This window comes from Schistosoma mansoni, chromosome 5, assembly GCF_000237925.1.
Source record: "Schistosoma mansoni strain Puerto Rico chromosome 5, complete genome".
Classification (NCBI taxonomy): domain Eukaryota; kingdom Metazoa; phylum Platyhelminthes; class Trematoda; order Strigeidida; family Schistosomatidae; genus Schistosoma; species Schistosoma mansoni.
Window position 1 is genome coordinate 7,663,721 of NC_031499.1, and position 72,089 is coordinate 7,735,809.

Consider the following 72,089-nt stretch of genomic DNA (forward strand, 5'->3'; position numbering starts at 1 on the left):
TAATAGTCTTGATGAATTCCTAAATTGATGTTGGCGAAAATTAAAGTAAACTGTTAATCCATATAGAATTCATGTGGTATAAGAGCAAACACAGAAAATGAAATCATTAAGACCCAGCTGCTCCTATTGCTCAGCATTCATGGAGGCCACTTCACTTGTAAACTCCCCTAATGAAACCACGGTTGAACAGGAACGTAATCATATTCCCAATAAAATGGTTGGATGAAAGAAAGAACCACAATAAGAGAAATGTTAATATGTTTATAATCTCTACATGAGAAGATTCTAGAATCTTATCCAAATCTGTATTGGCACCGATTGATTAGTGAATGGACAATCAGAGTGCTTCGGCATAATCCTAAACGGAACATGCTGTAATCCAATTATTATCTCTCTAACATTAGGTTTAACACGTAGCATTGGATTGAGCTTTGGCGTGGAAAGTTGATAATAAAACTTGTTTTTCTTCATTTTCTTTGTACTATTTAAACAATAAATTGGTCTTCGTTCACTTCACAATATTGTGTCAAGCTTTACGATTATCGTTTGTAATTGACTTCAGTTTATCATTACATTTTATTTCTTAGAAACTGATCAACAACCTGCAGTTCATAGTGGGACAAGTTCAGCAATTAGTTCTTTAGTATTTGCTGATGATTCTGATCTTTCTAAAGTGTCAGAACATTCAATAAATAGTCAAAAATCTGATCAATATAGTTCATTACATTTGATCACATCACAAACTGTATCATCAAATGAAATTAATTCAATGAATAATAATAATAATTCTATAATAAATGTTACAAAAGTTATTACCAATGGTTTTATCACCCCTACTACTATTACTACAACTAATCTTTCTATCCCTACTGCTACATCAATTGTTTCCAACGCAGATGACATTGTTCCTCTACCTCGAGTGAAACATCCAACAACTATTGATTATGTAACTTATGATGAAATACGTTCATATGATAAGAAAAATAATCGATTTTCATCGAATACAACCACTGGACAACGACCATATTCAATTGATTCTAACTGTATTCCGTTGAATTCAAATAACAGACTTGTAGCTGGAACATCAACAGTTGTATCATCAATGTTATCATCAGATCATGAAGTACAACGTAGAATTAATGCGATGAAAGGTAATTATCGTTATTCACTAAAAAGAAAAAGAAAACAACGGGTTCTATAGTTTGATAAACACATCAGATTATAAAATCTATTAGACAAATAATAATAATCAGAGACGGGTGAATAGCTGTTTCGTCCTAGTTTAGGACTACTTGTCAGAACAAATTATCGAACCTATTACTTTCAGTGAATGCCTACTCACTGAACGTATTTGGGTGACACAAAATTATGCAACGATAGCTTGATATGTACCATGTTAAACTATTAAATAATTGAGTTATTCATCTATCCAGTGGGTATTGTTTATATATCATCATTTTGTTCTAAGATGTATACCACTTATACTGAAATATGTAAGTTGAAGGTGGCCACAGTTGGAATTTAAATGTCTGACTACAAGAGATAAAAGAGTTAAAACATCTAGTTGAAAGCTTGAATTGTTTATTCAACCCTCTACAATGACCACTGGCTCAATCTACACGACTATTTGAGAGAGAAAAGGTCTCAAGTTGTGGAAAGCTTGCTTTACTCCAAAGTTAGATAATGTACAGGAAATCGAGAGTACTAATAACATTTCAGATGGACTAGTACTTCTGTCTTGTTATCCTACTAAACATAGTAACAGTAGATGTAATCGTCCAATCAGAAATTTGACAGGTGATCCTTCACTTTCTAGATGTTTTTGAGGCACTTCTATTGAACGCTGATTGGACACATATATTTATCAGTATTTTTAAAGCTACTTCCAAGTTTTATCGAAGAATACTGTGGATCTCTTCAACATTTATTGTGAATGCTACTCATTATTGTTTCCTTCTGTTTTTCTCTAAAAAATAACCATTCTCTTAGGTGATTCTGATTCACGTCCATTATCTGATGCAATGATCAGCAATCATTATTATGATTTAAATCGTAATATAAATTATCAAGAAATATCAATGGAATCATCATTACAAGAAGAGGAAAAAAGAAATCCTAACCATCAAATATTATGCAAATCACATCCACCATTGCCACCTTTATGGTCTAATAATAATAATATTAATACTATGGAACATTTTAATAAAAACCATGCAATTAATACTACTGATAGTAATAATAATAGTAACAGAAATTTCGGTTCAATGGATTCGTTATATGAAACGGTAGATTTGCCTAGAACTAATTTGCCAACACCAATGATAACACCGACAACAATGGTAAGTCAACGTTTGATCGACTTCTTTTTATATTCATATTTACAATTGTGTTACTTATTAAATTAATAAGTAGTTTAATGCATATTGTTTCATTTTCAAGTCTTATGAACTTCAGTAAAAAGCACGATGAATATTAGGCTGAATGAAGTCCGTATGACATTGCCCAAAAAGCCTAGAAGGTTTTCTTAGTACCATCCCATTCAAAATACATAATGACAAAAGAAAAAATGCAAATAACTATTTACAAATTCCAACAACTAAGAGATATCCAACGTTGAGTAAAGTGAACTGTTTTTCATTCTGTCTCTATAGACTGATAAGTCTTTCTAATTGAATGCTAAATTCGAATCCTAAGCTAGTCTTTTACCTTTAAAGTAGAACTACACAGCGATTTGAACACGAGAGAAAAAGCGCAAAATATGCGAGAAGCACAATAATGCAAAGGTTCATAGAAAATACAGAAAATATAGGATTTTTATAGTATTTTAGAAGTCGTTGGGTTTTCGTGAAAATTCTGGAATGCTACTAAACATAGTAGCAGTGTAGTAAACAGCCAATCAGAAACTCTACATGTGAATTTTCATTTTCGTGATGTTTCTAGCAAAACGTCCTGTCAAGCACTGATTGTATAAAATGCTTCTCAATGTTTCCTGAGCTTGTCATGTCGATTGCGAGAAATTTTATGAATCATACCAACAAGACACAAGATAGTTGGTAAATGTCATAATATATTTTCACTTACAGTCACCTATTTTAATGCAACTGTAGACGAGGATCTGACTGGGAGAACGGCCAAAGGAAACAGGAATATGGGCAGACACTTTTTCGTGTTGGTGATACATTGAGCTAATATGACTATTACCAAACGATGAGTGCATGTGACTGGTTGAGTAATGGCTTGTATTTTCAAGGAATAATACATACATCATTGAGGCCCTTATGTTCCAAGGGTCATTTATGAAAAATCAGTATACATACATCTACTCGAAAGGAATTACTATTACTGATCATGTTGTCTAGAAAAACAACGAAAACGTCTATGCAAATGAAAAAACGCATCATAATTATCCTTCATTGAGTTACATTTCTTCACCACATTTCAATTCCTAAACGTCTGACACATAGACAACACCATGCATTTTGTTACCTTAAACGAATTAGCATTTAAACGGTATTCTGTTTTCGAAACATTCTGTCATATTTCATATATTGAGTTAGTGTTTCATATTAGTGAAGTGAAATGTTCACTGAAGAATTTATTCCAACCATTTTCAGTTATCCACAGCCGTCTGCTCAGAACATGTTCAACGTAGAATAGCCTAACCTACTAAGTGAACAGCATAGATATTTTGCAATTAACGTTCTGAAATCAAATGTCTGAATATTAAATCAACTCCTGTCTGTTATATAACATTAAAACATAATAAACAATGTTGGATACACTACTATTTCTGAACATTGAACTTGTGAATTGGTAATTTGTAATAAAATCCCTTGTAACTTCGTCTACTCATCCTAATAAAAACTAATCGTTTTCTGGGTGTTTTTTATTTTTACCATAGATTCAACAACAACAACACCTCATGGATTTCAGAAACACTGTCAATAATGAACATATACCTCGACGCAGTAGTATGGCACTACCGCCAACACCATCATCTATATTAAATTTGAAAGCACCGATACGTTCAATCGGTGAAATGGATGATTGGAATTTGCCTAGTTGTTCTGATGATTCTGAATAACTATTTTAGGATTCAGAAAAAAGGAAGACAATGAAGATTCTTGTATAGAACAAAGACTTTCAATGGAAATGTTCAATATGTAAATAATTGACAACGACAATAACTCCTTCATTTATTCATTCACAGATTCATTGTGATACTTTTGTATCACAGTTTTCTTTAAAGGAACTTTCATTTGATGGAAGCATTTTTTGAGTTTCTACTGTAAATATTCAATGAATGAGTTTTGGATGACATTGATCAATATGGGTACTTTTCTTTACTCTACGAATGACTTCTACAATTTATCAATGTTATATGCTTGTAAAACCCAACTCTGTTTAGCTGAGGATATTCAGTGATTAATTTATGTTCCATTGAAGTTATCTTGGAAGGAATGTTAACATTCAATAGCAAAATCTCGTGAATAGTTTTCTTTCAGCAATGCACATTCGGATATAATGGTGATAATTCAATATGTAGTGGTTAATTCTTCCAAACGACGAATTCTGTAGCTTACATTATCATTTCAGAATGCTATTCTGGAGACTTTCACGCTATATAATACTTGAAAACGCTTGAAATAATTCGAGAGAAATCTAAAACTTCACAGCAAAACCTGAAATCCCTGCATTCAATCTGTGGTAGTGTATCTCGAAGGTATCGTTCACTACGACGAAAAAAATTGTCTATTCAATGTTTTCTGGTCGTCAATGATTAATGATTGGTATAAACTGAAGTGATTCATTCGAAAACTATTCAGTTAACTCCACAGAATATTGTTTATAAAAGTTACAAAAGAGATGATATCCCACTGCTTTTTTCCCTATATCCCCTTAGAATTATTCATCTACATCTTGTTTGAATGCATCGATCATCAGGATTACTCCTTTCTTTGTCCAACATTTTCCTTTTTCATCAAAAATCTAAACTTCATTCTTAAAAGTAACCCAGAAAATGGTACCATTCAAATATAGATGAATTCCATTTATCTGTTCAGAAATGAAACTATGTCATCTATTGACAATAATAATTTTTTTCCACATATGTCTCTTTCGATGATACACACCCTATATACATATTACTTATTTCGTTATATTGTTAAACAGATTGAAAAATCTTTGATTGAACTATAGGTGTCTTCCAAAAATACAATCACTCACTCTCTCTTTCCTTCCCTGCAAATAAATTCCCAGTATGTACTTGACTTGATAATTTGACTTTTCTAACAGTAACAGAGTATTTCTATTCGTCTTCTCTTTTCTTCAAATTCACATCATTTCCATCCATTCCTATGTATAGGTATGTGTATTCATGTATTCCTCTTCAATGATGTCCTCTTCTCTAAACTGGTTATGTTAATTGTGAAGCTTTGAATATTCTTTACAACCGAACCATCCATCGTATGGAATATGACAACTGAATGGATTCAACTCAGCTATAAATCTTTAGCGTTGTATATCCCCTTCATTGCTTCTTCATACTTCCGTTCAATTGATTCGTATTATTACATGCACACACACACACATGACGTACTCAATTCACACTTGTCGTTTATTCCAATTTCTCATCGTCACATCTTGTATATTTCTTAGTGCATAGAATCTATAAACTGAATATCATATATAGGTTATCTCCAGCAAACTGCATTCTATAGTTTGTTTATAAGCATTACCAAAGTGACATTTTATGTCTCTGATTTTCTCATATATAACTCCTTCCTTGTTTTATATACGTTACATACGTACACAGATAATAAGCATGATATTATTGTAATTTTCTCTTTCATAACATTGAGTTAATTCCTTGTCTTTTTGTACGATAATATCAAGTTATGCTTGCCTATTGTTTACGTTTATATAAACAGAATACTATATCCAGTTTCTCAATGTATTATGGATTCTATTGTTCAAGGTTTGTTGGATTGTCTGTAGATAACTATGGACCTAGGTAACTTGCCGACTGGCACTTCTTAGTAAAGTGTACTTGTAAATTCGGAAGAGTGTTGCATGTAAGATTTGAGTGTGCATTACTCAGATTTACAGTCAAAATTGTTACCACTGACTACCGGGTAGAACTTGAAGATAATCGATTACATGTTTATCTAAACACTTCGTGCCGACTGAACCTTATAACTTAAGTTGAAATATGGTCAATAGTTTAGATACCTCGACGCCATTTGTAAGATGTTGAGATAATAGGAGATTAACGGTACTTGATAGATTATTCGACTTTACGTAAACGATGTTTCAAAGACAATTATAATCAAAAACTTTCAGTCTACATAAGTCTTGCACTTCATGACGTCATTTTTCATAATCATATATTAGTACAAAGTAGGTTGGTGAGCAGCATTCTTGATCATTGAAAGGTAGACGGACCCATTTTCTACATCATGGTTGACGCAAATTAGCAAAAAACAAGTGATTTCTTCAAACCCACCGACATATCCCTTCAAATATTCATGCAACGTATAGTAAAGTTGCATAAACTGATTTTCCACTAAAATTGAAACTAAGTCTTTCGACAATAAATATGATTTCGGCCTTTTTCACCGGCTTTAAACAATCTACACGACTGAACAACGATGAATAAACAACTTGTTAAAAGGAAGTCAACTACTGGAAATATCTAATATCGTAACAAGCTTTCAGCTAATTTACTTGACAAAAAAATACAATGAGCAAATACTTACTTACTTACGCCTGTTACTCCCAATGGAGCATAGGCCGCCGACCAGCTTTCTCCAACCCACTCTGTCCTGGGCTTCCTTTTCTAGTTTTACCCAGTTCTTGTTCGTTATTCTCATGTCTGTCTCAATTTCTTGGCGTAGTGTGTTCTTTGGTCTTCCTCTTCTCCTTTGACCTTCAGGATTCCACGTGAGGGCTTGTCTTGTGACACAATTAAGTGATTTTCTCAAAGCGTGCCCAATCCACTTCCAGCGCTTCTTCCTGATTTCTTCCTCAACTGGAATCTGGTTTGTTGTATCCCACAGTAACTTGTTGCTGATAGTGTCTGGCCATCGGCTCCGAAGTATCTTGCGTAGACAGCTGTTAATAAACAATTGTATCTTCTGGATAATGGCTTTCGTAGTTCTACACGTCTCCGCCCCATACAGAAGAACTGTCTTGACATTTGTATTAAAAATTCTAACTTTGGTGTTGGTTGACAATTGTTTTCAGTTCCAGATATTCTTCAGTTGTAAATATGCTGCTCTTGCTTTGCCGATCCGCGCCCTCACATCTGCATCTGATCCACCGTGTTCATCAATGATGCTGCCCAGATACGTAAAGGTTTCCACATTCTCCAGAGCTTCTCCGTCAAGTGTAATTTGATTGGTGCATATTGTATCGGAGAGTCTTGCTTTTCTCTTTGTTTATATTGAGACCTACTGCTGCTGAGGCTGCTGCTACACTGGTCGTTTTCTCCTGCATTTGTTGTTGCGTTTGTGATATAAGAGCCAGATCATCCGCGAAGTCTAAATCATCAAGCTGCATCCTGCCTGTCCACTGTATCCCGTGCATTCCTCCAGATGTTGACGTCTTCATGATCCAGTCGATGACCAAGAAAAAGAGAAAGGGTGAGAGTAAGCAACCTTGCCTAACACCAGTCTTTACTTTAAACGAGTCGGTGAGTTGTCCTCCGTGGACGATTTGGCAGTTTAGTCCATCATAGGAGTTCCGCATGATATTGAATATCTTCTCAGGCACGCCGTAGTGTCAAAGAAGCTTCCATAGTGTCGTCCTGTCCACGCTATCAAATGCCTTCTCGTAGTCGATGAAGTTGATGTACAGTGATGAATGAGCAAATAGTCAGTCATAATCAACGTTGGAGCAGTCAAGAAACGTATGCGTCGGCCCACATTGCCATACCACAACATCGACCCAGGAAATTAAGAGTAACTAAATGTTGTAAAATTTATGAAGATCTTTATTTACGACAGTGCACTAAATTACCGTATTGGTCTTTTTATCCCTGACACATTTTACTACAGCTAATGATTATGCCTGGCATTGATGAAGGAATTAGGAAGGCATGTTTCGTAATAAAACAAATATAAAGTAATGATAGATAGGAAAATTTTAAGAAATGCATTATAATCATGTACTGTGTTCTCTGAGCTTCATCTTTCAACTATAGAGCTTTCATCTATTTTTGTTCTGGACAACATCTTTAGAGTCTACGTCGTTTTAAGAATTACACTAAATAGTTTAGAGAACACATCATCATTTCAGATAACAATGTATAAACGAGCTTCTTTGTAATATTACATTAACGAAGAGAATAGCCATGATGACATGGGAACAAAGAGGCTGCAAATAGTAATCTATACATAGGTAATCGGAAAAGTGCCAACTCATCAATCCGTCACGTTTACCGGCTTGAGTTCTTAAACATGGTAAAACTTCATATCTTGATACAATATTAGATATCTATAATAATTGAATGCAGTGACTATTTTGTTACGGTTTGGCTTTGCAAACATGGGAGATTTGTTCTTAATTGAATGTTTTTCATTATGACATTCTTACTTAAACTGTATCTCTTGCTGTTAAACTATACTTGTTCGACCATATGTTTTATTGATAAAAGTACCTCAGAATATCTAAATTTCATTATTGGATGATAATTTAAGGGATACTCGAGATAAGAGTTTCCTTATGCATACTTTTCCAATGTCCCATGCTGTTAATTAGTTTGTTGTTTTCACCCTTAGTTCGCTAATTTGGTTGTGTTCCGAATTCACTGCATGATACTATGTATATAGAGAATCCTTTCAATTCGACTACAACTTCTCTTCGTATGAAGAAGATTTTCTGATATCTTATCAACATTAGTGAATATTACAAATCAGTAACTTACGAGATGAATCCCACAATCAAAGGTATTGACCAAATATCACCAGAAAGCATTGACGAAACTCATGAAAGACGAAACAACATCACTACTTCGTTGTGACAAGGGTTCTGTTGTAGTCATTCTCAACAGAGGTGAATACATCAGTAAAGATATGTCCATTTTGAATGATCCCACAGGATTTATCATCGATCATACCCAGAAAGACTTAACAGATGCTACTGAGAAGCGTCTTCTAAAAAGTTGAGAAGACTGATGAAGAAAAATCTAATAGATAAAATCTAATAGATACAACGAACTCAAACCATACGGATCACAATTGCCATACTTATGCGGTCTGTCCAAAATGCACAAAACCGACATTCTGAACTTCTGCCTTCACCAATCCATGAATTTAAACAGCTACTGCTAATGTGTTCAAAAACATACAATTTAAATTCAACAACCTATTGTACCGTAAAATTGATGGAGTAGCCATTTGTAGCGCTTTGGGCTGAATACTAACCGTCATACTTATGGGAACCCTGGAACAGAAGAAGCTTAGGCACGCAATCGACGGTACCACACTCTATTGCAGATATACTGATGACACATTTCTTGCTTGCAACAAACACAAACACTCCATGAACCTACTCAGTCTCTTTAATAAAGCACACAGGGATATAGAATTTACTGTGGAACATGAAATTGAAGGTTAATTCCACTTCCCAGATATCGGAATCAGACGAATATTAGTTGGTACATTACAAAGACACATTCATCGCATTCATTCATTGCATTATATCTCAATTACTCCAATGAGTTACAAAAAGTGAGCACTTCTACTCAAAGGAATGCCTGGAGCAAGAAACTGCTCTCATCTCTAGGTGCCTACGTGAAAAAGCATATCCGGCGAAATTCATTCATAAATATGCAAAGATCAACCCTCAGGTAAAGTGCGATAGAATGGAGAAGAAAACTTGCTTCTTATACTTACGCTTCAAAGAAGATGAAATTACTGGAATTATTAATCACAGAATTAATTCCGCTTTGAAAGTGACCTATACATCAGCTAAACTGACGACGGTGTGGGAAACTAACTGAAATCGACAAGTCCTCTTTTCTCAGTAGCTCTAACTGTATTTACCAATTTACATGTACGTGAAAAAGCACATACATTGCAAGAACTGAGGTAATAGTAAATTTTCGCATTCGTGAGCATGTTCCAAATAAATTGAGGTTGCGAGCGACCAGGTCACTCAACAGTGCAATAGATCGGCATTTACTTGACACCGAGCATGCCATTGAAATCTCTCTCATGCTTTCAAAATTATTAGCAGACAAAGACGGTAATGAACTTATTACTACCCTGGTAATCAAATTTTTTTGAGTTTTTTTGGATTATTAGTTTCATTTCGGTTATTATTTATTTTGTGCTATGGTCCTCTGCTATTACCAAATTCACTCACACATTTCCGCTAACTTGACTCTCTTAAATTATGTGAACTATCAAATTATATTCAATTATTGCGTAGCCCATCCTATTTGTTTTTAATTCCATGACTCCTTCATTAATATAAAATTATAACACAATCTATCTTATATGCCTCCGAACTCCACTCAACTATCACACCACCCATCCTTTATGCTTCCATGATTCTAACACCTTTTCTTCCACATATATGTATATAGTTATGATTGATAACGTTTTGTCATTCCGATCCCTTGCATTCACTTAGGTCAATTGTAATACATATTTGGTTGTAAGTAGCTGATGAGAAACCACGAAATACAATGAATTCATATTATTCTGCATCAATATTTGTTCTGTCTTTATTCAAATTCATAAAGGGAACTAACTGCATGAAAGTTTCGCAGCCCAGTGGTATAGAGGTTGAGCGTTCTTGAGCGAAATCGAAGGCCTTGAATTCGAATCCCGTTTGCGGTTTCGTAGATGCGCGCCACTGAGTAGTCTCACACCAGGAAGAAACAGTCGTCAAGTGCCTACAGGTTTTCAATGGTGGTTTGATATTCATTGATCCATGATCTCAATCAAAAACTTAACAGTCTCCACAACCCCACACTAATAATAACTATGAGTGTTTTAATATTGAAACATTTTGAGTAGATTTTGTCAACTGTAGGCAGTAAATTTACAGGATTATTCTCGTTTTATAAATTACTTATTAATTAGAAAAAAAGTATTTCTATAAGTAACATGGAAAAGTTTGTTTACATTTAACTGTACTTGTTTGGAACTAGGTAATTACTTCCGGTAATTATAGTATCAACTAGCAATATACATGAAAGTACAGTATAAAGTCGAATAAATTAAAATGGATAAGACAATAAATAACAAAATAGATGAGCAATAGAATTTTAAATACGTGTTATGTTTCTTTTTATTAGCGCGACATAGATTGCATCAGTGTAGGACTGTGTTGAAGCACATGAATTGCCCGTTTCGTAGACAACAAACGCTGCCGAATACTCGGAGAAGACTCGAAAATATCCTTGTAAAGAAATTATAAATATGCAAACATCTCTCTTATTGTGATTCCTGCTTCCATTCAACACTGTTTACTTAGAATAATAATTACATTCCTGTTAAACCCTGTCCTGATTTGTGCACGTGTTCAGCGGATTAGTTTCCGGAGAATACTAAGCAATAACAATAGCTGAGTCGTCGTAATTTGAGAGTTCGTAACACTTATTTGCATTTATTTCCTCAAATAATTCTATGTACATCTAACTTTTTTATCACTGCTGATACGTTTCGTACTTTTATTATCCTGGAATTTTTCTTGTCAGTTTTGTCCAGCTTTCTACATGTGGCATGTCCGCTTGAACCAATCCCAATTTATCTCAGGTTTTAAGCTGGGTATAACTGGCAGACACAAGTTGCAAAACCTGATCAGAATAGGAAGACGTAATTAACGATATGAATATTAGCATAGTGGTATTGTCAGTAGTAATAAGAGTAGCTGAAGAGGGAGAATATAATTTGAGAATAAAAACGGCGAGACTAAAGAACATAGACGAGCCAATCAGAAGCTTTCGCGGGTTTTCAAGGTCACGGCGGTAATTTCGGAACATGATGCTTACGTACGATCGCTTTACAGCGGATTTTCCAGAAGACGTGATAATTGAGCGACTACAAGAAAAGAGATTATTAAGAAGCTCCTATACTTGTGACTGCGGTAGTCAAATGACCATTGTACGGTGTGCAGACTATCGTGATGATATTATCTTTCGATGTCCTTCATGTTGGAAGAAGAAATCAGCTCGAACAGAGACTTTTTTTGCTCAGTCAAAATTAAGGTTGAGACAAATTATGCTTCTTGTTGCGAATTGGATAATAAAAGCACCGGTAACACTAGCTGCCACCTTTGCCGATCTAAGCGAAGTTTCGGCTGTTCAATGGTACGAGTTTTGCCGAGATATTTGTGCAGCAAAACTGACAAGCGTACAGCAATTGTATGGAGGAGTGGGGAACATTGTTGAAATAGACGAAACGGTTGTAAGGAAACGCAAATACAACCGTGGCCGTTGTATTAAAGAAGATTGGGTAAGTACCTCTTCCATAAATATACTTCACATACAGAAAGGACACTTACAAAGAGTCAGGAACCGTCAGGCACCAACAATCATACCGATTATACATGTAAAAGAACAATATCCACTTTAATTCTTTGGTTTTGTATAATAAATTTTTACTATACACTAACTGTCTTCTGATTGGCTAATATTTCTCAAGGTGATTTAAGATTCGTTCAAAGGTCGTCCATGTTCTTTAGTCTCGCCATATTCACGGAATAATGTGCAAAATAATTTTAAAACTAAAGATCAAGGAGTTGACAAGGTTAATACATCTGTGTCAGCAAAGTACACTGCGTTCTTACTCCAGAGATATTTACCGGTACTGACTGTTGTGTTGTTGTTTCAGATCGCACCTGCTTCCAAGTGAACGAAATATATAACATGCTGAATTGAAAGTCCTAAGAAAAGCCGTCACTTGAAGGTCCCACTTGCCACGGTTGAAGAAAGGAACTTGATTCTAAGTAACTCATGTAAACTGATGGCATCTGGAATATACGTCCGTGAGGACCTCAGCCTGGCTGATCTTATTAAGAGACGAGCATCAGAAGTGGAAATAAACGAGCGCTGCGGAAACGTTGAAAGAAACCTAGTTCCTAAGGGTTTTAAATTGCAGTAAGTCGGAGCGAAAGGATTCCTGAAGCACTCCGTGTGGTAAGCGAAAGCTCTCCACGGAAATGAAAGTATGCTACATAAATGGTTTCAGCCAACTTAATAAAATCGCGGAGATCAAGTCAATGGTGGATAAAAAAATGGATGTTATTGCTGTCTCAGAAACTTGTTTAACGTCAGAAGTTTAAGATAGCGATACTCAGTTGACTGGTATTTTATCCAGTAGGGCTGATAGGTCAAACCGTACGGAAGGCTGAGTCATCCTATGCATGAAAAGTACCTTGACCATACGAGCTGTTTAAGCAGTGGCATTTATTTAAGGGACATGTGAACTGATGCGTCGCAGGCTGAAATGTAGATGGCAAGATATTAAATTAGTTGTAGTATATCGCAGTCCAGAATGTGTAGTAGATGGTTTCATTCTAAGGAAACTTAAGTCCTGGTTTGCTAAGGGTGAAGGTCTTGTAGCAGGCGACTTTCGTGCACCGTAAATAAACAGGGTTACCTTAGAAGTAGGGTCATCGATAACCTCATTTGATCGCAAACTTTTGGAAACCGTGATTGGATTCGATTTATTCAAACACACTGGAAATCCCACAGGATATAACTTAAAAAACTCCGCTTCTCTTTTACATTTAGTCTTCACACACGGTGATGACGTTAGCCAACATTAAGGAGAAGTGACCATCCAATCATATTAATCGAATCCATGTCTGAGATTGTCTCTCAAACAGTTGCACCGGCTCTGTTACTATGTTCCGCTTTTGAGTTACTTCTTCAGGTTGACGAGTAATGCGCACAGTTTTGCAGATAAGACGATGGAACTGTTTGTCAATCTATTTTGAAACTCAGCAGCTATTCTAATCAATATTTCAACGCTCAGATTTTTAAAACACATAATTGTGTATACTAATGAAAAAATTCACTCACACGTCATTGTTCTGAAGACGAAGCTGACAATCTATTGTAATAAATGTATAATAGAGGGAAATTGTCAATAGAATCAAGAAGATTACATCCTAGTATCTATTGTGATTTGATAAGTGAGAGAGTTTCATTATTCACTACAACAGATCTTCGGTGAATATACTTGTGACTAGGGTGGATTCCACAATCAGTCAATTATTGCAAGTAGATAATGTGAATGTGAATAGTCATTGAAATTGGATGTACACATAGATTTTTGTTGTCCGTGAAATGAATGGTTAGTAATTAGTAGGACGGATGCATGGAAAATGACATAAATAGACTACTAAACATGTTACGTAAGGTCTAATACTAGAAATTAAAGTGTTAACAAAATTGAAGTTGGCCAAATTTCTGAAATAAAATACAGAAACGTTTGTTAACATAAATAGGTATCTAAATACAAGGTCAGGGTAGATTCAGAAAGTATATGAACACGTTCTAGGTGCAAATGTTTAGTTTACTGATGTGTTTTTGTATGAAATCCAGTGTAAGATTGTAATTCACAAATCGAATGGTTGATTCGATAGGATTTCCTAAATAATTTCAAACATTGAAGTTTTCTCACATGTGGTACCCAGTATCGACCATACGTGTAAAGACGGGACTCCTTACCAGCTTTTTGTCGTTTGCTCAACCCTGAGGGTGTTGTTTGTAAACACGATGGTGGGTTTACTAGTTATGTGACGAGTGAAGTTAATGCACAAGAACTAGCAGAGTAGTTAATTCATATAAATGCATATCCGAATTCTCCACAATTAAAGGAAGCATTGTTGATGATCCTGCCATTATTTGCTAACAATTCAGCTGGCGTTTTTCGCGGTGCTACAACACTGGAACTGAAAGCTCCATCAATACATTTGCAATGCTGACATCCAGACACCTATCGAAAATCGATTTCATACCCTACAAAAGCAAGTAGGCCATAGCTGCCCTGAAAAAGTCTTATGACGGTAGACCTGACGGGATTTCTTTATCATTCGTGAAATATGGTAGTAGAGAATTCCGATTATATTGTTTGAAACTTTTCAACCTATCTACAGCATATGGGATCTATCCATCTGTATGGAAAACATCTCTTATCACCCGTAGATTCAAAACCAGATCACGTAGTGATATTGTTAACTATGGATCAATTAATTTGACGTCCGTGCTACCAAGAACCATGGAAAAATCGTCACCAACCAGCTATTATCATTTTTGCTTTCGGCTAGTCTGATTAGCCCATCCCAACACGGGTTTATGACTAGACGCTCATTCCTCACATCAAACCTGGAATTTTTCGATCACATCACCCAGAGAAGAGATGTTGGTCAGTCAGTCATTATTCTGTTCTTCGACTTCAGTAAGACTTTCGACAGCGACTCACACAAACGTCTTCTTCTAAAACTCTTGACTCAAATCTTTTTTAGAATAACGTAGCTAAATTATCCGCTTTGGATCCTGCTACTCCAAACCTGTGAATGTAACCAGTTGAGTTATACATGGAAGTGTAATTGGTCCATTACTATTTCTCCTTTTTATCAATGACGTGTGTTCCCTCTTTCAATATGGTAAACCTTTTCGTTTTGCCGATGATCTCAGAGTGGTTTATTCATTCTCTTCCCTCACCAAAGAAAGCTATATTTCAGTGGTAATCCAAGAAGAAATAAAGAAGTTGTACACATGGACTATTCCGTGGAATTCGACACTTAATGTTAACAAAAGTGAATTTTTCCACATAGGCCTCTGCCTTAACCTAAATCTTAACCTAAATTTGTATTACTCATTTGGCGATACATCCATAGTTGTTTATTCTTGTTCTGTGTTAAACTATTTACGTAATTTGCGTCAACTTTATTTCCATTTCCTTCTTTAAAAGCAATTCAAAATTCTTACCACTTACACAGAACCTGATTTATTATTACTATTCTACCATTAATATTTTATCTTCCTTTTCTTTCCGTTCTCAAACATGACAAATGTAATGCTTACATTATTGAAACGTGTGTATTATTGCATTTTTGATAAAAACCCGAAATAGTTTCTTCACAACACTTATGTACCCATAAGAAGTTTGTGAATAATGATAATAAATGCACAGGAACAGTCAAAGCAGTGAATGCATATAAATGCATTGGAACAACACAGCGTATCCTCTTCAAAACTAGCAGCGGTCGATAAGTAGACTTAATATAATGCAGTTGGTTGGGCATAGCAAGGATACCTACTCCGAAGTTATGTTGCTGTTGGTCTTGACGTCCACTTTTGTGGCTATTATGTGTAGTCTGGCAAGAATCTTTGAAGTGCATGTGCAATGCAATCAACAGAATATATTGAATGTAGAGACAAAAGTTTGACAGATGGCGGTCTCACATACCTAACCAAGCAATGCAATTTACATTGTGTTCTTGCACCCATTGTAAATCTTGTGAGTTAGCGTACATTCAAAGTGAAGGTCTGTGTAGCTAGAATATCGTTTTGTTTTAACGTCACCGTAAACATATTCCAACCACTTTGGTTTTCATTCACATGTTTACTATAATAAGCACTATTATTATTACTACTATTAATGACTTTATTCCATATTTTCTGTTTGGTACGATGAAGAATTGTCAGCATGAATTATTCAACAACTGTCTTTTGCACACCTACATACATAAATAAATAATCATAAAATGTCTGGAATTAAGCAAAATGCTTTTCAATAAGACTAAAATGTGTACAACCTCTAATTAAAAAATGATGTAGGAATACAAGTTGTTGTGCGTCTCACATCTAACAAACTGTTTGTTACTCAGTATGTTTACCAGATAAGGTATTCTAGAGAATTTATATGTTTGCTTGCGTGCATAAACTCTGATATTTGTGAGGTATCTTACTTTGTCTGAGGACGCCTGTCTTTATGTTGTGTTGTGCAATATTTTCGGTACAATTCATAAGAGTACGTCCCACACACTTTGTTAGTCACAAACCATCAACATTTCTTCTAAACTCACCACCTCACTTTGAGTCTAGCTGACTGTCCTGTTATCACTTTCCTGTGTCAAAGCAAGAGCAACACTAACCATCGCAGTTTGCACATTTGAAGCAATTAGGAAGTAAACGTGCTCCATCATCTCGTCAACAAGAATATTCTCTACAATCAGATGTTGATGAAGACAATGACGATGATAGCTGTTATCTGGATTTTTCACTGTTTTATTCTTCCTAAATTTATTTTTAATTATCTAAGTGTATATATATATATATATATATATATATATATATATATTATTTTTTCGTGTTATATGCGTGTGTGTGTCTCTTTCTGTATCGATCGTGATGCACATACTGTCCTTATCGCTGTTGCCTTCATTTCTGTGACGATGGTATTGCTTTACTCATCGTCAATTACTTCGTCACATCACCAATTTCATCCCAACTCTAATGATACACAAATCTTGATTTCTACACAAAGATGTACTCAGTGATTATACTGTCTGACGAAATTGTACTAGTACATTTATTGATTACTACCTCTGTTGTTTTCTGGAGAGAAGTGGATTTAGTGTTTGTTTTCAATTAGTCGTAGTATCCGGTCCCTATTTGCTGATATTAAATCGACTGCTTCAATGTGTGATAAAACTGTTAAAGCACAAATAGTGAAAATGTACAGTTGCTCGTTATATTTCTGTAGGTATCCACCACATAAAACTCTATTTTGTCTTCGTTTACTTTCATTTGAGTTGCTCCGTACTGTAAAGATGATACTCACACTTGCGCATGTGGAAATATGTAAGTGTGGTAATGGTTCCATATTTTTGCAGCCAAAATGAACCTTTTTTCATGATGTAATCGTCAGTTGATACAAAACGCCTCCCGACATTACAGTTTTCATTTGGCCTAACGGCTAGAGAATAACGTAAACCAAGTAGAAGATAGTTGCATTTGTATACACCACAAGTAGTGAACATCGCTGTCAAAGCTAATAAACGTTTATCTAAAGAAATCCGAAGATGAACTTCCATCACCCCAGCTTCACAGAACACTTCAAAACAAAAAACGTGACTAAAAATATCTCCAAATCCAACTGTGGTGTGTGTTGTCCTCATCAAACGGGTATTCAGTTTTAAATACTGACTTATTATCCCTTCAAAGCATTTAAAACACGCAGCTAGAAAGTATATGAATAAAGCACCGGAATCTTCTTCGGAAGCTATTAAAAACAACTACACCTTAGATCTTCCTACAGACTAAGGTTTTTGTGAAATAACAGGCTCTATAATGTATATGTCAACAAACAAATCATGGAATGGACCAGGGGAGCTTTATAACCGCTTTTACATCTGAAAAGTACCTTTCGAGATCATGGACAAAAATAAAATGTAGTCATCAAAAGCTCCAATCTCTTCAAGACATAATTACAGGGTTTACTATCACTATTAGTAGTCCAAAATACTGACATCATGTGCTCATTTGTCTCATTATTAAAACATTTCGGACCAAGAAGAAAATACGATTCTCCAGAATTCAGCTTGCTGAAGGATAAACACTTGTCAAATCTGTGCTCACCTTTACATGCTGCATTGAAGCCCTTTGTAAAAGCCAGTGAGTATCTAAACTAAGTAACTTTGGGGATGACGCCATATTTAGCAATGTTATGACAGTACTGTCACTTACTCATTCAATCTACAACTTTCCTCATTCTGAGTTGAGTATAATCTGAACTCAATAGAATTATCTTATAGTCAACGCTCATAAAACCTCAATAATGGCAGTCTGTCATCCAACGTTCACTAAACATTCAATAGTCAAATAACGAAGGTTTGAAGTGTTCAAAACAATGAACGTCGTCAATTTCAAATGATATTTTACAGTAGTGAGACTTCAACAAAATGGACACTAACAAAGAACTGATTGTTGATTGCAGTTGTCACAAAATCACATACACACGATACTGATAATTCACAAGTGCAAAAATGTGAACCCTGGAAGACCTAATCAGCTTTTATTGAATGAAAACAATTAGGTATAAAAAGCCATATATATTATATAATAAACGAAATACATCGATTATTAAGTAAACAATCATGAAAGGGTTATGTAGTTTGATGTAACAATCTCCAATTTATTGAAATGATCAACACAATATAAGACGTATTTGATTACAAACGAAATGAAAATAACAAGGTCAGCATGGTGAAAGCAAGCGATCATATGCTTTTCCTGAGACATGGATTGAATTTCTCCCTTCTGTAGAACCACAGCTAAGCAATACAGCTAATGCATACAACAAGGAAAAGGACAACAAGTGGAATAAAATGTATAGGGAATTTTTTGATTTTCTTTGCTTTTTATTTTCCGTCGTTCCTGCAGTGATATTCTAGAAAATAACGAAACAGTATGATAATAACAAAATGTCAAATATTTACCAAATGAGATTCAGTTGTTTGAGTAGTTTTGCTCAATTCATTTCTTAAGTCAGGTTTAGTGATACCTGTTCTTGTTTTTCCGTGATTGTTAAGTGTTGCTTCACTCGTAACATTGACATTCGACATTGCCTAAAGAACAATACGGCGGCAGTATTACTCAACATGAAATATCATTCAAATAACGCATCATTCACCATACAATATTGTCATGATTGATGAGTGAAGTGAATTCATAAATTAGTTGCATAATTTATGTTTGCATATCAAGATCAATGAATCATGAATTAGAATATTTGCTACCGACTTGACGGTAATGAGTCCATATTATCCTTCAACCAATGAAATTTGTTTCCTAAATATCACATCTCATATCAATCTAAACACCAGTCAACAAAATTATAACTGATGGCTTTATTGAAGCAATCGATTCGGGATACGTATTTCTCAACAAAAGATTAAAAAACCTCTTTCTGAACTTCAACAATGGGAGTCTACGAACTATCACTCATTACCTAATCATGCTACTAAATTTTAAGCAGATTATGATTTATCATTCAAACTTATCTCATCTGCATTTTTCGGACGTTTGCGTGGACAAACGGTTTCATATTGAGCATCGGGAAACGCTGCGCGTACTTTGAGCTAATTATAAGCATGTTTCAGGGCATAAATGTTGGACAACATGTTCATCGATTATTAAATGTCCATAAGAGAACACAACATTGTACCCACATCTGATTAAACATCGTTAACCTATACAATATTGTGATTTATGCACTGAGAGAAGAATGGAAATCATCCATTATTAGTAGCAATAAAACGTTCGTCCGAGTAACTAGATTTACAATACGGAATACGGTGACATTGAGAACAATCTGTGAATTCTACCAATTACTTACTTTAACCTGACAACCATTTACTTTGAGTTCATGAATATCCTCATCATTACTAGCAGTGCACATACCGGCTTTTTCGCACCAAATACACGTTGTTGCACCTTTACATTCTTCAGTGGAGTTGTGTTTTGGACAATCACCAGTGAAAGGAATGAAGTGATTGCATGTCAGGTTATCAAACAAAAGGTAATTGAATTGCAAAACATAAATCTATGACTCAATGATGTAAGGTTGATTTGGGATTAAAGTGATTATTTCATTCGTTGTGAATTTGCCATCATTCAGTACGCTTTCAAAGTCATCCACATTCCGCGACAAAATCTTGGAATTCAATGAAACTACGTTGAATGTCAAACGGTGAGGTTTGACGTACCAATTTCGTGGATTGACATGAATCTTTGAATCCAGAAATGCTGTCTTTGGGTTCAGTAAAGCCAAATACATTTGATTTTTGATTGTTGTTGAGTTTTTTTTCCATGATGAAAAAATATATTGTTCACGGTATCCACATAAGAAAAGTGCTGAAAAACATTGTAGACTCACTCACACTGACTACTTTGGAATCCGTGAAAGAAAACCAGTTTTTCTCAGACGGAAAATTTATTTAAACTTATGTTAATTCGTTCAAAAAACAAAGGAAGAGTAACAATGTTTCTCATTTCGTCACTGAAGTTTTCCATGAATAAATTTCAGTCGCACAATTCTGATGAGACGTTTGACGCTATGTTGTCACATTCTACTCTATGTGTTGTTAGCCAACACATCAGGCTCGTTGAATAATCAACATTCATCGATAACAAGTGTCATTTTATTCAAAGAATATTGAAGTCGATCTGAACATAATGTTATAGAATGAATATCTTAGTTGTCATGATCTTATTTCAATAGTCTAACATATGATGAAATAAAAAGTGTTTGTGATTACCCACTGCATATAATAATGAGAAAAAAAACACTTTAATACCATGAAAATCTTCAGTATTTTTGATACTGTACAAGTATCTACCGCCTATCGTTATTCGGAACCTGGACACGTGACTTATAATTACATTCAATTGATCGGATGGAAAGGATAAGGTAGGGTGTTTGGAAATTAGAACATTTTTTTTCGATATCGCATGACCCAATTGAAATAACAATGGACACTTCCGTCACATTTTATTTAGGTAAAATCCTTCAAAGTGAGGAATTCCAAAGTAGTTCAAAAAGTGTCCTTCATCATTTTAAATATTCAACAACGAATTCACGTGTAATGTAACGTTGGTTGGGACTGATGGCTGGATTTAATTATTTCTTTCAATGAAATTGTACATAGAAGTTGCAATTTTACGAAATTAAAGTGATGCATTCAAGCGTACAATTAGTGAACTCTTAAAATAAGGTCAACATACACCCGAGAACTTTATACTTCACCAACGTGCCACTTTGAATCCATTTTTCATGAACTTTTGTTTCAGCCATTTTATTACCTTGAGTAATTAATTGTACATAGAAAAATGACTGAAGTTTTGTTTTACAATAGATCGTTAAAAATATGCGAACGACATCACTCAATATCCATCCGCACTTTGATGATGAATAAATTCACACATCTTAGTTATATTATTCGGTATATCAGTATAGATAAGCGTTAGGAGACGTGAAGCATGAAATCATTTGTTGATGGAATTTCTCACAGAAAAAACGGAAACAAAACGATCACGAATTCATGACAACAACCCAAATTAGTTTTGTGACAGTACCAATGATATTGTTTGTTGAAATGAAAACACAGATAGTTGGTCTATATTTAAGTGAATTCAGTGATCTACTGTTCTCAACACTCAATCACAAACACCAGATATTTTCAGGGATAGGTTGTACGGTGATCCTTTATCACACATGATACTACAATTTTGCTTCAAGTTGTGCGAACACCCAATCAACGTTCAATTTGGAGAAACCGGTAAAAATTGGTTTGTGAGTTTACGAGAATCATTCCAATTGTATTTCGCACAAGTTTCCTCAACTCTTGAATGACAGTTCTATAAATTTATTTTACACACGAAACAATTTATTAATGCAGACTGTCCGTGATATATGTCAAATCACTATGATAGATTAGGGCTAATTCCCTTGTTGACATAATGATTATTGGGTATAAATAGAAAGGAAAATGAGGCTAACAGAATATTTTTCATGTAGGTCAGTGTATATCAGAATATATTTTCATTTGGTTACCTTCATTATTTCCACACTTAATTCTACCGATCAAGCCTGGTTTCACTTGATTTCCTTTAATTCCCTTAGAAACCTGAAAAAATGTAATGGAAATTTGAGTCAAGATTTGTCGTATTCAAAGACAAAACGTCTTTTTTACGGTAAGCATTACTGATCTCCTCAGTTTACTCAGACGTGTGCTTCATGTAGTCTACAGAAATAAACTCACATTCGTCGCCAACCTGAGTAAAGTTTGTTGAGTGATATATTACTGTATTCTCTCCTCTGGAGCCCCTGATCACATTTCACTCTTGCAACATGAGCTACTATCAATTTAATCTAATAATTTATCGTACCTCCATCTGTTCCACTAATAAATGTTAAGCATTGGTTATCGTTCATATCCAAGTTCCTTGCTGCTCTTCGGTTTCTCTTTCTTTTTCTCTTCAGAATCTTGCTCCGGGGGTGAAGCTATGTAACTTCTAGCATCTGGAACAAGCTCGACGAACGCGCTTCCCCAAGTTCATAGTTCGAACCAGGCGCTCCACAAGTCTACTTTATAACAACTATAAACTTAAAAAGCTGCATTACATAAATACTTAGCACGACCGAAACCCTAATACACTTTTTGTCGAGATTGAATCTGGTATGTAACGTGGACGCGATGCCCCTTTGGAAACTATTCCGATGAAAACACATTATATCTGAACGAATGAACTGCTACCAACTTTTACAGATTCTAATTACTAAACAACCCTGCTTGGGATGCATACTGTGAACCAGTATATGTTGTAAATTGTAAATCATGCCTGTTAAAATGGCGTGTACCTTCTCTTGCAGAAATATATTATTATTATCTATCGCAAAATGAGGCGAGAAACGATAACACGTCTACCTGTCCGTTCGAATTGAACGTGACTGTTACAAAGAGACTGAACCAATTGAAAGTGCTCACATCAATCTATTACAGTTCATTTTCCAAATGTTCATCTGACTCAATTCAGTATGTAGCAATTAACTTTTTATAACTCATTATTTTAAAAATACTACTAGAACAAAGTGCATCATTGAGGGGTGTATTATATGGGTCATATAGTCGTTGTGCACATTAGAAAATTTTTTATGTCCTTCTATCAAGTTCAATGTTTCTTGATGCATTCGACGGTATTGATATTCACAAAATAAGAGAACAATCTGAAGTAGTCGGGACGAATATATCCCTATTCAATCGTGCAACTTACGTAGTCATAATAAAAAGAAATCTTCCCATTCGAGTGTATCAGAGTGGTCACATTGAATGTAAGACCTGTGAACAGAAGACTAATGATATTTAGTATTTGAGGTATTATTGATGAGCAGGTCATTGGAAGATGTGACACTGTATGTGCCTACTTACAATTTGTTCAGATTTAAGTGAATATTAACTTTGTAATGACAAACGTTTTCTCTAGTTGAACTCGTAGTAATTATATTCTAGTGAACGTCAAGTAAAGAAAACAAATACTGATCCTTCAAAATCAATGTCAGATGACAAGTTTCTGAAGTTGTATTAAGCCCTCATTTTTATGTTGAAACAACAAATCATCAAGCTTTTGACTAGATCTGATAATTGGTGAGATATTCACATTGAGGAAAGATTCAATATAATTACCCATGAAACAAACGACCCTAAGTACACATCATATGAGCTATGGTGTGTTTGTTCACAAATAGAAAAATGGTAACTTAGTCATTTATGCAACATATTGGTTTATCGGTGATCGGTAGCGAAGGAGAATGAATAGTTTCAGAATAATCGACATAATGATTTCTTAATTTAAACGTATAATAATAAGAATGAATGTGTGGTGTGTAACACAGATTTACTTATTTTGAAAAACAGACTTCTAATCAAGTTTCACTGAGGTCTTATAACGAATATATATCTCTTCATTCATTTGTGTATGAGTGAAACGTGATTATGACCTAATTTATCTATACTGATCTATTCGCTAAACGTCAAATCTAGTTTGTTTCTGTGAACGTCAACTGTTTTCTAATTCTCAATCAATGTCTTTAAACAATCGATAGATTACCCTATAATACTTTTGTCATTTCTTGAAAAGAACTCAATTAAGGAAACATAACAGGGAACGTGTGAGCAATTACAATGAATGTTGGTGTAAGTGTTAATATTTCACGTGTGATGAAAAAGTCATCTTATGAATACATACTTTCACCTTTATCTTGTTTATGATAAGCCAATCTGATAGCCAACAATTCCTTTGAAATAATAATGAAAATGAAAAAAAATTTCGTGTTTATGTATATCTGTATATTGAATATCCATCTCTTTCGATAAATGTACATATTATTACAGAATATGCTTGAACATGATTCATCATTTTCCTTTCGAGAATTAAGTGATGCGTTTCAATCAAATGAAAGTTTTGTAGTTTAATGCTTCGTTAATCGACCGTCTCGATAACCGTTATTATATTAATCTGAACGGTGTATAATATCAGAAGACAAAGGGAAGCGGCAACTACATTTTTATTGACAAATAACATAGGATGGGAGATGGCTGATAAGCCAACTCGTTATAAGCAAGCATTAATCAACATTTATAGTCAGACTAAAATGAATGACAGACATGTGATAGGTAGGATAATAAGGGTGCATACACATACGCTCATATAAAAAAAATAGTCAAGGTCAATAAGCGAATAATTAACAAGATCAAAATATGACTCATAACGTTATAGGTGAATTGGCTTGTCCAGAAACTAGAATAAGCTATGTAGGTGTAATATAATACACGACGTTACACTACTCACCACAGTTTCAATGATCCTGATTATTAAATCATTGATGCGATAATGGGATCAATCAAATTTATTAAGAAGAATGATTAAATTCTGAAAAGTTGGTTTAAAAAGCTTTTAGCTATTCAAGTAACCGGTAATATCTATACGACAATACATATACTAAATCATTTTCTGAGATTTTGTTATCACCATGTAATAGTGTTCTTACGACTATTCATGGTTGTTCATTGAATACATGTTTGAGGAAGAGAATAAGTTTGAATTTCATGATCATACGTATGCGATAATTAAGAAACTGTTGAATATTCAATGGTTCAAAGGGGGACTCAAATATAACAAACGTTTATGAACTAAATAAATGACTGAAGAGATTTGGAGGACGTCAAAGATAATTTGATAGTTCATATGCCTCGGAATTATTTCCTGCACGAAATCGTTTATTTTTGTAACTGTTTCAATTTTGTATGTCTTGCATTGATGAGACATCTGCTTTATAGTAATCTTAAAAGACCGTAGACTATGTTATTTTCACTTTAGAGATTACATTCGATTTTGTTATTATTTTGAAGTGAATCGCTGTTTTTTAATTTACCATTCTCACTTGACAGTAATAAATCTGTGTTATAAACAAATATAAAGTTATCAAATCACACAAAGAAAATCATCTCTGTATACTGGTCAACCCTCATAAAATAATCAAGTTAAATATTGAATCATCCATGCAAAATAAAAGTAAGAATTAAAAGAACAAAATATAGTATCCTTATTTAACTCACTTCCTTTTGAAATTTCAAAATAACGCACAGCAATGTCTTCCAAAAAATTGTTGATTTCTTCTACGAGTCCTTCTCTGAACATTTTAATTGATCCTGTGTTTATCGAACGAAAACATGAAATACGATTAATAATCTACAGTCTTTGAAATTAACTGGAAACTAGAATGAACTGCATGAACTGTAATTAGTCTGCCGTAAAGCGTCAACTTTTTAAAATTTGAACAAAATAAGATATCAGTAGATGTTAGGAATGTCAAAAAAAAAGCATGCTCTTACCATAACTGTATTTAATGAGTGATTTGATTTCATTACCGTAAAATGTAGTCAGGAATGCTGGAAAAATGGGTTGAAAATTTGCAAACATATGGATTCGTATCTCCATTATAAAATGCAGTTAACTCACCGAATTAATTCCCAATCCCTGAAACCTGTCACTTAAAACAGGAGGAGGCTGATTAAGGCAAATAAACTGCGAGTAAAAATAATAGTGAGACTGAATATATGAATTGGAATCCGACTGATTACTTACATATTCATAAGAGTCGTTCTCAAATATTATTTTTTCATAATTCCCCAAATCAGGGTTAGTGCAAATTTCATGGCACTTGATAAACCTAGAAATCAAGCAAGAAGATTATCGAGTGTACCAGTATCAATTGAACAAATAGCAGAGTGTATCTGAAATGAATCAGATTAACAAACCAGCTTTATTCCATTGAAACAAATTACAATTCATATAATACACTTGGCATTGAGATTCGTTTTCTTAGATTGACAAAAGTGAAAATCACCTATAATTCACCATGTATGTCTATATTTAACCTTTCGAATATGCTTGAAAATTCTCCCACTATTATCAATACTAAATGTATTCGCGAATCTGATTTCGCACTGCTACCTTACGTTTGATCTTCTTGGTAAATTCAATCTCAAATATTCATTGTAATGTCCATTGACTTTTTTATATTCAGTCAACTGCTTGTCACTAGCGAAACAAACTCATTCTAAATCAACTCTCTATATGGATTACTTCCCCTGTAAGTTTTCTAGATTCTAGAATAGTTTCCATCAGTCTATCCGTACGATAAAATCTCTCCCATTGTTTGTTCGCTGCATTGATGCATACTGCTCCTCTGAAAATGCATTAAATGTTCAAGTGCCTGTAAGTGTATCTTACTCCACAAGTGAGATTACAGAAACTTAATTTTTAGCCATACTTATTAGTGAATTCCCTAAGAAAGAACACCTACCTGCTGTTTCTTTACGTTAACACTGTCCCTAGCAACCTTGAATTATTTGAATAATATCTAACACGAACAGTGGTAAACCTGATCGATATATTTTGGTAATCATTGGTCTGTTGTGCCATGCTTTCTTTTTTCATTTTACTTTCTCTAGTTGTAGATAGTTATCAACAATTTGTTCTGGAACACTGAATAACCTTAAATAACACCGTTCATAAACCAACAGGTCATCCACCTAAGAAAAAAATAAAAGTTCAGTGCGTTGCTGTAACACATGTCATAATCGTACAAACTAAACAACTACTGAACTAGCAAACTTAGAACAATCTTATATCACATGTTTGTTATCTACATCTAATGTTACTATTTATATCAAATTGATCATGCGTGGGAACTGGCGTGAATTCTGAAATTAATAATTTCAGAATATATATAATCATTATTAGGTTTGTTCTTCTTGCTATATTTGAACTCAAATATTCATTGAAATGTTCATTGATTTATTTCTATTCATATCAGTCTGTTTGTGGACTGAAACTTTGTCACACCGTGCTCGTAAAAGTCGGCTCCTGCGTAACAGAATCAGGCTTCGATGTTGTCTGACCAAGAGACATTAGTTGAAACGAAGGTAGGGACAAAGTCTTTAGCTTAAGTACTTTTGGTGTCTGTTCCGTCATGGTGAAAAATCAAATATGATAATAAACGAAGAAAAAATATATCGATTCGAAAACTCGATAAAATAACATCAATGAGGCAACCACAGGTATTGTAGTTAGACACACCTATAATTGAATCGCGTCAACCCAGTGAAATCAAAATTCAGAAGCGAGGAGGTCGGAAGATATATTTTATAAATTATCAGTATATCGAGAATTGACTGATCTAAACTGGCTAGTGATCGCACGAGACGTTGAGCACGCCGTTCACACTCGTGATCTAGTTACGGATGCATGATCAAGCGCCTTCAGCTAAATGAATCCGAGAAAACTAGTGTGGTCAGCATCCAATGTCGAACACTTACAGGGCTTTTGATTTCGGGTATTTTGCTACCTCTTCAAAGTAAAGATTCATTTGTACTTGATAACCACCTGATTCTGGATTCCGAATAGGATACGTTTCTCTGTTTGCTTACCTAGTTCTGTTTGTTCTAAATTGAGTCGTTTCATTGATTCTCAGTTTGTATAATAATTCAAATACTCACAATCATTATATTAGTGTCACGATGGGACGTGAGTTGGAACATTGAACATACATTCAAATTTCGATGCTTTTGAGGATTATTTGAATAGGTTCGAAATGTGAACTATGACGAATGAAGATGATGAGGAAGTTAATATTGTGGCTCATCGCTTTACATCCATTGATAAAGAAGCCTACCGCACATCTATCTTTTGCATTCCCACAAAAGCCTTTTTCACTTCCGTATGCGACCCTCAAGGAACTCTAACTAAACCGTGTAAAGTGTACAAGTTTCGAATTGTTTAAAAGTAGAAAATTTCATAAAATGATTCGTCAGGAAATCATGATTCTCACTACATATCTTTGTTATCACAATCCGATGTGCACTCAAGAATACTCATATCTTATATCATTGAGGAGCTGTGAATGAGGTGAAATTTCAGTCATGTAATTCGCGTATATTTCGTAATGCTCGATGGTTTAAATTGGGCAATATTGGACACGTACAGGTAGTTTGTAAAACTACTCTCCCTTTCATTCCAAGTAATAATAAACTTTGTAATTCTGATCCTATTATTCTGAGTGCTTATTATAAGATCCAAATTAGGTTCGGCTGAAGAATAACTGTCTGGTAAGAGAAGAGACGCGTGTGTGCCAATCGAAATCAAAACAAGGTGATTGGGGTAACAACGGTTCTAAGTTTCGTCATAAATACAAATGTACAATTTTACCTAAACAAATATTACCATTCAGTTATTCAACCAACAATTGTTCCCACAACAATCGATCGAACACACCAAAAAATAGGTGTTATTCTATCCTTTCTGGATAGATGAAGTAAAACTCCGTTCAAAAGATATTAGTTTGTTGCTTCATAACACAAAGTGTTTCCAATTCTGGGAAAGTGCTTCAATTCACAACCAAAATGCACGATCCCAGTCAAATCAAGCAACACAATCAAAGAGGGAACAATCAATATGGCTGTCGCTAAGAATAAATATCAACTAAAACAACATAGATACAGTTCAGAAAGAAACATAGAAACTCAGCGAAAAATGCTAAAACTGTTATGAAATGAAAAATTACAAACTCAGACGACATCAAAAAGACTAACAAAAATGTACAACTAAAGAAACCATTAAGAACAAGTTGCGAATGTATATATGGGGGATTTTCACACACGAAACCTTCACAATGGATCTTACACTTACAATGATCAATAATGTTTACTCACGATTTTGAATAGCAGTATGCAGTCATATAACAGTCCAAACTCAAAAAACACTTAGAGTCATTGCGCCACATGAGTTTTCTACTCAGTCAACTTCGTATTGGACTTCTCACGTTATTGCACCAAACATCGTTTGTCCTAATGATTCACATATTTCTGATGAAAATTCTCATAAGTCCGAGGAAACTATGTTGAATGAGTCAAATCATGATGAAAACCAGATGAAGTTTTGATAGATGCTGATTTTTACAATGAAATACCTATTTATTTTAGGAGAACATTTCAGAAAAATCAGCAATTGATGACGTCATATAAAATGTTATTCGTCCTCATGATGCACCTGTTTCTCGAGGTGGACTTGTTCCACGCGAAGCACGAGTCCCGAATGAGCTCGATTTTGATTAGATTTCGGATGAATTAGTATCAAATGTTGTTCCTACTTTTCCTGGAGTCACTTTTAATAAATTGTGAGGGATGATAATGTTGGAAAATCTATGGTTCGAATCCTGGATATCAGTGGCTGCGGTACAAAACTGAAATTTTGATCACATACAATTCTAGGAGCTAGAGAGAAAGCCGTTTTTCCTACATTTAATATGTTGAAACAATCTGTCACACAAAATCATTCTATTTTTGGTGACTTTGTTGAATTATCTAACAGCTCTCATTCTTATTACAAACTACTGTGTGCAAATGAATAAGTTGACAGTGTTTCAGGACACAAACAGACTGATCTGAACATAAATAAATCTATTTACATTTCCATGAATATTTGAGATTGAATTTACCAAGAAGATCAAACGTAAGGTAGCAGTGCGAAATCAGATTCGCGAATACATTTAGTATTGATAATAGTGGGAGAATTTTCAAGCATATTCAAAAGGTTAAATATAGACACACATGGTGAATAATAGGTGATTTTCACTTTTGTCAATCTAAGAAAACGAATCTCAATGCCAAATGATAGACATTTCGAAAACGCATAATTTCTTGAAACATTCCGTCTATCTCACTTAGCCATTATAAACAACCTCAGTCAATATTCAACAAAATCAGACTTATGGTCAGCAGTAAAATGTATCTACTCAGAATATTGGGTAACGATAAGTTAAATTATCACAGTGTCATAATTAGTGTCACGAAAAGAAGAATTGCATGACAAACATTTACGAATGAGTTCACCACAGCATGGAAATATTTACCAGTGAATATTTCCGAATGCACAAAATTGATTTAAGTGATTTTATGCCAGTTGGTTCGGCAAACCGCAGTAAATTTAACACTCTTTGTTTACTTGTTATGTTGAAGGACATTGAAACTTCAACACAATGGCCACTGTCAAACAGATGAGGACTCATTCAGTTTCACGATATAAAGTTGTAAGCAGCTGGGAAACATGGTGAATTCACGTTGTTCGAATACGTTGTTTGCCTTTGCTTTGGTGAAATTTATAAATGATGAGAGTTGTGTGAAACCTGTGAGTATTGCCAGATAAAAATATCTATGTGAAATTGTCGCATCAGGTCATTGAGTTTATGAAATTAATATGTCGAGACGAATCAGACCTCACGTGAATTTTGAACACTTTCACTTTTAATGGAGCATAGGCTACCGACCAGCATTCTCTAAGCCATCTCTTGCTAGGCCTTCATTTCTAGTTTTATCAACTTGTTATCTTTTAATCTTATGTCTGTCTCCATTCCTCAGCGTAATTTATTCTTTGGTCTTCCTCTTCTCCATTGGTCTTTATGCAATATATTGAGGGCTTGTCGTCTGACGCAGATGAGTGCTTTCATCATTGTGTGTCCTATATATTTCCAGAGCTCCTTCCTGAATTCTTCCTACTGTTGAAATCGGGTTTGTTCTCTTCCACAGTAGGTTGTTGCTGATAGTGTCATGCCTACGGACCCGATGTATTTTGCGTGAACAGTTGTTATTAAACACTTATATGTTCTGGATAATGGCTTTCGTAGTTCTTCAAGTTTCCATCAATTCCACTAAGTAATGATATCCAAGCTTAATCGATATTCAAGACAAACATACATTTTGTCAACAGTAGAATATGTTCCCAGAAAATTATAGACACATGAGTCAATATGTTTATTAAATAATTTTTCCGCTACACAATGTCTAATGATACATGATAAAATGAAACTAACATTCACTGAATTATATATGACATGATATAAACCATATGTATATGTGAATCTTCTAGTCAATACACAGTTTCATGTCAACTACAGTCTTTTGTAATCAGAAAACCAAAAGCTGATATCACTTCGCAGACGCTGTATCTTATATGTCAACTGATTTTCAGAAATGCCCTCTTTGTTTAATTAATACTATACGATACACAGACTATAATCAACATGATCCATCACAGTCTGGATAAACAACACACACAGGAATTATTAACTAGTCCAGTCACAGACAATCGCGAATAATAATGGGTGTTCCATGGATTGATAAACTGAGAACGTGAAAACTAGATGACTGTATAACAAAACGACCACGATACGCATTTGAAATCAGATGGTAAATGAATATAGTGTTAATTCATAGCTGAAGTACCACCCTCTATGAATTGACAGGCAAAGTATTTGTTTTCACCTAGATTTGTCTATAGAAATGTGTTAATCTTCTGTAAAGTGAGAATTTCACTCATCTTTACCTTGTGTGTAAGTGAATGTCAGTCAGACAGACAACTTACTATTAGAACGCGATATTTTCTGATTCTAAATAAAACTCATATTACGCCCACTATATATAATAGAGAATAGAGAATACCATATTATTTGATTCTTGATTAATGAGATGGAATGTGGTGATAGACGACAACAAAGTATAATCATTGCTACTTCTATAAAGAAATGAGGTTAACAGAAATATGTTTTTGTAGACAATATGGTCAGATTATTTAATCTGAGATTAAAGAAATATTAATTTTACCTTGAAAATGCTACAGGAAGTAGCATAAATGATAGAACTTGGTTTTATTTCATATTCGATCAGGAAAATCATACCGACTTCACAGTTCATCAAATCTTATTCGTAAATGCATACGATCTGAAGGTTTTTGTTGTTAATATGATTTCGAAAATACTACAGGAATTGAAGCTTGTCAACACAGTAAATTTAACACATTGTATAACTGAATGGTAACTATCCAGTGAAATCAAAATTCAGAAACGAGGAGTTTGGAGGATGTATCTGATAAATTATCGTTATATCGAGTAGTGACTGATCTAAACTGGCTAGTGGTCGCAGGCGACGTTGATCACGGCGTTCACACTAGTGATGTGGTGCAGATGAATGACTGAGCGCCTTCAGTTAAATGAGTCTATTAAAACAGATGTGGTCGGCATCAATGTGGAATACATACAGAGCTTTTGACTTCGGATATTTATTCACTGCTACAGATCCCTTCCGTCTGGTAGTGATGACTCTACGACGTGGCCAGTCAGAATTATAAACCCAAGAAGTTTGTCGTTTGTAAACACTCCTCTGATAGCTTGCTATGTTTAGCGGCGTCTAGTCTTCTTTCCTTAAAATAAAGTGCAATTTGTTAATAAGGAAACAAAGTACTATGAACCTCATCCAATGCTATGCATCTACCAACGACTACGATGAAGACGTTAAGGACTAATTCTACAATAGGCTGCAGTCAATCGTCGAGAAGTGCCCAACAATGTACCTGACCATTCTGATGGGAGATTTAAATGCCAAGGTCGGAATGGGCAACACTGGATACGAGGACGTCACGGGACGACATGGATCGGGAGAAAGGAACGAAAATGGTGAGAGATTTGCACACCTATGTGCCTTCAATAAACTGATCATAGGCGACATTATATTCCTACACAAACGTATTCACAAAACCACATGAACTTCACCGGATAACACTACACAAAACCAAATAGACCATATCTGCATCAACAAACAGTTCAGGAGGACGATGGAGGATGTGAGAACCAGGAGAGGAACTGATATAGCATCAGATCATCACTTTCTGGTCGCAAAGATGAAATTTAAACTTAAGAAGCACTGGACAACCAGACGGACATCACAAAAGTTTAATACGACTTTTCTTCGGGATACTGACAAACTCCACGAATTCAAGATAGCCCTCAGCAACAGGTTCCAGGCCTTTCATGATCTACACAATGGAGAGGGAACTACTATAGAGAGCAACTGAAAATGGATAAAATAGGCCATCACTTCAACATGTCAGGAGGTTCTGGGCCACGAGAAGCACCATCGCAAGGAAAGGATCACTGTTGGTACAGTGGATAAGATTGAAGAAAGGAGGAACAAGAAGGAAGCAATCAATACCAGCCGAACATGAGCAGAAAAAGCTAAGGCACAAGCGGAGCACACAGAAGAAAACAAGCAAGTGAAAAGGAACATCAGAACCGACAAACGTAAATTTGTGGAAGATTTAGCAATGACGGTGGAAATAGCTGCAAGTGAAGGAAACATTAGACAATTGTATAATACAACAAAGAAAATCACTTGAAATTATCGTAAACCGGAACCATCAGTGAAAAGCAAGGATGGCAGAGTAATCACCAACATTGAAGAATAGCGAAACAGGTGGGTAGAGCACTTAAAGGAACTCCTGAATCGACCAGCCCCATTGAACCCACCCAACATCGAAGCAGCACCCATGGACCTCTCAGTACAATGTTGGTCCACCAACAATTGAAGAGATCAGCATGGCCGTCAGAAAATCAAGAGCGACAAAGCGAAAGGATCACACAACATTCCAGCAGAGGAACTGAAAGCAGATGTAGCACTAACTGCAAATGTACTCCACATTCTCTCCAGTAAGATTTAAGATGAAGAAGCACCAACAGATTGGAAAGAACTTCTGATCAAAATACCAAATGAAGGCGATTTCAACCATTGTGGTAATAAAAGCTGAACAAACTATACCAGTAACTACAAGAACACTTTAGCGAAACAAGTTGAGATCGCTCAGTAATAAAGTCAATACAGTTCAATCTCAGGATTACTTGATGACTGAATACTTTCGCCAAGTTTAAAATACTATTTCAGAATAAGCTTGTAATTAAAAACGGAATAATTCACAAGTCAGATAGTTGTTTCGGAAAAGTATCTGTTTGCTAATATATTTCAATAACCATGCTACCTTTATCTGTTGAACAAACAAGGGATACAACGGCTTCTGAAACTAACACGAGGTGATACAGATAGCCTATATCTTGTACGGAAGTACATTGTTTTCTACTTCTCTTTCCCACTTCTCGATCTGATGGAAGTGATTTGAATATATCAAGATTAAACATACCCATGATGATGGACAAAGTAATTGTGCTGTTCGCATAAAGTAATTGCAAGCCTTGTATTCCTCTCCATATATTCGCTTACAGCGCTGAAAATCTACAAAGTTTTGCACACATTTGCTTTGGTACGTTAGGATACTAACACGATCATACTTACGGAGTTTGGTTGGTATTTGGAAATCTAGAATCATATGGAACGATTTTCATCCATTCAAAATCACCCTGTGCTTACAATAATTACTTGAATTGGCACTACCGTTTCCAATGACTCGCGACAATTATCCTTGAATTCGTCGTAGCTGATCATTGTTCAAAGTCCACTCAAGTTAATTCTGTTTGATATTGCATAAAGAGGGGACTTTGCTTTACAGAAATAATGAAGTTTTTGTTCCTTGATATATGCATCTAGGTAGTTGAAGGACGATATCATTCTCGCCATATTCCTTCCATAAACTGAAGCACATTGCATTTTATTTAATAACAGTAGTGACCTTTTAGTAACTCATGATATGAACTCACTCAGTAGCATAGCAAGAGTTTGAGAAACAAATTTACAAGAAATATAAATGTACTATCTTTAGTTGATTGAGTGATAGAATCGGGATCCCTCAATATTTTTTGGGATATTTTGTGCAAATGTTAAATCGTCTCACGTAGCTTAGACGATAGGAAGGAAATCATAAAACACCCAATCATGGTTAGATGAGGTGGTCTGTATTCTCTTTTTTAAATGATAAAGAATTCAAGAGAACTTAAGTTTACCAGATACTGTTGGGGCAGTCTTGATATCGGGAGCCTAGAAACGATTGTGTGTCCATTTTACTCAAATACAGAAATCTACATAAAGAAGAACCTGTCAATGAGTTTGTAGAATGCACAACGCGCTCATTTCGGGACACGAACCAAAGGATTAAAAGGAGAGGTGGCAACCCTGGATTCTGTGTAGATGGTGACACTCTGTCTCTATGAGAAGAGGACTAAAATGAAGTTCAATTATTGTTAGACTACTTCAGCAATATCGGTACCGTGAAGACTCATTCATCGGTTGCAAGTGAATCCAACAATCCACACTCCGTGTATTGTGATCACTAAAGAAATCTGTGGGACCCAATGGATTACATCCTAGATTACTGAAGGAACTCTCAAACTTTGTCCCAAATCTCTCAAGCGTATGGTGAAGTCTACAAAATCAAGATGCTACAAATTTCGCATTGCTTATTAGGTTGAACTCGTTCACCCACTTCTTTGGATTATTATAGCGAACGCTTTCTTGAAAGAGAAGGACGACGAAATGTTGTCGAAATAAAACCACATTTTTACTGTTTACTTCTCAGGATGCTAGCTAACCTCAGAGAAATTTTGGAGGGAACCAGCTACTAGTCGGTTTAATTAGTTTTCCCCCCATAACTCACATTATATGACAGACTTTCACGTCAGGATTGCTAAAGCATTCCATCAGAATTCCCTATGGCCTCAACATTCGCGGGCATAGTTCACCACTTTTCAGGTCTAGGCGTGTGCGCTTCCGCTTCGCACTGAAATTGCTCATTACTGTATATATTAATCTCACGTTCACCAACAAAATTAATTCTAGTACCATTAACTTTGATCTTAATAACATACGCGCTGCCATCAAAATCCTTAATCCGAGTGCAAGTTCTGATGTAGATGCATCCCATCGATTTTCTACAAACGGCGGAACTAAACATTCGAACATTAACACTGGAAATACTTACAATATCCTTGAAGGGAGATCCATGTCCCGAAACCTGGAAGGTAAAGTATGTTGACCCGAAATATAAATCAGGACTGAAAACGCCGGTCGAGAAATACAAACCTATAAATATCACCGTAATTAAACCATGCACAGTGGAAAATATGTTAGGAGGACAACAATCCTACCACATACTTAGGGAAGGTCAAAGCGACTCGTAGCAACACGTCTTCATTGAACTAAGGTTCCGCAGTACATGTCTGATGGACGTAGTGTTACGTTACTTAAGTCATGCACGTTCCTATCAGTGTGGGAAGATTGAACGTGTGCAGGTGATATTTATTCAGCTTTTTTTAGTTTCTCACGTAAAGGCTAGTTTCAACATATCGTAACCCGTTTGTATCCACTTTTGCCCGTTTTAGTGTACTATGTTTCTATTAACGGTCCCAGGCACTCTGCTTGTATTTATAAGAGAGTTGATATCAATGAAGTCATGAAAAATCCATGAAAACGACCTGAATGCCATTTCGGTTTAACATCTGATATGCAGTACGACAACTGCAAAGGTTTGTTCCCCGAGGCATGCACAGATATCAGATCAACTACCTAAAACAGACTCAGAAAGTAAGATTTTAGGTGGGTATGTGTTATGTGCAACCAGACGCTGTAGTTTCGCTGAGTAATATGATTGCCCTAGTCAAATGGTTCAGATGGTTGAAGACGGCATAGAAGAAGCTTTCGCTTAACGGGCTTCCTTGTCTAATAGCAGTGGATCACCAATACCTACAAGTAAGAACCTAGATATACTAACGATAACAGAGGAAAGAAAAGAATTTGGTAAATCAAAATAATATGTTATCCTTAGTCATTAAGAATAAGTCAAGTTTCCTCTTTAAGGACTTCTGGGAAGTCGCTTGGACTAGCTCAGTCGGCAGCGAATTCCAGCATTTGACAACTCTCACGGAGTAGAATATGTGTCTACGGTCCGTTCTGCTATGTTGAGTCTCCAGTTTCTGGGTGTTACCACTTGGGTTAGTGTTGTGGCTAAGCTTAAGTAGATGTTTAAGGGGATGACCAGAAGTATTATGGATACTGTAAGTCATAAGAAGGTCACCTCTAAGACGCCTATACTCTAACGGGTAAAGGCTAATTGATTGGAGGCGCTCTTCATAAGGTTTGAATTTGAGTCCCCGAACTGATTTCGTGGCTCGACATTGGATACGTTCCAGAGTGTCATTATCCTTTTGGAGAGAGGGAGGAAATATTATGTTTCCGTTCTCTACATGAGGACGAATAAAACTGTTCAAGATTATGTGGAAAGTTCTACCGTCAAACTGGCCAAAAGTGCGCTTCAATATTACCCGTGCAAGGTTTGCTTGAAAGGCGTTTTCGTCATACTTCGCATACGACTTCAGGTCTGTACAGGTAGGCCACCTGTTCATTCACGTAAGGCTCTTACAGACAAATAGGGGGAAGCTCACGCGTTTCAAACTGAAAACATAAACTGCTTATACATGAACACAGGGAGTTTACCAAATAAAATGGACGAGCTATGTGAACTTGACAACTCTGATAATCCTTATCTAATAGGAATATCTGAAACTTGGGTATGTTTTCAGTTTATGGATCAGGAGCTAGCAATATGTGGGATGTCTTTGTTTCACAACGACAGAAAGACAGGAGTGGAGGGTAGCCCTGTACATACGATCGCGCCTGGAGGCACACCAACTTCACGACCAAGAATTTCTCAATCTCCATGAATCCGTATGGTTCTCAGTACGTTTGTCTACCACCACAAGGTTTCTAGTTGGGGTCATCTACAGGAAGCACAGTGCTGACATCGAGTACGACAATCGTACGCTGGAAGGATTAATCCGCCCCATGCATCTCGGATTCTCTCATATCCTGATTTTAGGGGACTTCAATGTTTCTAGAGTCAACTTCGCGGAGCGTATATTTATTGAAGGTGAAAACTCTACCGAAGATCGGTACTCCAACCTCACTGAGGATCTGGGATTATTCGAAAATGTGAAGTCGGCCACTCTTTGGAGAAACAGCCTTTACCCGTTAGAGTATAGGCGTCTTAGAGGTGACCTTCTTATGACTTACAGTATCCATAATACTTCTGGTCATCCCCTTAAACATCTACTTAAGCTTAGCCACAACACTAACCCAAGTGGTAACACCCAGAAACTGGAGACTCAACATAGCAGAACGGACCGTAGACACATATTCTACTCCGTGAGAGTTGTCAAATGCTGGAATTCGCTGCCGACTGAGCTAGTCCAAGCGACTTCCCAGAAGTCCTTAAAGAGGAAACTTGACTTATTCTTAATGACTAAGGATAACATATTATTTTGATTTACCAAATTCTTTTCTTTCCTCTGTTATCGTTAGTATATCTAGGTTCTTACTTGTAGGTATTGGTGATCCACTGCTATTAGACAAGGAAGCCCGTTAAGCGAAAGCTTCTTCTATGCCATCCTCAACCATTTGCCCTTTCTTCGATATTGAACATAAATAATTTGCGCGGACTTTGAACAATGATCAGCTATGACGAATTCAAGGATAATTGTCGCGAGTCATTGGAAACGGTAGTGCCAATTCAAGTAATTATTGTAAGCACAGGGTGATTTTGAATGGATGAAAATCGTTCCATATGATTCTAGATTTCCAAATACCAACCAAACTCCGTAAGTATGATCGTGTTAGTATCCTAACGTACCAAAGCAAATGTGTGCAAAACTTTGTAGATTTTCAGCGCTGTAAGCGAATATATGGAGAGGAATACAAGGCTTGCAATTACTTTATGCGAACAGCACAATTACTTTGTCCATCATCATGGGTATGTTTAATCTTGATATATTCAAATCACTTCCATCAGATCGAGAAGTGGGAAAGAGAAGTAGAAAACAATGTACTTCCGTACAAGATATAGGCTATCTGTATCACCTCGTGTTAGTTTCAGAAGCCGTTGTATCCCTTGTTTGTTCAACAGATAAAGGTAGCATGGTTATTGAAATATATTAGCAAACAGATACTTTTCCGAAACAACTATCTGACTTGTGAATTATTCCGTTTTTAATTACAAGCTTATTCTGAAATAGTATTTTAAACTTGGCGAAAGTATTCAGTCATCAAGTAATCCTGAGATTGAACTGTATTGACTTTATTACTGAGCGATCTCAACTTGTTTCGCTAAAGTGTTCTTGTAGTTACTGATATAGTTTGTTCAGCTTTCATTACGGCATTCAGAGTATATAAGTAGATTTCAAGATTATAGTTCTTATCCCATAGGTCGATATCTTATGTCTATGTGCTCCCCATGTTTTGAAAAGCAAATTTATGTTCACACGGTAATTAGTCAGTTGCAACGTAGAACCTGGCATGCTTAAATCAGTTCAAGCCCCCATACCCCATCGGCACAGTAACATTTGGTTTCAGGGAAATCTCGGAGTAGCAAATCAATAACAGCATTGATGACAGTAGGAAAGCCTAGGCATTCGATCCCCCTACGTTGGTGAAACGACACGAAATCCCCAAAGTTTGTGGAAAACTCCAGAATCTTTCCAAAATAGTGAGATTGTGCACTTTAGAATTGATTCAAGAAAATATGGATTAGTAAAACAAACAAAGGATTACGAAAAACTTAGAAACTGAGGTTCTAAAGAAAGCTCGTGAAGTGTTTGAATACTAATATTCTCTACCTCAAAGAAGCTGAGATCTTATGGTTGTATCTCACAAACATGTGTGTAGCAAGTCCGTAGAAACGTGAGTTTATTCATATTCACAACTTGTGGTGTTTTGGCATATTTTAAGCAGCAGATAGAATTAGTATTCTACTCTAAAATTATTTATTCAGTTGTACTAATAGTTATATGTTGGTACTTCGCGGCATTTCAACTATACGTTAATTGTTCAGTTAATAAATAATTACCAGCCCATATATCTCTGGTTCTACGTTGCATTCAACTAACTAGTCACTGAATAGACTGTGACGCAAAAACGCTGGGAATTTTTCGAAGGAAAGCAAGTTTATAGATTATTTAACTGCCCTGAAGTGGGCGCTAAAATAGTCGACATGAAAGTACATCCGCCCGTGATAATTATGGATCCCCGTGTTCATATCATCGGCTAAAATCGGTATTGCCTGTAAGGATAATGACAAGTGCTAGATTCTGTTAATGGGATCTGATTAAGTATACTCGTTCAGTCATATACTCTACTGAAAATGCCGATGCAGTTGTGTGCTTGTGACTTCAAGTTACATTTCTATGGAGAATTAAAAGACAGAAATACTAAGTAATCTCAACAGGAAAATGTCCTAATAAGTGCAGTCATGACTTTCTTAATAACTGTTATGGAGTACTGAGGATAACTGCCCAGTTACGCAGTAACCTGTTAGTGTTACAATTTCCCTAGAAAGCTTCATAAGTGCTTTGTTGAGCACTCAACAAACTTGTGCGCCAATGTCAAAAATTGTTTTTGATTTTTGGCAGAAAGCTGTACAGCTTATCCTAAGAATGCATCTTTCCAGTGTCTGAAATAGAGTTTCCGAATGAATACTAATAGAAGGCTATTTTGCTTGGGACTACTGATGCGGTCAAGTAATCCTACATCTACTCTGTCATGAATCTTATTACGTACAACGAATCTTATATATGCGATCATTAGTTAGGCACCGTGACCGCGATTACACATCTCTGGTGCGTATTACAGGTGTAAATTAGTTCATAACTTGTTATGCTAAAACTTTGTTCATGGGGACATGGTGCTCTGTTCACTATGATTGTAACGAGCCTCAACGATAACTTACTATTAACTTAGCTTAAAAAAGTTTATTGACCTGTGAATAAACACATGACAATGCAGGTGAGGAAACTGACACTAGGTTTTAGGAACCTTGGGAAACCTTAGCTCAATGAGAAAACGAGCCCAAATATGTGATAAAGTAATAGGTCAGTCACCTACTACATTCAAGTACATAGACTCTAGTAATCAGGTTCAAACGAATCCTGTAATTAGTTACCACAATCAGCAGGATCTCAAGAGTTGATTAAGGTATGGAGGAAGATTCTCACTTACTGGTTGCCCCGTCGAAGGGTTATTTCATGAGGGATCTGATGCGCTAGCTCCATATTTGTCGTTCGAAAACGGGAATCTTTGGGTTAAGGTGTGAACAGGCAGGATCGCTGCAGTTGCTAGTTATTTTGAGGGAATATCTTAATGCCGTCATAACTCCGTAAGGTTGGGAGTGTAGCATTATCCTCAGACCTTAAGTTGCTGTTCTTGGTGGTACTATTCAAACGACACATCTAGCATGAGTGCCCCAACTCGATTGGGTCATCACAACAGACTAACCCAACATATCAAGATATAACTCATACCGGTCGGGATGGCTACCATAACACTTAATTGCTCCACATCTGAATGACAACTAGTCTTTGCTATTGACAAAGTCATTGTTACTTTTTTTCTTCATCCTCTTCCTTTGTAGCTATTTGCTCCCATCTCCTTAAACCTTCTACCTCTATCTGGTTTATTTGTTTCTCGGATCCTATTTTATCTCGGTTTCAACATTTTATCATACTGGACTATCCTTTCCCAATGATAATTCCCCTATTTTTTCATGAATATTTAAGCCATTGACAATCAAACGATTATTAGTCCCCGTTTCAAAATAAAATCTTTTTTAATACCTTTGTTTATACTACTTCACTATCACCATGTCTAACAGAAGTTTATTATTGTAATTATTATCATCCTGAAAAAATGGTACATATATTTGCGATTGTACAGCTCTGAAAATAAATTCGCCGAAAAGAAACCCCTTCGCTGAACCAATCTTCCTCACTTAATCTGTGTATTCCGTTTACTGAAATGAATTAAGCTAAACGTGGTTTGTATATCAGTTCCATGAATCATTACACAACTGGTTCGAACAGCAAATGAACTGCATTTTGTCCCTGTTTTGCACTTGAGTATAGCAGTTCACATATATCTAATAGTTTACACGAAAGCTGTAGTGATCTGGCCCCATATATTGACCTTTGAAACTAGTTTGCTTCTAAGAGCAATCTCTAAACCAACTAGCAAGCTATACAGTTGCATATGATAACTTTCTATTTTAAAAATTACACCACACCTTAAAAAAAGGTTACAGATAAATTTAGCTACGATGATTAGATGAATGGTTGCTCATTAGTCATTGAGCTTTCGGATTTTCTATTGAGAAAACCTACACCTAATTTGATTTTAACAGCTAGAATGGTATTGCATATAAGGTATTTTGACTCAGAAGCGATTATGTACTAGTATAGAACACCTCTCTAGAGCCAGATTAAATCATTAATTTTCTATTTTGCAAATAGTCAATAACTTGACTTTTGTGGGTTTGCATCTTGAATAAGAATTTACCGACCTGACCAGAATAAGGATATTTATCATATAGAACCAACAATCGCTCGCATAATCAATTTTCGCTTTAAATATGTGAGAAAACTTCAGATTGGTATCATGGAGTTAATCCATTGGGGACGGTGTCGACTTAGGTTTCGTGCTGGCTGAGATTACTCGACAATGTGTGCCCATAATCTTGAAGAAGGATTCTCCGCATCGAATTTAAAATCACATTACTGTTTGAAGCGTTACCGCTGAGCTATTTATGCAGCAACTAACCGTGTGAATTTGAGATATTTACATCTGGTCGGCCGTTGAGTATTGGCCGATGTCATGCTTGTTTTGCCCTTTATTGTTGAACGACTTAGCAATTGTAGTAGTCCCTAGGGTTAAATGTATAGTACTTCACAGAAATGGCGAATCCGTCTATAGAATAATGTTTATCGACTATGGTGGCTAAAATCTGTATTATCCACTAACCGCCATCTGTGTTTTGAAAAAAGCTAAGGGCAGGCATTCCAAGTATAATACAATCAAACCACTGGTCGTTAGTCGTGGCTATACCTAAAGGGATCAAAATTTCTCCCTTGAGTCTGCGTGGTAGTAATAATCAGTGATTACAGATAGTCCCAGTAGAGTGTATGTATTTATAAACCTTGATATCAGCCCTATTCCATTTATCGATTTATTCTGTTTTCCATGAAATTCATACTCATTTGTGATTGATCCCTGCCTTTTCTCGTTACCTGATTTCGGTTAATTATTTCTTTAATTTTGTATAGCCCATTTCTCAGCCACAATTATCTAGATAACACAGGACAGTGATCAGTATTTTCTCAATGCAAATCACAGAAATATATAATGTGGATTCCCGCATATCATAAAGGCACGAATGAATTAACACAAAAGAACACAATCAACAATGAAAAAAATTATAGAAGAATCAAATAATAGTAATCAACACTTCATGGAATTTGTAGTTTTTTCTTCAGTTTTTTGTTTGCCACACCCTGCCTCTCCCCACGGAATAACAAAAATGTGGACAAGATATAAAAGGGCTAAAATTCAATCTAAGCGATAGGATCATTAACAAAATGACTAAGAATCGGTTGTCTGTCATTATTGATAACAGTAGTGCTTCGACGTAAAACAACTACAAGTAGAATGCCTAAAACTACAGAGCTAACAATGATCAACATCGAGAATATAATTAATCCAATCAATAAGGAAGATAGATTATCAGTAGGCGGATTGCCTAGACCAAACGATGCAGTCCTTGGGAAAGCAAAAAAAGTACTGGGTTTAAATATTTGCAATAAATAATGAAACTTTAAAACAGAATGCATAATTTATTCAATGAGTACGCAAGGACAAAGTGAACACTCAGTCAGTCAGCTAAAACGTAGGACCAGGCATATATATGCATCAGTTCAAGTTGCCATACCTCATTAGCACAACAACATGAACACCGAATTCATAGAAGTAGTCACATCGATGTTAGTAATATATAGAAGAAAGATTGCGTATAAGTATATAAAGCAGGAAGAAAGAATGTTATAAAGTTTAATCTCATAGTTTAAAGGAAAAGTGTATACACTTACTCCATTGTGATCGATTCTGAGCCATGTCACCTAGAGTCTCCAACCATTGGTTACGATAGTCAGGTGGACGCCAACCAAGTAGTCTGCATTTACCAACATGGCTCAGACTAGAAGTTAGTGACTTCAAGCACTGATGCCACGTTTTAGTTTGGCCGCTCCTAACTCTTCCAACCATCGCCAATACTAGTCAGCATAGCGCGTCGTGGTAATTGATGTTCAGGCATGCGTAATATGTAGCCTAACCATTTCAGTCGATGAAGATTCACAACCTCATCAACTGATTTACCATCATTCCCTAATACCATGTGTCTAACCTCACTATTACTTACCCGGTGAACCCAGCAGATGCGAGCAATATTTCTAAGGCATCTGTGGTCAAATACTAGTAACTTACGAGTATCTTGTACTCGCAACCGTAAAGTAGAACATAGCGAATTGCTGCACAGTATGCTTGTCCATTGATTGGTAGACGGATACCTCGTCTTCGCAGGTTGGCAAAAACCAAACGAGCTTTTTGAATCTGTGCTGAGATTTCGTCAGACACCAACCCATTAGGGCTGATCAGACTTCCAAGATAAGTGAAGTTCTCGATGCGTTCGACTACTTCACTCCCTATCCTTAGCTCAGGTATTGACGCAAGGCAGTCTTGGAGCAAACACTTGCATTTAGAGGGAGAGAAACACATCCCAAACGTCCTTGTATTGTCATTCAGTGCTATAAAAAGACTGCATTTTACCAGCGTCATCACCAAACAGGACTATGTCACCTGCGTATTCTAAGTCGATAAGTGGAGCCCCTGGTAGGAGATCAGTCCCTGGAAATTCAGTCGACGAGAGTGTTATTTCCAGCAACAGGTCTATAATGAAGTTAAACAAAAATGGGGATAGTGGACAATCTTGTCGGACACCACTTGAGGTTGTAAAATCAGATGACAGTTCGCCATAAGCTCTCGCCTTCACAACGTTTATGTACTTTTGAGGTACACCTTTCAATGACAGACGATGCCACAGAACCTCTTGGTCTACAGTCAAATGCTGCTTTCAAGTCAAGAAAAACTATCATTGTCGGACGCTGATAAGCATGCCTAAGTTCTAAAACCTGACGAATAGTGAATATGTGGTCGATACAACCACGACCAGGTCTGAAGCCAACCTGATTTTCTCGTGTTTGGAGTTCACGAATCTTTGGCGTCCGATAATTACTGAGGCTAATATTCTAGATGCTATATTATTCAAACTAATCCCTCTATGGTTATCACAGGATGATTTCGGCCCCTTCTTATTGTGACCAGTCGGATGGGATTACGTCCAACTCCCGGATTTTAGCTAAAATATTAGTCAACCTAATTGTTAAAATTGGACCACCGTGTTTAAAGACCTCTGGACCACTGACTTTTACACTGTTTATGTAAACTATTTAGGGATCCACCGTGTCAGTATATGACTTTGATCAAGACAATAAGCTTGGATAATAAGCACTGGTTGTTAATATGCGACCTTCGGTCTAGTAACTAACTAGATTATCCTACTTATTCAGACCAAACGTTACACCACGGTAGTTTTCGCTCTCCAAATGAAAGATGATTATCCAAAGGCACCATTAGGATGATGTGGATTTTTCTCAACGGCTCAGGAGTATGTTCAAGAGATCTTAATTTAGGAACGTTCCGATCACTGGACATAAATGTCCTTCGGAACTTGATAGTTTGTAGGATTGCAAGTACACGCTGTTGGGAAGTTATGATCTGGGACCAAAGACAAATATTTTATGCTATATGGTGATTTCCCAACTGGTTTCACCTCATATCTAGTGTGTATTAAAACAAGCAAACTGTCCTCTAAATCGTATTGGATCCATATTAGTTAAGTGATCGTATGCTCTATGTCCTTATTCAGACTATGAGACTAGTAAATATAAATGCAACTATTTTATTCAACCCCACTTCTATCTTTCTTTGTAATGGAATTACATATATTTTAGGTAAATCGCAAGATGTACACTCATCTATACAGTCGATCCAAAAATCTTAAATTATTCATCATAATAAATCCGCGTTTTATTACTAATAAAAGCAACTATTTTCATTCAGAGCAGCTGTATAGTGTACTAACGACTAGCATCGGAGTAGGGACTTCTAATTGTTTTAAGCAATCATGTGTGGAGCGAGAGTTAGGTGATGCACCAATAAATTTATTTCCAAAAATTCAACTTGGATGGATATGCATGATCATAAATAATCTTGCAGCTTGCATCACAAACCAACCTTACACCATCACTGAAAACCAGGAAAAACTAGACAGTTGCTTCATTTTAGTATGGGGCTACTCAGCAGTCCTCGACAAAGAAGACCGAATCTGGGACCATCAGATCTTAAGGACATGAGTTTAACCTTAATACCACTGAATAAGCATCGAATGATTTACATTTTTAACTTCAATCAATTCGCGATACTGTAAAACTATTTTCCAGTACCACTGGTGGACCAATGTTTCACACATGATGTGGCTATGGCGTTTTTTTAAAAATCCCAAAACTAGTTACTACTAAACACGATATGCAAACTATAGAAATTCAGCAATCTCTGTAAAAGCCCTATAATAATGATATGAATCATTTGTTACAAATCAAGCAGCAATTTTCACCACAGAATAATATTGTGTAAACAGATAACAGATATGAATGGCAGGTACAATTAACCACTAAGTATTCATTTAAAATTTGAGTTATCTTTTGTTGACCAAATCTAGTCACTGTAACATGGAACATTTCGATTACAATACCAAACAATATGTTAGACTGACAAAGTTTTGACTATTGAATATTCTAGCTAGGCTCGAATCAATACATGTTGATTGTTCAATTTTTCAGTGAATCAGCACTAGTGGACGAGAAGATCCTTATATGAACAATAATGCCATCATTACTGTATATTGTATTATTCGGATTCATTGGAATATACATTGCTTACTTTCAATTCTTGTTTTAATACAGAAGGTGGTTGAAGTATAGTGTCCGAAGGACACCAGGCGGCAAGAACTCACATTATAGCTCAAAATAATCAACAAAGATAATTTCTTTGACACTAATTCAGTCGGTCATACTCAATGTAGGTGTTGGGGCGATCCTGAAAATTACTCGGAATAGACAAATAAAGGCTCAGGAAACATTGAGAAGCATTTTAACCAGTCAGCGTTTGACGGGAAGTTTTGCTAGAAACATCACGAAAATGAAAAGTCACATGTAGAGGTTCCGATTGGCTGATTATTACACTGCCACTATGTTTAGTAGCAATCTAGAATTTTCAGGAAAACCCAAGGACTTCTAAAATACTATTGAAAAACCTATATTTCCTGTACTTAATGAACCTTTGCAGTAAAGTGCTTCTCGCATATTTTGCGCCTTTTGTCTCGTGTTCAAGTCACTGTGTAGAATTAGCTTTTGGATTACGAGACTAGCTTAGGATTTGAGTATAGCGTTCAATTAGCAAGACTTATCAGTAAGGCCTGACACGTGTGCATCAGTTCAAAACGCCATACCACAAAGCACATTGCGATAAAATTATATCAAGATGTATCCGGAAGTGGTAGTAAGGAAAATTAGGTATTAAATAAAGAAACAGGTATAAAATTTCGGGAATCAGTTCTCAAGGGGTAGGTTTTGGTTAGCAATACGTAGCACATGTTCCAACCACCTCTATTGATGAAGATTCACTAACTAGCCAGTCAATTTGACATCCTTGCCTAATATCCTGCGCCTAACCTATGTATTCCTCACTCTGTAGTTCAAAAATACACAAGCAATACTCCGAAGACACCTAGGACTAATAAATAGTAACCTATAAATATTCTATATTAAAAGCCATGTCTTACACCCATAAAGTAGAACGAGGCGAAGTGATACATAACTATCTCGTCCTTCGGTTTGCAACCGGATATCTTGCCTACGCCACAAGCGATTCAAGTCACAAAACGTCAGTCGAGCTTCCTGATTCCATGCCGAACCTTTCCAAGACCCATCAAGGCTGATGAGACCCTAAGACAAGTGAAGTGGTTGTAGCTGACTGGTTGATGCACTTGACTACTTCAACTCCTGTAATTAATTTAGACGTGAACGCAGCTGTCATGAGGCGATATTCTGCATTTGAAGGGATAGAATCACATCTCAAGCATTCAAGCCTGTAAACACTGAAAAAATCTTGAATTTATAATAATTCTTCAATGTATCCCCATTGTTGAGGAATCTTAAACTATTATTTAGTATTCACCGATATTCGGCGAAACTCCACCTGTAGCCCCTTCGGGGGCTACTGCAGGTTCCAAACCCGGATAAAGGAGGAGGGTTGGGCATAGGGTTAGCGACCCCATCCCGTAGAAAACCAACTCGCCAAAAAACACTAACCAGAAAATACTATTCAAACCATATATATAGCAACACTACAACAAGGGTTAAAAGCCTACAGTTATTGATCAGTTTTACAGATAAATATGTGTACTATTACTGTTAAAATGATGTATTAAAAAAACTAGGTGTAATGCATTGTAATAAAAAAAATTGAATTTTTATCCAAAGACTGAAAAATAGCTCACGTTTACCATTGTGAAACAGTTTGTAAACAAGATATAGTTAGTCAGTCAGTTGAAATTTTACTAAGCAAAGGTCTTTTAGGCATATATCATTGTGGCGTAACAGTTCCAACATTTAACCTTTGACACTTTGATTGTACTCTTGTGAATTCAACTTAGTTACTTTAATTACATTATAGTTGCATAGTGTTGAGTAGTACCGTATGAAATAAATTATCTAATACATTTCTGGTTTTAAATCGCATGATAAATGAGATCAATCTGTGACGAATTCTATCTATAAGCCAAATAATATTCGAAAATAAATTGACTGATTGAAAATTAACAATCTGCTCTACCAGTTAGTTGTATAGTAATTGGTATTATATATTGCTATGTCCATTTAGAAAGCACATATGTCAAATACATAACGGACAGAGACATAATGGTCACTGCCCACCGAATATTAAAACCAGATCACGGTGGAATGTAGACTTCCTCGACACCTAGTGAAGTTCAAATCGAAATCACTCTAAATAGTAGCAGACTATGATATCTGGAGGACGTATTTTACTGTTCTAGACAACGGCAATCCAACGCATCTTTAAATAAACACTACATCTGATATATAAACGAATGATCTACGTAGTGGACAGTAAATAGAATCACCCAAGAAAAGTGCTAAGAATGTATCAAGCTGTATTTTGGAACTCGTTGGTGAATCGCAATTAGAATTATAGTTTAATAGAATGTGTTATCTAATTGACCGTCGAAATCTTGAAGTTCTTAGTCTAGATCTACTGAAAAACTGATTAATGGATATTTGTATGAACAGTTAATTCAACCAGTCGTGTTTATCAACAGACATTCAGCTGTCAGTAAAGAAGACAAGTGAAAAATTAGTGAAAAAGCTATAAAAAAAATTGTTCTTGTCTTTCAGAATGGTCTTGATCACTGCACGAACGTGAAATCTATAAACGTATCAGTATATATTCAATCTAATACCTCCTACACTGCCACTGAGCAGTTCCACAATAGGATGAAATGGCTGTTCAATGCTTCCAGGTTTTTCATGATGTTCTTACTTCACTTGACTAATGATCTCAACTATTAAAATCTCCTCGAAAAATTCCTTTATTAATGAATAACTAAATATTAAAAAATAATAAAGAGAAAAAAATTCAATAATAATAAGATTAACTTACCAAACAATAAATTTTGATTTAGAATAAAATCCATCAGTTGATGTACCAAATGATACATTTAATAAACGAATTCCAATAGGTTTTAATTGACTATTATTATTATTATTATTATTATGATTGTTACTAGGATCATTTAATCGATCCGCATAAAATATAGATGGAAATGTATAATTAATTAGATCAAATTGTGATATATTATCATTATTATTATTGTCTAATAAATCTTGATGTTTACTAATATAAACATTACGACTATTTTGAACTGTACGTAAATGATTATCAATAAAACAAGCTGGTTTAATTTGAATAAATGCTGATGGATTCGTTGAATTCTTGAAATATTGTTCACTAGTATGATTATTATTATTATTATTGATTTTAGATACAGATTCACCCAATAAAATATTGGTCATCTAGTTGTTAAGAAAATAGGTATATATATATATAAAGAATTATTTGAATGAATGATAGCAATATTAAACTTATTGATAACAATAAATTAACTAATATTCAAATGCTAATCAAGACCGTTGCTGCTACCTTGACGTGGTGGTTGGGATTGCCTGTCGTGATGAACCAATCGAGCGATACTGGCTGGAACAATAGTTCCTCAAGGTCCTACCATGCCAGAGCCCCCAAATGCCCTGGTACGGTCGAGAGTGGGGAGAGTCCGCTCTCCCTCTCTAAATGCTCTCACATGGCCACGCGAATATATAACCTCTGACAGGGAAGTCCTACTCACTGACTTCTCGTAGCACCACTGTTGTTTACGAAATTGAGAGGACGAAAAGCGAATACCCGGCGCTTTAACCAGGTTGGTGGACACAGAAAGTCTACCTAGGGGAGTTGGAAAACCCTGATTCCAAACCAATGGTGCACATGGGCTCCAGTATCCTGAGGGAACAAATGGCGTATGAATCAATCGTTGGTCACCGGCTACCATGGGACTACATCTCCTTACGATGCTCCATTGCCTTGTGGATTAGACCTTCATTTCAAAGGCTCCGGGTGTGGCCCCTTAAGAAAACAACCTGTCTCAGTTTGGGCACCTGAGCAGTATCCCAGCCCTCACACAAATCAAAGGAGATTTGTGAGGCGCATATGTATCTGGTGCTTCCTTGTACCAATATTTATGTGTTGAAATAAAATAAAAAAACCATGTCAGACAGGTCGGTTGAAGAGCGGTAAGACTAAAAGCAGCAAACTCAAGGTCCGAAGGCGAAGTCGTACTGCTGATTGTACAGAGGTGTGACGGCAGTAAGATGTTTCCTACAGACAACCAGCATAACAGCGATGCTGCCTTTCCACAAGGAGCGGTGGGGTTAGAAAAGGTCGACCTTTAAAATGCACACCACGTCTTATCCCACGGATATCCGTCTCCAGCGGTAAGGTCCCAACATTACGGAGCTAACACAAAACTACTCACAGGAAGGTCGTGTGTGACCGACCCCAAACAGTTGTCCCTTGGGCAGTTCGGTCACGCTCTATTATTATTGTCTTGCTATATAACATATTCACTTGGATTAGAACACTTTTATAGGATTAAAATATTGAGTTGATATGTCTATCCTACATCTGATGACTAAGTTTTTATAAACACATGAAGACAAATATAAGATGACAGGGAAATTTTGTAGCCCAGGTGGATGACAAAGATACGTCGTTTATTATTTGCAGTGAAATTCAAATACTTCACTTCTATCTGAAGTTTGTGCTGATGTTATACAGAAGAACAATGAAAACTTCACAACAAAATCATCTAGCTTAGAGAACGAAACTTGACCAAAAACATAAATATGAATTTTTATAATCTACCTGATAGACTGACTCTAATTGGACAATCAATGTAAACCAAGAAGAAATGAACGGCTATATTGTCTTAGTATGAGAGATTACCATTCATAACTGTTATATCCCTGAGAAAACATAAGTACGGGTAACTTCCGGGACCTGGTAATGGACGATTATTCTATATATATTCTTATTGTTTAACTATTGAGTAATTAGATTGCGTATATCTATGTTCATCTCACTATAAGCTTTATTTTGACCTATGGATTATTATTATACAATTTACTGTCCGTAAATTATATTCAGTTTATTGATTACTGTCTTGCACGTTCACGGCCACATCTGGCTTGATCTTGTACAAATATTATTTTTTATTTTATGGTGTGATGCGGTCTGTCTGTCTATCTGACTGGTATATAAACCGAGTATGCTTGAAATAAATGATTCGTATAGCCGAAGCTGTAATTGGTGTTTTGGACTCCACTGGAAGGGCTAAACGGATAAAGGACCAATAAGGACGCTAGGTTGCTCATACCGGTCGAACGTCATTGTTTCGGCACAGTGTTAAGATTGAGCAAGTCGTATTCCGATTGATGAATCAATCACGTGATAAAAGCTGGACATAAAATCATAACAATGACCCCACAAGGAAACGAACTCACGACCTTCATTAAGCCTCTAGGTGAGCACTTAACGTTCAGATAAATGACCAATCGTTCAATGGTTTACATTTCTAACTTTAATCAATCCGCAAAATAGCGCGATCATCTTCCAGTGTCATCGGTGAGGAAAGCAACTGTCTCACACTATGCATAGCTGAACTCCACTAGTCAAACCTTTTCATCATTAGAACATCAGAAATTACCCCATAAACTTAGTCACTAATGTGTACATAATAAAATTCATTCTACTTTCTGGAAAGGAACATTTTTTACATGATGTGGTTTTCGTTTCAAGAAAAAAATATATATATATGTATTACCTCAAAATTTCCAGGTGTTAATTCATCATCAATACTTAATAAAACTTCTTTACGAAATTCTTCAGTTGGATCCAAAGTTAAATTTGACATCATCATTAATTGTAAACCAAATCGACTTTGATTAAAATGACTAGTTAAATTATTAAATAAAACATCAAATTGAACAATCCAACCAGGTTTAAATAATAAATGTGGCATATCTTTATGATGTTGAGTTGTATTGCTTATTCGAAACTGAAATTTTAGAAGAAAAAAACAAAACAAATTTCAACTGAAATAATAAGTTTCTCTAATGGAGATGAATATAGAAACAATTGTGAAAATTCGGTTGGAAGGAAGCTAAGAGCAGCCAAACTAGGATGTGACATCAGTTCATGAAGTTACTGACTACTGATCTGAGCTGTATAGGTAGATACAGACTATCTGGTTGGAGTTTACGTGATTAACCTATGGTTGAAGATGTTAGGTGGCATGACTTAAATGCATTCATCACTTGTCTGTCCTTGTGGCAACAACGGCGTAGTAAGAAAGATTAAGTCCAATAGTATTATTTAGTGATGATCCGGGTCAAAAATCCAACGTAGTATGAGAAGGCCTAAAAGGATGTTATAACACTGTTATAATTTCCAATCAAAGACCGTGGTCAATAAATCAGAGCAACAGACGGAGGATATAGTGTTTATATTTCAACCAACGCGGTAGTATATCAGTATATGTATATAACCAAACAACTATATCCGTTTTCTTACGATTGATACAGAGAAACGATAGATATTGAATATGAATGTAGTTACATATAAAGTGTGACATGGTGTAACAACTTGAGTTAATACACAAGTGTCAGGTCCTACGTTGTTTGAAGCTGAGTGATATGCTCTGTAATTGAAATCAATTAATCCCTTTTGTGTTTTGTCTCGTTGATTTTTGTGTGCCCTGTGCTGATTTAAGACGTGGTTGATACATAGAGTTGTGACAGATTTTTGTAATCAATAACGGTTCATAACCCCATAAACTGATAAAATGTACATATGCCATACATAGACCCAAATACCGTAATCAATACAATGGTTCGAATAAAATTTACGTAAAAACAAATATGTTGTATATATTAAAGAACAAAACTGAGACTAGAGTTCTATCATTTTTTTTAACTTGCCTTAATAATAACTTGCTCATATGGTGAAGTCATTTTTGGACTAGTTCCATTGTATGTGATTTCAAATAAATTATCTTCAAAGGATAATGAACTATCGTTGTTTGAATTACGCTTCCAGTTATATTCATTTAAATGATGTATTCGAATTTGATCAGCATTTCGAGGATAAATGGACATGTTTACATCATCAGATAAATCATTATATTCAAGCATCTAGTTGATTTTTAAACAAACAAGTAAAATGGAATATATATAATATTATATCTCTGAATAAAAGAAGAGGTACTTTTTATAACGTGTTCAGAATAATTTATAATATTGTAAAGCTTATATGCTATGATAATATTCTTCGTAAAAACCCAACAAGGAATGGATGCTCAGAGGTTGTAGCATTTGCATTTCACGACTAATAGACTGCGACGTTAGAATATCGCTCGACCTACTTAGATTTGAGCAGCCAATTAGTATTATACCACAGACACTCCTACAAACGCTAAAAACAAGTACACGAACTCGTACTGAGTAAAATGAGTCTGATTAATGGGTCTATTTTTGTCTTCTCCAGTAATAATGACTTCACTGTGATATGGTTGGAGAGTTTAGGCAAATCATGTGCCTGTGCTCAGATGTCACCTCAAGGTCAAGCGTTGGGCAACAAATTATAAGTGGATTATGTTACTGAAGGAAACCGACTATGTTCCTAGTCAAGGTTTCGGCCCACATAATCTGGTGTAGGTCAGAATGACAAATATACGTGTACTTTATTATTTAGTTTCCCGATCAAAGCTTACTAGTCACGCATCATTCTTTTCACTAGCCTAGCTCGTTGAATAAGAGTGTAGAAAGCGTGGATATCTAAATCAGACTTTGTGGATAGTAAAAATTAGATACCATATGTCTGAATACAGAGGTGAAATCTGAGCAGAGAAAATATTCCGAACAGCTTCACTTGGATTACATTTTCACAACAGTAATTCATAAACGCTATCGACCTTAGTTAACAATTCGGGAAAAACAAGAGAGGAGAATAAGAGATAGGTGGTATTCAAAATTTGATAAATTGTAAGATTAAATGTTAGCTTATGACAGAAACATGTGATGTCTTTATATTCTACGTTAAGCTGTTAGGGAGGCTAACTCTTAGAATTTATAAACATTGGATTTAGTCGGTAAATAATTAACTTCAATGTAGATCAATCTCCTTAGACCTCTCAATAAATCCTTACAAGATTCGTCTTTGACAGTAGTCATAAGAGAATTATAATCATAAGAGAACTGTTGTGTCTGATACTAGGATATCGTTAGAATTACTGCAGCTATCTTCCGACGTATCATAAATGAAGATTTATTTTTACCAACACAATATCCGAAAACTAGGAGAAATAATCAGTAGGATAAAGTAAACAACTACATTTTATTTGTTTTTATAAACAAGGTCATAAATATTACAACAGCTATCAGTCAGTCAGTTATAACGTAGAACTTCGTACGTACGTACATCAGTTCGAGTTGCCATACCACATTAGCACAGAGATGAAGTTGTCGATTCAAATCCAACATTGGTAGAAGTAGTAAGAATATAAGTATTATGTGAAAGATAAGGGTTTGAAAATGTTATTGAAGGAGTATAATACAGTGAAATAAATTTGGAAAGAGAAAAAGGATACGGACATGAAGAATTCAGAAGATTAGAATTTGGTAGAACACAAAGAGTGTATGCACCTTCGCCATTGCAAATTACAACAGCTATACTGAGATTTATAAATCTCTCCCATTTGAATCATTTTTAAGTGTTATCAGTAGGTCATAAAAACAAAATAACTGTATAACTGCTAATAATCCAGTACCCGATCGTATATATATCGTAAGGGATATATCTGACATAGTTTATTATTTATTTATTTAGAAACATAAATATTGGTACAAAGGGGCACCAGATACATATGCGCCACACAAATCTCATTTGATTTGTGTGAGGGCTGTGATACTACCAGGATGCCCAAACCGAAGCATAGTACTGAGAGTTTATTAAGTGCAAACTTACTTTATAAAATACAAGAGCATATGACTGGGTCACATTACCGACAGTTAATCTTTTTCCAGAAGAAACATTTAAATGATCCCATTCTATTACAGGATTAGCTTCAGCTGATGAACTGTGAATGATCAAAATTGATGGGAGAGAAAAGCGTTCTGATGCTGTTATAAACACATGTACTGAAGATGTTAAATTACGTCCATTAATGTATATCACATCATATTTGTCACATTCTTTCGAAAGATTACAATTTGGATTGTGATTTATAGTAACCTGAATGTGTATTATAAATAAATGTTGAAATATAAACTTACATTCCAAGAACCTTCTACAACATAAGTAAAAGCAAATATACAGATCACAATGATAAAATTTGACATGGCTGTAGTGAAATGTTAGGAAATAGTTTCAAAACTTACTTGATGACACGCTAGTACGACTAGTATGATAGACAAGGTTGCTCAACAGTTTTTAAAAATTTAGATAGGTGCGACTTTCTAAAAAGAAATCCAAAAAAGCTCCACCAGTTGTTATGTGAACTACTAGCTTATTGTACTCCATGTTAGTTTTAAGAAATTTTAAGAACACCAGTAGATTGTCTGAAAATAACTCAACTACCTAAATGAAAAACACTTATAATATGTATAAAGTGCTTGAACAGAAAACAATTTCGGAGTAAGAGTAATTTAGAACAAGGTATAATCTATAATGTAAAAGGTGCTTGAGCAGAAATTGATTAAGTCGTAGCAGTAACATTCTTTGTACGATGTTATCTGAGCAATATTCCAATGGTATATCGGTCAGCTGAACTATATCAACGTAGACTACTTGAAGAGCGGATGGTGTAAAACTACTATTTTACGTATAGCATAAAGTTAAATTTTACAAACACAAAATGTTCAAGATCTATAGAAAAAATTTAGAAATTTAGTCTATTAATATCGACTAACTCCAGTCACTTGTTATCAACATGGGACCCCTCCGTTAAATTGAACAGACTGGTAACTTAAGTTACCACTTATCAGGTCAGAGAGAGGAAATCAACAAGATGAAAGACATAAGATGGTAAATAATTTTTAAGGTAGTGGAAATCTGGACATCAGGAATACACTTCAAGAGGAACAATTGAGATAGAAGAATGAGAGCAGGAAACAGCACTGAACTAAAACATACAGAGGAAAGTGTCTCGACTATGTTACCCAGCATAGTTAAGCATTGGTTGACAGTATTATCTGAAAATGGCTTGGGACAGCGATTAATGACTTCATAGACTGTTTTTAATTATGCAACCCTGTACCCTACCTAACCAATCCGAATGTTAGATGACATTGCATATTATGGTAGGTGGTCATCAGGAATGTGTACCACACACATTAACCATATCAGTCAATTAAGTTCCGCACCATCATAAATCGGGTTGTTAACTCTACTTAGTACCTTTATCCTCATTTCAACATAAACAACTTTATGGTTTCATCAGATATGAGGGGTGTTTCTAGGACAACTATGACCGAGATTGTATAGCTTACGCATGTCTTCTACTAACATATTTCAAGTTTTTCGAGGATCTGACTAACATTATCTTTGCTCATCGCAACAAGCGTCTGGGTAAGTTCATGAAAATGAATTGTTCTTTATTTCATAATTATACTAAAGCGTTGACATAATTAATAATTAAATCGTGTTATGTGGATAACCAATATGTTTAAATACCATTCTTAAAACGTTTTACCAAAAGAAGAATCAGTTTTGAGAACAGTAAAGAATCATAGGCGTTCATAAATAAAATGTATACCTACGACATCTAATATATTATAGTATCAATCATAACAAAATATAGTAAAATTTGACATGACTTTCGTAAAGAACAGAAGAGAGTTTTTACTAAGGTGTTGTAGGGTTTTAAACATTTTTAGATCATAATTCCGTTTGTCAAATCCCTAAGTTAAGTTCAGAAACTCTCAGTGACCAAATTCACTTATAATCAGTTTCGATTTTTGGCTGTGCACAAAGCAGAAATAAAAAACAGCGCAGGAATGTTTTGCGATACCACAGTGCCATTGGACCCTGAAATTAAATAAACCGCTTATATTCACGATCATATACCTAGTACCCAATATATTGCAAATACTAAGTATGAACTGAATAAATTCTGTGAGCTGACTTCTTAGCATTCAAATATAGCTACAAGTCTTTTATATAGTCTAATTTGTCTAGTTTGGCTACTCTGGTACTGTAGCTGTAAATAAAGCCTGAAAATAAATAGCTATGAAAGTGTTCAATATTAGGTACTGACCACATTAGCTTTAGTGGACTCGTTTAGCTGAAGGAGCTCGGTCATGCATCCGTATCAGATCACGTTACGGAAAGGCATGGGAAACATCTCCTACGATCATTAGCCACATCAGATCGGTCACTTCTCGATATATTGATATACCTTCCAACCTCCTCGCTTCTGACTTTTGATTTACCTGTGTGGGAGCGATTCGATTATAGTTGTTACTGGTAAATAGTTGCCAAACTACAATACTGGTGGTATCTTCAGTACAATACCTGTCAGTGAGATAAAAATCACCTTGGTCTATTCTATACCAGGCAAAAGATCTCAGCTATTTCTTAATGTTTAGCCCAGCAAAACTGATCAGTTCTCAATAACAGTCAAGTCAGGCATCGCAGATATTTCAAGATTTGTGTATCTGTAGTGTTTTTGTGTCTTGATATTAGGGGACACTGGCAGATCTCTGATAGATCCGGGTGACACATTAATCTATACGTTCGGCTAAACCCAACTTGCATTTGGGGACAAGTTTATTATTAAAAATTAGTAAACTCATTTGTTTCGGAACTGTGGGGTAATTAGAATAAAAAATCAACACATCTACCAGATGCTTAATTCATAACATCGGTGTCATGATTAGTGAAATAAGTTGTAGCGATAGATAAACCCCAAGATAAATAGTTCGACAAGTCTTCGACAATTGACGCTGACCTCATTAGTTTTACCGGATGCATTTAGCTCAAGGGGTTCGGTCACGCTTCCACACCAGATCACGAGTGCGTACGCCATGCTACTCATCTCTTACAACTGTTAGCCAGCTTAAACCAAACGCTTCTCGGCATATTGATAGCTTTCCGAATCTATTTTCAAGCTTCTTCATTTCTGACCCATGATTTGACTGCGTTAGTATACTTTGATTATAAGAGTCTTAATAGTAGAGGGTTAGTCAAACTCTCAATGCTTATGGCGTAATTAGAGAATAGCTAGAAGTAAAAAGTTATGATTAGCAGCGGTCTCATAACCAGAAGTATCTATCAGACGGTCACTGAGAAATATCTTTGTACCTTGAGTTCAGATTGTAAGGCGCTTCAGTACTTCAGTGGAGATTTATTCAGTAACAAAACTTCTTAGCCACCTACAAGGTGAGATTGTATTTTTGGAGTACCACAACTAGTGAACACTAATTTTAGCCCCTATATTTTGAAGAAGATTAAATTTTGAGTGAATTATGGGAACTATTTATAGAATGTTATGATGTGTATATTCCTATTGCACAACTGTTAACTAACTAAATTTTGTATGTATTTATCATAAGCTTTTATTTGACCTATACACTACCATCATACGAGTAACCATTCTCGAGTTACTCCCAATTTATTGGTTGCAATCTCGCATACACGTAATCACTTTTGGCTTGATCCTCTATGATTATTATTTTTTATTTTGTGGTATGATATGTTCTAGTTTGGCTTATATATAAACCAAATAATGTCTAAAATATATGATTCATATTATGGAAGCTGATATCGGTGTTCTGTACTCATTAGGCATGGTTAGACAAGAAGGACTAATGTGGACAACAGGCTGCTTGTACTGGTTTGTACGTGATTGGTCTAGTCATATAAGCCGGTATTCCAAGTAGTTATTCATATCACATGATATTAACGGGTCAAAAGTCATAACATGGGTAATTGACGTAGCCCTATTACTGAAGATTAAAATAAACGGAAGACAATGGAGGCAATAAATATTAAAATGAGATGGGAAAGAAGACTGGAAATGATGAGTAGTGAACAGAAAAGGATACTATTGCATGTAATACCATCCTCCACCGTTTATATTCAGCACTGTAGCTAGAGAAATGCAATAAACTAGCACTGATAACGTTGGTGATAGTTAATTGCACTAGGCGTAAAATATATAGTGTGAAATCAAACAGCAGACACTAAATTAAAAACTACAGGACAATATAAATACTTAAGATCTAAGAGAAAATAAAGATGGAACAAACCTTAGACATTATAAATGATGTCTACAACATTATGAAAGTGGCCACTGAAGGCAAGATGTCGACATATATTGTTAGTGGGATATAGATTGGATTAAGCATGTTTTATGCATGATGGTGTTGCTGCGCGCTGATTGGTTAATTTTAAACCGATCAGCCCGGGCATATTATTGCGGAAAAATCTATAAGCTTCTTATGCATATACTATAAATATATGAACGATATTTAAACTATTGATTGCTGATTGCTGTTCACTTATTATTGTTATTTTGAATACAATTTGATTCCTGTTCAACGTGTTCTGATTTTGGGGTCTTGTCGAGTGTCATCGTATAAGAATACTAAGCAATAGGAATAGCTGGGTCGTTTATATAGCAAAAACACAATTCTAACATATATACATATATATTCCTTGAGAAATAGCAATGTGTTAGAGCTATACTGAATATTTTCAAAACATACCACAACCATACACTCAATGGTTTACTCAAAACTACGTCTGGCCTATGAGTCAATAGTAATGAGGTTGATTTCATTCTTCTCTGACATTTCCAATTTGACTGAATAAGTCTGTTAAAGGTCAGTTTATGGATCAGATAAATTCCACATGTAGTACTTTCATATCTACGAGGCTTACTCAGTAGATGACATGAAGCTTCCAATGTACATATTGAAGTTCCTGCAAGCTACGTCAGCTTATTTGCACTCCACATATACTAGCCTCCGTTCACCGTAAAGTAAAGTTCAGTCATGAAACTGTTTAAGTCACGTGGCCCTAGTCTCACTTCAGTACATCTACGTCCCTTCATCTTGACTTTCCTCGACTCGAATATCATGGTTTTCCAATCCTCTGCTACGGCCTAAAAATAAATAAAGTTATACCACACACAGTCAGTACGGATTGCTGCTGATCTTAACGTGTGCTTCGATGTACGATTCAGTAAGAAATGACTAGTATTTTAAGGAACAGATACGATTTGCATTAAAGAATGATTGGACTGGGTTTTAGGCTTATTTCACAGGCATTTGTGCGCAGCGAGATTGGATGTCTTTCCCTAGATGTCATCTAGCCGATGATATACCAGGCGAAATCCTCTCGCAAATGATCTATGTTTGATATTTATATATTATTATCGAGCCTTAATATAAGGGATGCCCAGTGTTCAAATACCATACTGTATTTAAATAATCCGGGTGACTGCAAAGGAAAGAAGTAAGATAGCTACCTCAAGTTTGGGTTTTTTGTGGGAAACTCACCAAAATATCACATTGGTTCCATTTGAAGAGTACTTCCACTTGTACATTATCAACCAGTGAACAATTAATTTTGAAAAGAGGATTCCATTCGAACTATAGTAGTAAAGTTAAAACACAGAATTCTGGGTAAGTGTTTGGGCAAAATACAGTTGGCTATCTACATGTATAGAAGCCCTTTTACTTTCAAAACATCAAATAAAAATCGCTTTGTGGAAACTTAGTGGTTGAAATCTGATTGCCTCGATATCCCACTCGAAAATCTTGTCTGAATTTCTCTCCATAGGTGATTGAATTGATCCAGGGCTAGTGATGTGTGATTATTTTCAAACCGTGGTTGCCTTCGTTGTCTGATCGTGAATTACTTAATGTGAAACATACATTTAGAGACACCATAAGCCTTAACGAGTTTCGTTACCAATAGGAATGAATTAACATAGATTGAAATAGTGAGGCACCCGGGAAATGTGTGAACGTAAAAATAAACCGTTGTCATTAGGTGTCTAAATGTTGGTCATGATTGTTCCATCGTAATCACTGATCAAACGACTAACCGTCCACTGACAGTGATCGATCCTTCACTGAAAGTACATGTGGCTGCAAAGGCGTTAAAGACACACCCTATACGAATCATTCCACTTCTTATTACCTCGAAATACGCCAGCAAAAATGCTACAGGTATTCGGAGTTTGACGACGCTTTAACCAGTAACACCTTGTATTATGAACCGCACCCATCTAGTCAAAATCAAAAGACAGAAGTGGGGAGGTTCGAAGATATATTTGATAGGTTATCAATGTATCGCAGATCGACTGATCTAATCTCGCTAGCGATTGCAAGGGATTTTGAGAGCGGCATTTCCATTCGTGATCTGATGCGGATGCATGACCGAGCGCCTTCAGCTAGGTGAATCCATTAAAACTAATTTGGTCAGCATATAATGTCGAAGAGCTATTTATTTTGGGGATTTATTTACTGCTACATCAGGAATGTTGTGAAATACTTTTTGGTTCCTGTTGTTCACAAGCTGATGTACAACCATAATGAAAACAACACTTAAATAACTCTGAGTCTGCATAAATCCATCTTAAAAGAACGTTATATAACATACTTCGGTTATTCATGACAATTTTTTTTACTGCGAATCATGAAACCCATCCACCTCACATTGGATCAAAACAACAACTCTTATGGCTTTATGTAAACTTTATCTAGACACATTCAAAGCATTTGAAGTTATATGATTCATTTAACGTACTTCATTTGAACATTGGAACTAGTAAATCTTAAAATTCTTAGACACTTCAGTAAACTTACTTCATCTGACACAGCTATAAACTCATATCAAGGAACATATCCAAGACTATGGCATCCGGGAACCAGTTCTGCCCAACGATGACAAGAAGTAGGATTTTTGATCTTCAATATAAAAAATTCTTCACCAATTATACTTCATCTATAAACGCCTTAACGGTGTTGAAGCGTAAGTTGAATGAAACTTTATTAAAAGTTATTTGCGAACGGGGAATTAAACTTTCATTAACGACGATTTCATATCTTATCAATGCAAATCGGAATGTACTATGAGAGAATGAAGCATTTGAGATGCTACACAACAATGTGCTTTAAACGGGCATTTGTGGAAACAAATGCGAAAAATGAACCAACGGATTCAATGAATTGCTAAACAGCATCACAACACATCTAACTAACCAACTAAATGATGAATATATAAAGTACACTGATGACTAGTATAATTAAAATTTAACTCATCAGTCTTCGGAATAGAGGATATGAAATAAAGCGATGTATTGAATCCGCAAATACTGATTTACCTCTACAAACCATATGTCAGTCGAAATATCACAAATGGATGTTCTGGATAGTTTTAGCAAATGATCGAGTTGTCCAAACAAGGTTGCCTTACAATGGACATCTGGAGAAGATAAGCCTAGAATAAAACTCAAATATTATTACGTATTTAAAAATTGTTGATCATTTCGGGAGTTTGGAAATGTTAACACACCAAAACTTCATGAAGATAATTCAGTTTGTTTTATTGTACGAAAAAACATTTGATAACCTTGATATCTATAACGATTATTTGAGGAAATTTAAAAATGAACAAAAATTGTCAAAACATTTTTTATTATTTAGTAAGCTACTCAGAGTCAAAATTGTGAATACCGTCGCTATAAATAAAGCATGGACTATTCTCAGCACTCCGATAAGACCGTTAAACTTTCTGAACTACTTGATCTAGCTCTTGGAACACCTGATGTAATCGATATAATATAAATCATAAATTTATTTTAGCCAGGGTCGGTTAACTTCGGCATACTGTATATCATTTTATCACATATTATAAAGCACCTCAAAATCGGCGATGTGGAGCCAGATGTAGAGAAACCTTCAAATGAACCACAGTCACGGAACGATGCAAAAATATCAACTTCTGATTTGACCCCAAATATTTTCCATAACATTCAAGTAAGTTTGGGTTTATAACAATTAAACTTCTGTTGTAAAATTTCATTTTTGAGATTATTCAATTAACGTTCAAAGTATTTTTTCCAGGTTTATTTCAAGGAGCCATGGTACAGCTGGGTCAGGTATTAAAATCTTCCTTAAGTAGCCATATATTGTATAATTAATCAAAATCGGCTTCTGAATAAATAATGTTGTTTTTGTCGTCGTTAAATATGTTTAATTCGGCGTTTAAAACATTCCACAAAATAACGAAGGTGTAGTAATATGTTCTTCAAGCACATTTTAATCTGAAAAATTATATCAGTTTTGTACACTACATAGTGAGATGGATATTATGAGCAAACATCACTAATTAGGTATACGAATAATATAACAAAATAGTAACATATGATTTATCGCCTTCAGTAGATATGTATAGTTTTTTCAATACTACATTTTCATGCTTTTGGGAGGGTCTGAATTTTATACGGTTGTAAAAACTTGATTTTTGAATGTTTTCTGTCGCATGGTATCCTTTTACAATGAATATCATCGTTTTTTGTGAGCTTAAAGTGTAGGAGAAGTAACGTGAGATGAAGTAGCTAGCTCAGAAAGAGGGACATAGTTGAGAAGTTAAGCTTTAGATTGGATACTGGTAACTATAAAGTGATATCAAGCGGATCGTAACCCGAATTCGCTATCCTCTCAGCATAAAATTTCCAACAGTCAAACGTGTTATAAAATGAAAGCACATTTTGAAACGGCACTCATAAATGTTTTACAGCTTAATTTCATCCAAGCCAAAACTATTGAAATAGATTTTAACCAAAGTTTCAAGTTTAATAAAGTTTGTGACTAGGGTTAGTTTTATTCATAATGTTTTCTTATAATGCAGCTTAATTTTCATTTGGAGAAAGATAATAATTTAATGGGAATGTTGTGGTTATTTTTTTATCTGACCCCTATTCCCCAATCGTAAAACAACGAGTATGATTGTTAATCGAACCCGGGACATTTAAGTGGTAGATGTTTCTTTTACTAATCCGAAATCTGATGACGTATGCCAAATAGTAGTTTTTATTAAGGTCTAAAAGAATTCTAACTATAGTAACTTAAAGTGATGGACTAGTGCATCAGGTTTGACCCTTTTCCAGACAAATGGTAAAATGACAAACCTTTTGAGCAAAAAATTAAACAATACCAAGAAGATGATGGAAATTAATAAGAACTTTGAAATATGAATAAAAATTCATTTCAACACTCACCTTATGCTCTACCAAATATTTCATAAGACAAAAGTTTGATCTAAGTTTTATTTAAGCTTGACATTTATGTAATATTATTTGATTAAGAAGACAACCATACATTCTATTTCATATAAATGAACTACGAGTGGTAACCAAATCCGTGGTGTTTGGATATTAGTGCTAACAAGTTCGGTCTGGAATATTTATAACACGCTCACTAGTCCTAATGACTAATAGTTAAAATTTGTCACTATTTAGTGTTATGCAGTTTGAAGTGGTTAGTAAAACGATGAGACAAGAGTGAAAAGAATTTTGTACTGTGAGATGGTCTAGTTCTCTTTCTCAACTTTGATCACACCCCCAGTGTGGTGAAAGTAAACTCATGTGTGGTAAACCGACAAATTATTTTATGCAAAATCCCACAATGCCTTTTTAAAATATGAAAACCACACATTGAATGCATTATTTGCAAATTTTCCGTGATTCTTCCTTTACGTAATCTATCACTCCTCCTTTTCTCATGTTATTTCGGTCGCTCTCTGTTTTTATTCTTATTGTTTTCATTTCAGTCTTCTGTTTATAAGCATTATACTTCCAATTCTTGCTAAATACTATTCAGATTTGTCCGAATAGGTAGCGCACACCACACTTGTAAGTATATATATATATACATATAATGAACTGTGATTACAGCACATGATTTAACTTGAGACTAATGACAATGAGTAAAAACCCCAGTGTTCATCATCATCGTACTAAGTAACCAAGCACCTAGACCTATTCAGTCTCTTGATTAAAAATCGCGAATTTTTATGGCAAACCTCAATACCCTTGTGATTATATTGTAAAGCAAATGACTCTGCCGGATACATATACCGTTGTCGTGCACTGTTATAAGTAATTGTTAATAATTCCTCGGTGAAGGATCAAAATAATGTTGTATAGCAAAAATAGTGACTGTTATAAATAAGGTTCCGTAGCTATTTATGATGCTTTTATCATCAGAAATTTCAAAAAACGGTTGGAACAACGAATAATATCCACGAACTGATTCACATTTTATGCAACTAGTTCGTTTCACTATAATATACTAAGTCATTGGATAGTTAAAAATTTTCACACCTGTTAAAAATAACGTAACAGGGTATGAACAGCTGAACTGTATTACCTTTGTTAAAGCTAACAGATGACATTCATAAAGAAATCATAAACCTTTTTACTACTGAATAATCATGATAACAAAGAGTGGTTGATAATAACCAAAACATCTTAGTATACACAATATCAGTCACTACCAAGCTAGCAATTCATTGCAATTATGTTTTCACTTAAAATTTCTCCCCGATCATTTTGAATTTATGGTTCTAACAGATGACTATCTTAACCGATGGTTAAAGAATCAGGGTGACATGGCTCAAAATCGATCACGTGTAGGTGTATACACTCTCTGTGTTCCCTTAAACTATGAGATTGAAATCACTTCACAATTTTCTTTCTTTCTACGAACTGATTCTTTCTTCTTGTACTATGTCCTTATACACAATCTTTCTTTTAGATATTACTACCACTGAATTAACTACTTCTATGAATCTGGTGTTGATCTTGTTATGTTACTGAGGTATGGCAACTTGAACCGATGTACATATGTGCCTTGTGTTACGTTGTAGCTGACTGACCGACTGACAATAATTTTGATTTTGATTACTCTTAAAATGTCTTATTTTTTTAATATGGAAATGATCTTTACTTCCATATGGAGGTTGATTTGATGATCTACTTGATGGTAATAATCAATCAAGCAATTTTAAAGGTTTCTTAGTTTCTTATTGGTATTTAAGCCTCATGTATCATTTTTCTTATAAATAAAACTATGATAGATTGGATTCGAGCTAAGTATATGTGAATAAACCTCATTGAAAATTGACTGACAAATGAAAAGCAAACTGATAAACCGTCTACTAACATTTAACGTGATGTATTCACCCGGATACTAGAATGATGTCTTCTTATATGATTATTGATTTTATCACGGTTTTGTTCCATAATTTCTCGTGTTTTTCGATTTTTTAAAGTGAGTGTTGTAACTATGTAGCCTGTCATTGTTGTCCATTACATTACATTTATTGGTTCCCCAACTTTTGAGGAAGCATAAATTGGTGAAATGCTCCTTACCACAGTTCTAGAGTGTAGACAGAAGGGCTTTCATGTTTTTTTATGATCCATTGCAAATATGTAGTACAGGGAATTCCTAAGGTTCGGAATCAGGATCATGTTAATAATGGACTGTATAAAATTCAAGATCACATTATCCCTCAGAATGTACCACAGTAGCGGCATTTGTGGTATATGGCAGCATTATTAGTGAAGGCTCGGATAGATCTTTATGTATCCAGTGTAGTTAGCCAAATGTGAAGTTTGAATGTCATTTCGGTACCAAGAAGAGTATTACTGGGAACTAAACAACATCCCGTCATTTACTGGACATTTCCATCACTTGGAACAATTATTACAACTCAAATTCGATTTTAAACAAACTATTCAAATACAATCATAATTAATTAAGTTTAGATTTATTACAATATGGACTTTCTTACTTACTTACGCCTTATACTCCTCATGAAGAAGCATAGGCCGCTCACCAGCATTCTACATCCAACTCTGTCCTAGACGATCCTTTACAGTTCTTACAGTTGTTATTCATCCTTTTCATATCTGCTTCTATTTCCCGGCGTAATGTGTTCTTTGGCTTTCCACTTTTCCGCTTCCCTTCAGTATTCCAAGTTAGTACTTGCCTCGTGATGCAATTTGTTGATTTCCTCAATGTATGTCCTATCCACTTCCACCACCTTCTCCTAATTTCTTCTTTAGCTGGAAGCTGGTTTGTTCTCTCCTACAAAAGGCAGTTTCTGATGATATCCGGACAGTGAATGTTGAGTACCTTGGGTGGACAACTATTTATAAATACTTATACCTTCTTGATGATGATTGTAGTAGTTCTTCACGTTTCAACTCTGTACAGTAGAACTGTCTTGACATTCGTATTGAACATTGTGACTTTGATATTGGTTGACAGCCGTTTTAAGTTCCATATGCTCTTCAATTGTAGGAATACGGCCCTTATTATAATCTGGAGGTATTTCAGAATAGTAACTCTTCAAATGAAAGTCAATCAATGATAATCATTCAACTTAACTGTTTTGAATTCATAAACAAAGAATCGATTAGTTGCCTATGTCTAAAACTAGTACATATGTACTAACATATATATATGTAAACAAGTAAACAAGCTTGATAAGGTATACAAAAAAAACTATTGTTTTAATTATGATGACCATTGTTATTGAAAGAAAAACAATGTCACTTTTCTAGATACCATAATAAACAAACAAACAAACCAAAATAGATAAAAGTTTTCTCTTTAATTGTTCAATGACTTACCTGAATTTTACTTGTGAAGATTGTAATAATATTAATAGTTAAGTTAATGAGTGAGAACTGGGTCGCACTGAATAGCTATTTCATCCTAGTATGAGTCTCTTCAGCAGTAAGCATCCAAGATCTCCACAGAATCTCCATTTCTATAATTATTATAACGACTTGCTCACTATTGACAAGCTTCCAGATAGATTTCATGGAGTTTTAATGAGAGTGCAGTCTAATCCATGTCAGGTAGAGACATTTATCTACCTCAAACAATGGATTAATGTTTACGTGAGATCATAGATCGATTGAAGTTAGACATAAACACCGTTGCATATCGATCAGCTCAGTAGTCTGAATATTAAGCGTTCGCGTGCGAGATCGAAGGTCCTGAGTTTGAGACTCATGTGTGGGATCGTGAATGCGCATTGCTGAGGAGTCACATACTAGGACGAAACGGACAGGTTTTCAATTGTGATCTAGTTTAGATGGACTCATGAATTCAACTGTTAAAATTTTTCAAAGTTGAAATCATGAGTTGATTGAAGCTAAATCATCATGGAAAACCAGGGCACTGGACGGCCGTTTCGTCCTATTATGGGACTCCTCAGCAGTGCTCATCCACGATCCTGCACTCGCGAGGTTCGAACCCAGGACCTACCAGTCTCGAGCCAGAGCTAGACCACTGAGCCGGCATCCAAAATTTTATTTATTTAAATAATGCCGATAATCTGGTTTGTTTGTTTTGTAAATGTATAGTTATGTCTTTTTGAAAAAGTACTGAATTCCAAAACTTCTTCAAGTAAAGCATCAGAGACTTGTCGGTAGATGAGTTCTTGAGGTTTTTGGTGAAAAATGGTAGCTAGTAAAAACTCTGATCATATGCAAAGAGCTACAATAAATTGTGAATTGACTAATGTTTGCTATCAATACTTTTGAATTCTAACTTAGCATTTCAAAAGACATACTCTTACAACGAACATTGAAATGTTCTGATTTTTGGTCGATTAAATATCTCCTGACTTATTCGCCAATCACAATACGACTTTGACAATCTTAAAACAGTACCAAACTAATGACGTGTTAACCGGTACGATCAGCCTAGAGTCCTTATTAATCCTTCTTTCCTAACCCTGCCTGTTGAGTACAGAACACCGATAGCAGTTTCCATTATATGAATCTTATATTTTAGATATACTTGGTTTATATACAAGCCAAACTAGACCACATCATACCTTAAAATGGAAATTAATAATTATACGGGATCAAGTCAAAAGTGGTTGTGATTATAGAAAATTGTAACTAATAGACTGGGAACAGCTAGTATTATATCCGTACACATAATCTTTCTTTTATATATTACCTACATCGATGTGACTACTTCTATGAATCCGGTGTTCATGTTATGTAATAAGAATATATATACTATAACAGTCCATAAATAGTTCCTAGAAGTTATTCATAGTTCAATCTACGCTAAGATATGACATGAAGGTTTTAAATTTGATACCTAATAGGGTAATGGGAAGTTCAGCGTTCCGTTTTTCTAAATTATCGGTTAACAGTCTTCAGCAAAACTAATATATCAGTGAGGGGTTGTGGAGATTATTAAATTTTTGATTGAGATCATCAACCGATTGATGTTAGACCACCATTGAAAACCTGAAAGAACTGGACGGCCGTTTCGTCCTATTAGGTATATTAGAATTTATGCAGACAAACAAAATCTCCACAATCCCATACTGATAATTAGCATGTACTCACTAGTGACTAGCTTCATGAAGGATTTCTCAGAGTTCTAGTGAGAAGCTGTGATCAATGGAGTTGATCCGTATAGATAGGTATCTACGTCAGTACAATGACAGATAGTCACGCAATTTCGTGGACCAGTTGAGATTAAGACATTAACACCGTTAGATCCCGGCTCACTGGTCTAGAAGTTAGGCCTTTGCGCTCGAGACCGAAAGCCATGGGTTGGAATTCATCGAGCGGAGTTGTGAATGCACAATGCCAAGGAGTCCCACAATAGAATGAAACGGCCAGGTTTTCAATGGTGATCTAACATCAATCAGTTCATGATCTCAATCGAAAACTAATTCTGTTTTAATATTATAAATACATACATATACACACCTAATTGATTACTTCAATATCATATTACTAATGTGCTTGAACAAAATCAAATAAATCACTATTGTGAATGTCATTGTTCCATAATCTTCATCTTTATAAAATGTATGTTTGTATATCCATATGAAATATAACCCCCCCCCACTATTAGTTGTTATTTATCAGATTACTTATTTTTTGTGTTATTATTTTAGTAACTATGGTAAAGTATAAAAGTGAAATTATTTTAAACAAAAGTTATATGTGATTTTGTTTATTTTGGTAGAACGTTTTTTTCCAATGTCTTTAACATTGAATAAAGTGAATGATGTAATAGATAGATAGATCGATCGATAGGTAAATAGTCCTAATGTGTTGGTGTCTGACGAAATCTCAGCACGGATTCAAAAGACTCGTTTGGCTTTTGCCAACTTACGTCACCTACGGCGAAGACGAGATATCCGTTTATCAATTAAGGGACGAGTATACTGCGCAGCTCTCGCTCTGTTCTACTTTACGGCTGTGAAACATAGCCATTAAGAGTAGAAGATACTCGTAAGTTACTAGTATTTGATCACAGATGCCTTAGAAATATTGCTCGCATATGCTGGGATCACTGGGTAAATAATAGTGAGGTTAGGTAAAGGTTATTAAGGAATGATGGTAAATCAGTTGATAGGGTTGTAAATCTTCATCGACTGAGATGTTTAGGTCACCTGTTACGTATGACTGAACACCGATTACCATGACG

At 35.3% G+C, this 72,089-nt stretch overlaps 6 protein-coding genes across 7 annotated transcripts in view; 4 read left to right on the plus strand and 2 right to left on the minus strand.

The window, feature by feature from the left end:
- Positions 1-1,201, plus strand: part of Smp_143980 (hypothetical protein) — a gene marked incomplete at its 3' end in the record, with an annotated part of 37,798 nt that extends 36,597 nt beyond the window's left edge. The window contains exon 12 of the mRNA XM_018797780.1: positions 588-1,201. Within this exon, the coding sequence (XP_018652788.1) occupies positions 588-1,201 (614 nt within the window). The remainder of the gene's footprint in view (positions 1-587) is intronic.
- Positions 1,202-2,264: 1,063 nt separating this feature from the next.
- Smp_143990 (hypothetical protein) lies at positions 2,265-4,084 on the plus strand (the record flags this gene model as incomplete). The annotated part of the gene is made up of 2 exons (XM_018797781.1): positions 2,265-2,339; positions 3,902-4,084. 2 exons carry the CDS (start codon positions 2,265-2,267, stop codon positions 4,082-4,084), a joined length of 258 nt encoding a protein of 85 aa, XP_018652789.1.
- Positions 4,085-34,854: 30,770 nt separating this feature from the next.
- Smp_144000 (putative cytochrome C oxidase polypeptide vib) lies at positions 34,855-35,446 on the minus strand. Its single transcript, XM_018797782.1, has 4 exons — positions 35,362-35,446; positions 35,263-35,327; positions 35,111-35,225; positions 34,855-35,071 (listed from the first exon to the last, which is right to left on the minus strand). The coding sequence occupies exons 1-4, from the start codon at positions 35,410-35,412 to the stop codon at positions 35,018-35,020; spliced, it is 285 nt and encodes a 94-aa protein (XP_018652790.1). The 5' UTR covers positions 35,413-35,446; the 3' UTR covers positions 34,855-35,017.
- Positions 35,447-39,228: 3,782 nt separating this feature from the next.
- On the plus strand, positions 39,229-39,920 carry Smp_144010.1 (putative cytochrome C oxidase polypeptide vib; the record flags this gene model as incomplete). 2 transcript variants are annotated; one of them, XM_018797783.1, is made up of 4 exons in its annotated part: positions 39,229-39,413; positions 39,448-39,512; positions 39,550-39,664; positions 39,704-39,920. In XM_018797783.1, exons 1-4 carry the CDS (start codon positions 39,363-39,365, stop codon positions 39,755-39,757), a joined length of 285 nt encoding a protein of 94 aa, XP_018652791.1. In that variant the 5' UTR covers positions 39,229-39,362. The 2 variants fall into 2 exon arrangements, with proteins under 2 accessions (XP_018652791.1, XP_018652792.1); XM_018797784.1 differs by having other exon boundaries at positions 39,448-39,664; positions 39,704-39,757.
- A 4,299-nt stretch (positions 39,921-44,219) lies between these two features.
- Smp_040080 (hypothetical protein) lies at positions 44,220-57,142 on the minus strand. The gene is made up of 7 exons (XM_018797785.1): positions 56,973-57,142; positions 56,868-56,935; positions 56,560-56,826; positions 54,528-54,728; positions 53,360-53,593; positions 50,587-50,999; positions 44,220-44,493 (listed from the first exon to the last, which is right to left on the minus strand). Exons 2-7 carry the CDS (start codon positions 56,931-56,933, stop codon positions 44,289-44,291), a joined length of 1,386 nt encoding a protein of 461 aa, XP_018652793.1. The 5' UTR covers positions 56,934-56,935; positions 56,973-57,142; the 3' UTR covers positions 44,220-44,288.
- Positions 57,143-64,298: 7,156 nt separating this feature from the next.
- The window catches only part of Smp_144020 (hypothetical protein), a gene marked incomplete at both ends in the record, with an annotated part of 93,329 nt that continues 85,538 nt past the window's right edge, over positions 64,299-72,089 (plus strand). Inside the window, 2 exons of the mRNA XM_018797787.1 lie at positions 64,299-64,373; positions 64,464-64,583. Coding sequence (XP_018652794.1) covers positions 64,299-64,373; positions 64,464-64,583 — 195 coding nt within the window. The remainder of the gene's footprint in view (positions 64,374-64,463; positions 64,584-72,089) is intronic.

Bases quoted from the DNA above. Each gene is read 5' to 3' on its own strand.
- Smp_144000 (XM_018797782.1), bottom strand. From the start codon at position 35,412: ATGATCAGCTACGACGAATTCAAGGATAATTGTCGCGAGTCATTGGAA. The intron at 35,328-35,361 runs GTAGTGCCAATT...TTGTAAGCACAG, and splicing joins GTCGCGAGTCATTGGAAACG to GGTGATTTTGAATGGATGAA. The intron at 35,072-35,110 runs GTATGTTTAATC...CACTTCCATCAG, and splicing joins TACTTTGTCCATCATCATGG to ATCGAGAAGTGGGAAAGAGA.
- Smp_040080 (XM_018797785.1), bottom strand. From the start codon at position 56,933: ATGTCAAATTTTATCATTGTGATCTGTATATTTGCTTTTACTTATGTT. The intron at 53,594-54,527 runs GTTATTATTAAG...CTAAAATTTCAG, and splicing joins TGACTTCACCATATGAGCAA to TTTCGAATAAGCAATACAAC. The intron at 51,000-53,359 runs GTAATACATATA...CTTAACAACTAG, and splicing joins TAACACCTGGAAATTTTGAG to ATGACCAATATTTTATTGGG.